This window comes from Phocoena phocoena, chromosome 20 (genome assembly GCF_963924675.1).
Source record: "Phocoena phocoena chromosome 20, mPhoPho1.1, whole genome shotgun sequence".
In the NCBI taxonomy this organism is placed as follows: Eukaryota; Metazoa; Chordata; class Mammalia; order Artiodactyla; family Phocoenidae; genus Phocoena; species Phocoena phocoena.
Window position 1 is genome coordinate 32,728,748 of NC_089238.1, and position 71,860 is coordinate 32,800,607.

The 71,860-nt window shown below is 43.0% G+C and overlaps 2 protein-coding genes across 3 annotated transcripts; one reads left to right on the top strand and one right to left on the bottom strand.

Annotated features, from left to right (window-relative positions):
- Positions 1-6,496: 6,496 nt before the first annotated feature.
- On the top strand, positions 6,497-36,975 carry CFAP263 (cilia and flagella associated protein 263). Of its 2 annotated transcripts, none has more exons than XM_065899161.1 (9): positions 6,497-6,701; positions 8,867-8,993; positions 9,976-10,137; positions 12,727-12,882; positions 13,852-13,932; positions 16,313-16,468; positions 20,901-21,008; positions 35,327-35,482; positions 36,811-36,975. In XM_065899161.1, the coding sequence occupies exons 1-9, from the start codon at positions 6,601-6,603 to the stop codon at positions 36,937-36,939; spliced, it is 1,176 nt and encodes a 391-aa protein (XP_065755233.1). In that variant the 5' UTR covers positions 6,497-6,600; the 3' UTR covers positions 36,940-36,975. The 2 variants fall into 2 exon arrangements, with proteins under 2 accessions (XP_065755233.1, XP_065755232.1); XM_065899160.1 differs by having other exon boundaries at positions 6,510-6,701; positions 20,859-21,008.
- Positions 36,976-37,339: 364 nt separating this feature from the next.
- Positions 37,340-49,227, bottom strand: PRSS54 (serine protease 54). Its single transcript, XM_065898369.1, has 5 exons — positions 49,170-49,227; positions 46,634-46,805; positions 42,006-42,264; positions 41,277-41,408; positions 37,340-37,885 (listed from the first exon to the last, which is right to left on the bottom strand). The coding sequence occupies exons 1-5, from the start codon at positions 49,225-49,227 to the stop codon at positions 37,340-37,342; spliced, it is 1,167 nt and encodes a 388-aa protein (XP_065754441.1).
- Positions 49,228-71,860: the final 22,633 nt, after the last annotated feature.

The window sequence follows — 71,860 nt, forward strand, 5'->3', positions numbered from 1 at the left end:
CTCTCAGGACCCTGGCCAGGTGGGCATCATTACCTTCAGTTTACAGAGAAGGAAACTGAGGAAGGTCACACACTAGCAAGGGGCAGGATCCAGATTCAAAGCCCTGTCTTTTGAATTCCAAGGCCAGTGTTTTTAAGCACTCTGATACAGAAATTATTGATGCTATTGTCATCAACAAACATCAATTGAGTACCAGCTACTTTAGCTCCCCACGCCTCAGTTTTCTCATCTGTAAAATGGGATCATAGTAACACGTTTATCGAGTTAAGACACATCAAGTGCTCAGAACAATTCCTACACACGGTAAATGCTTATGTGTGAATTGTTATTATTACCTACCGTGCATTAAGGCACAGAGATCACCATGAGATCTAAGATGCTATTCTCCACTCCAGGCTACTTTCCACAAAGATAAACAGCCACTGCAGGCAACTCACATTGAGGACCAACCTGTGGATCTCTGGTCCAGAGAACCAGACAGACGGATGCCTTGGAGGGAGCAGGCTCGGCCAGCAGGACACTGAGATAGTCCTCCCAACATCGCTACTTGGTCTGGGAAAAGCAACTGCCTTTATTTGGCGGTAGTCCTCGTGGTGACTCCCCAGGCAAGTTAGCATACGTCTAACAGAACCCCCAACCCACAAGAGGTCTCACCTGTCACCATCAGTACAAGGTCTGGGTGAATGAGACTTGTCCTTTTGCCTGGAGATCTCCCCACTGGCCCTGGAGGTCCCTGTCAGGATCAGTCAGGATCCAATCAGAAAAAGAGAAACCACTCCAAGCATCTGAAGAGGGCCTGATTGCAGAGAATTAGATACACATGTGGTAGAAGAGTGGGGAAGCCAAAGAGCCACTGAGAAAGTTACTGCCACCCCTCAGCTGGAGGGGCAAGGGGACAGACGATGTCACTGGAGCCCGGGGCCAGGGTCACCTGCAGAAGCTGTAACCATGACTGGCCTGTCCTCTGGGAGCCGTGGAAAAGATGCGGCCACAACCAGAGGTGTTGCCCAAGGCAGAAAGAGAGGAGAACCCCATCCTCCCACCCCCATGCCCTCCTCCGATGCCACAAGCTTCTTCCTTTCATCTGCCCCCTGGGCTCCAGCCAGTGCCCTCCAGCTGACCCAGGAGCCTAGGGGGTGCAGCCTGAAAGGCTCATTGCCACCGCCCTACCCCCCCGCCCCACCCCACACGGATGAAGAAGGGGAAGGAATAGATCTCAGGGCACAGGGGCTAAGAGTAGCCCGTGGCCTTTCCACCTTGGCATTTGAGGCTGGCACAGACCCAGGCTTCATAAACATGTGTGAACAAATGACTGACCGCTGGGGCAGGAAGGCACAGGGCCCTATGTCACTGATTGTTTTAAAAAGTGAACACCTGGTATAATCACTCTGGAAAACTGGTAATATTCACTAATGTTGAACACACTATGACCTAGCAATTGCACTCCTAAGCGTGTACCTAACATAAAGATGTACATATGTTCACCAGAAGACATTTACTAGAATGTTTGTAGTGGTGCTTATTACAATAGCCTCAGACTGGAAACTCCCCAAAAGCTCATCAACAGTGAAATGGATAAACACAATGGAATACTGTACAGCCACAGTAATGAGTGATCTATAACTACCCACATCAACGTGGATGACTCTTGTCAACAGGATGGCAAGGGAAGGAAGCCAGACACAAAGGAGTATGTGCTGCACGATTCCATTTGTATAAATAGAAAAACAAGCAAATACTAATGTCTGCTTCAGAGGTCAGAGTCGTGGTCGCCCTCGGTGGTGGTGGTGACAGTAAAGGAGTATTTGGGAGGGGGCTTCTGGGTAATGTTCTGTTTCTTCAGCCACGTGCTGGTTACATGAGTGTGCTCAGTCTTTGAAATTTTGTTAAGCTATACATTTATGATTTGTACACATTTTTCTGTTACTCTTTAATTATGTTTACCTTAAAAAAAAAAGAATACCCTAAGAGAGGGCCTGTTTACTTATCCCACTTCCTGCCTCCCTCATCTCAGTCCAGAGAGCTTCCCTGGCAACTGGATGCAGGAGGATGCTGGGCCTGGGTTCACAGCCAAAGATGAGAAAGAAATAAGCCCCAAGGCCTGGGGTCTTTTTGGGTGCCAAGCCATGTGCTAAGCTCTTACAGGAGTGGTCTCACGGCCCCCTCAGTTGCGTGCGTACGCGCACACACACACACCTCTAGCGGGTAGCACTATGGTTATGAGGAACGAGGCTCAGTGAGCTGACTGGCTCCAAGCCACACAACTAGTAACTGGTTGGGGCAAGATTGGAACTCAGGTTGTGCTGGCCCCAGAGCCCAGGATCTTAACCCCTTTGCTCCTCTATGATCCAGAGGAAGCAGGAGACACAAGTGATGTTGACTATGGCTCCTAGCTCTTAATTGCACACCTCTGAGTCTGATTTTCTGGAGGAAAACCAGAAGGTGGATGTTAGTAATAATCTTCCCTGCTTTCTTCTAAAGGGGTGAAGCATAGATGACCATCTTTCAGTTCCCCAAATGTGCTCGCTCTCCTCTTTGGGCCTTTGCACAAGCTTTCGATTCTCCCACAACTACTCTTCTTTTGGTCTTCACTTAGGGGCTGAAGTTATGCTTGAGTTTGGACTTATGAGTCTGACTCACCTGGATTTGAATCCTACTCAGTCTTCAGATCTCAGATTAGGCCTCCCTTGTTCCAGGAAGCCTTCCATGACCCCTTGCAACCTGGGCACCTTGTACTTCCCTGTTATAGCACTCCCCCACTGGACTGTAATTGTTTACATCAGACTGGCAGCTCCACATGATCAGACACACCAGCCTTGCTGCTTGCTGCTGCATCCCCAGGGCCAAGCTCACAGTCGGCGCTTGACAAATATTTGTTGAAAGAATGGAGGAAAGTGCTCTGGCAGTCATCGGATGATGGTCCACCTTGAAGGGCTGGTCCCTTTCCCATAATGTGCAAATATCACTTGCCTGTGAGCCCAAGTTCCTTTGTTTGCTTTTTGAGCAGCTTTCTTTTTGGGGAAGAAGAGGCCAGACGCTTTTCATTTATGGTTGAAGCTTATACTTTGGGTGGATCTGATCATGTGATTCTTAAGTCAAAATGCAGAGTGCTACAAAAATGCCAGGCAGGGGGCAGCATCCACATGGAGATACTGGAGGCTGTCAGAAGAAGTGGTCCCAGAAAAATGGAGGGTGAGGGTGGCCTCTGGACTTTAAGCTGCTCTGAGACTCTTTTTTTCTGTAGCTGTCTGGATTAGCAGAGACACATTCTCCTTGCTTCCCAGAGAAGAAATGCCTCCCTCTGAAGCAGGGTTTCCCAACCTCACCACTACTGATATTTTGATATAAATATTTGTTGTGGGAAATTGTCCTGTGCCTTGAAGGGTGTTTAACAGTGTAGTGGGTTGAAAAGCATCCCTGAAAATTCAGGTCCATCTGGAACCTCAGAATGTGACCTTGTTTGAAATAAGGATCTTTGTAGATGTAAATAGTTAAGGATCTTGAGATGAAATCATCTTTGATTTAGGGTTGACCCTGAATCTAATGACTAGTGTCCTTATAGAAAGAGGAGAGGTCACACAAGACCCAGGGAAGAAGGCCATGTGAAGACGGAGAAGGAGATTGGTGTGATAGAGCTACATGGCAAGGAATGCCAAGGATTGCTGGGAGCCATCAGAAGCTAGGAAGGATTCTTCCCTAGAGCCTTTGGAGGGAGTGTAGCCTTGCCAACACCTTGATTTTTGACTTCTAGCTTCCAAAATTGTGAGACAACAAATTTCTGTTGTCTTAAGCCATTTGTTTGTGGTGTTTTGTTATGGCAGCCTTGGGAAACTAATATTGCATACAAGCACTGTCTCTGGCTTCTATCCTCTAGAAGTCAAGAGTACCCTGCTCAGTTATAACAAACAAAAATGTCTCCAGACATTGCAGAATGTCGCCTGGTTGAGGGAACAAAATAGTCCCCTCTCTACCCCTTGTTGAGAACCACTGTTCTAATGGGGCAAAAATGATGAGAGGACTGAGCAAAGTGGGATGAACCTGGGTTTAAATTTCAGCCCCACCCAGAAGAGCTATGTGACCTTGGGAAAGTTGCTAAACATGTCTGAACCTCAGTCTCCGCATGAGTAAAATGGGAGTTAAAAAGGTACTTGGGGGACTTCCTTGGCGGTCCAGTGGCTAGTTTTCATTTTTTAAAGCATTCTCTTGTTGCTTTATAATCGTGATAGCTGCTTTATTTAATTTCCCTTCTCTCGGGAATTCCCTGGTGGTCCAGTGTTTAGGGCTCCTCGCTTCCACTGCAGGGGGCACGGGGTCACGCTGAGGCAATGAGGGAATATGTCGAATGTGCTTAGCACAGCGTCCAGCTCTTAGCGGACGCTCAATAAACAGTGACTGAAAGAGTAATTGTTGTGTTTTTATTAAGCAATACTAATATTACCTAATGGGTAAAAAATATATTAAGAAATAACAATGGCAATGATCATTAACATTATTATTTACCATTTGCAAGCTGAGTCAGTTTTTCTCATCAAAATCTACTATGGACTGATGAGAAACCCAGGCAGTGGCTCTTAAAGATGGAGGAGGTGCTGGGTTTCCCAACTTGGCATCCTAGTTTCCAAACTCCTTCTTTCTCTTACTCCACCTCACTTGAGCCCGAGAGGAAGCTTGCAAGATGCACAGGGCAGTCACCTAAAATGTGTCATCCTCATTTCGCAGAGGTAGAAATTGGGGGCAAAAGCATTGAGTGACTTATCCAAGTCAAGAGGCCAGTAGCCAAGTCAGGGCTGGAACTCTGGGCCACTAAAACACTCTGCTCCTTGCTCTCCCACCTCTAAGGCACCCTTTCCCCCACTTCTTTTAGATACCTGGCACTACCTCCCTGGGCCTATCCAACTTTATGACTTGGTAGTTCCAACAGAACCCAGCTCATGGTGGGCAGGACTGGATACATAGTCAAGTATTCTGTCTCTACCAGGGTATAGTAACAGGCCAGAAGCTGTTTCTTAGAAGGTGTGAAAATTCCTGCCATGGATTGCATGGTCGGTCTTGTTCCAAAATCTCAGGTCCTGCACAGTTATTCTCCCACTGGATCTTGCTTTAAGCTTCACGCTTTTCCCACCACTAATACCTCCAACACCGTAAGGCCTGCTACATCACATAGCCCAACTGACAGGGCTGTTGGCACCATAGCCAGACCCGCTGCAGAGCCCTTTCTTGCTTTGAGCCCTCTTGGGGCTGGCACCCATTTGTACCACGTGGTATATGAGCATATTAAGCATTGCTCCCTAAGCCCATCCCAAGAGGCCTACCAGCAGAGAGAAGGTGGTGGCAGGGCTCAGTCTCTCTGCTATCCTCCCTAGTAAGTCCACTCTGGCCCTAAAATTGTGCTTCCTAAGCAGCAAAATGCAAGTCCTTCTTTGGACTTCAGTGACCATGGGTTGATGCTTAACACATATCTCTTGTGGGGTGGTGGGGGTCAGGGAGTGGCTGACCCTCATTCTAAGCATTTTATCACAGCTTGCTTTCTAATCACATCCAGGCCCACCCTCCCTCAAAGAAGTCTGCCCATCCTGCCCTCTGTCCTCTTCCATCCTGTTGGGAGCAGACAGACTGCAACCCTGCTGCCTGGCAGATCCTTGTCTGGAGGCACATGGGTGTAGGGGTCAACAGCATGGACTTGAGTTTAGCTGGAGGGTGACTCCATTCCTGGGTGGCCACTCATCTAAGCTACTATATTCCTCAGTTTCCTGATCTGTAAGAGGAAGACAATGGTACCGATTTCGTAAGACTGTTTTGAGAATTAAATGAGTTAATGACTATAAAACGGTGTGAGGCACAACGCTTGCCACCATCATTACTCCAGGTTGCAACAGCTGGTTCAGGGGCTATCTCCTCATTTAACTAGAAGCCCCTTGAGGGTCAGAATGGTCTGCTCCATACATTACCCCAGGATACTCGGGACATAATACATTATCACTACTTAGAAATGTCTCTTGAATTTATACCCATTTAATAATCAGCCAAGTTTTTTCCTTCCAGGAATGCAGGTTATTAGTATCCGAGAGAAACTACAGTGAATATGTATGAAGTGCCAGGTGGCGAACAGAGTAGAGGCCTCACAGTGAGGTGCAAGAAGCAGGACACTCCGACAAATCAAATGAACTTTCTGGGTCTTAGTTTCCCAGTTTGGAAAAAGAGAAGAATAGATACTATTACAAGGTTGCTGCAAGGATTTTCATAAACCATGCTTAACACGGTGCCAAGGGCATAGTAAGTGCTGAGCAAACAGTAGCTGTTATTATCATCATTTTAAGAATTATTGTTGAAAAAATGAACAGTGAATGCACTTACGTGTCTGGCCAAGGCCGGTAACCTCGCTCTGGTCAGCGCGGCGCTGGGCGGGAGCGCTGGGCGGGAGCGCTGGGCGGGAGCGCTGGGCGGGGCCTCCGAAGCCCCGCCCCTCCACGCACGCGTCGGGTCGCCGTGGCAACGCACTCCTAGGTCGTAGCCAGAGTGACGCGTAGCCGCTCGACCCACGGCGCTCTCGGCCACACTCGGCATTAACAAGGGGCTTTGACAAGGGTGGCTTCGGCGGTGATGACGGACGAGGACTCTCAGACTTCTGCCAGCGAAGCGCGAACCCAGGATGAGAGCGAGCTGCCTGTTATCCAGCTGTGTGGGCTGGTGGAAGAGCTCAGGTACCAGCCTGTCGGCTTCTGGGGGCGGTCCCTCCTCAGCATGTGGGCCCGGAGCGTGGTCCAGCACCGAATGCTCCTAGCCCGCATTGAACATTGAGGAAACTGAGACCCCCAAAGTGGGGAAGGCGCTTACCTTTGCTCTTTATTCCCGTGTTTCCACTGCCATGGCGCTAACAAGCCACTGGTGGAGCCAAAAAAAGAAGGTGGTGCGAAGCCCAGAGGGTAATTGGTGAAGCCAGAGCTTCAGCCTGGTGGGTCTGTCTGGTGCCACACTGTGTGCTTAGCCGCTCCTCTACTGTGAGGCGGCAGCTTGGACCAGGTGACCTCTAAGCCCCTTTCCAATGCTAAGATTCTATGCTAAAATTAATGTGGCAGCAGATAGAAAGGAGGCTATTGAGATGTTTTTAGTATGAAGCAACTTATATCTGAACCTGAGTATAAGCATGGAGGTGGACAGCAAAGAAGGACTAGCGCAATATTCTGTATTTTTAGCAGTCTGTTTTAGTATCTACTATAGCAAGTAAATTGGATGTCAGGATTCCATGATGTAGTTGAGGTTAATTGCACAACTTACTGGTCTCACACAGAATATCCTGGCCTGGCAGCTGAATAGGTGTTACTTCAATATATTTATAAATAGTTTAGGTCAGAATTGAGGTAGTATTGCTAAAATAGCTACAATCTTTTGAATGCTTATTATGTGCCAAGTATTTTGCATATATTACCTTATAGAATGGCCCATAACCCTAGAAAGTTGGTGAGGAAACAGACACAAAAGTTAAGTCACTTTCCTACAGTCACACAACTAGTCAGTGGTAGTGCTAAGATTAAGACTCGGGTGTAACTCCCCAGCCTACATTGGGAACATGACATATGCTGAAAAAGAAAGATGCTTTGATATATTGGGCTTTTCTGTTGATCCTTTCCCACTAATCTCAAAATTCAGCCAAACAGAATTTTCAGCTCAATAAACAGATATTCAGCTCAATAATGTATGCAAATATCAGAGCTGTTCTCTCTCATATATACATTTACATACATATGTGTGTATTATACACACTCATATTAGAGCATACATGTATGTTACATAAATTAAAAGGGTCATAATCTTGGCATATACAGAATAAGCTAGGTTTATTATCTCTAGTTGTTTAAAAACCATCTATTCAAAGCTTTTCCACCATTTATAATAGACTTCTAGTGGATACTTCATCCATTGCGTGCTGGAAATGAAAGAGGTGAGAAATATAAACTAAAGGAAAAACCTCTGAAGATTGTGGATGTGTGTAATTTCAAGAATTCAGTAGTAATTCAGAAGGAAACTCACAAATGGGTTAGAAGATACTTGAAGAAGAAACTTGTAGCAATTTAAAATATATAAGCATGTCTCACTTTATTGCATTTTGCTTTACTGCACTTTGCAGATATTGTGTTTTTTTACAAAATGAAGGTTTGTGGCATCCCTGCATTGAGCAAGTCTATTGATGCCGCTTTTTCCAACAGCATTTGCTCATTTCGTGTCTCTGTCACGTTTTGGTAATTCTTGCAATATTTCAAACTTTTTCATTATTATTATATTTGCTATGGTGATTTGTGATCAGTGATTTTTGATGTTACTATTGCAAAACGATCATGACTCACTGAAGGCTCAGATGATGGTTAGCATTTTTTTAGCAATAAAGTATTCTCAAAGTAAGGTATATATATATATTTAGACATAATGCTATTGCACACTTAGTAGACTACAGTATAATATAAACATAACTTTATATGCACTGGAAAACCGAAAAATTTATATGACTCACTTTATTGCAATATGTGCTTTGTTGAGGTGGTCTGGAACTGAACCTGGAATATCCCTAAAGTATGCCTGTAATCCCAGTGCTCTGAATTTTGTGGCTCATTAGATGTATTTTAAAAATATACAGAATACTTAAATTGCATTTACTGTGTGCCAGACACTGACCCAAAGTCTTTGCATTTCTTATCACAACCCTCGATGATAGGTACTGTTATTATTCCCATTTTACAGATGAGGAAAGTGAGGCACCAAGAGGTTAAATATCTTGCAGAAGGTCATACAAAGCTAGTAAGTGTTAAATACTAGTTATTTGGGGTTTAAACTCCTATTGCTGGAACTTACTTAGGCACCTTCTGTCTTGCAGCTACAGAAACTCTGCTCTCAAAACTGAGACAGAGATGTTTGAAAAATATTACAATAAATTGGAGCCCAGGGACCAGCGACCTCCACAATTATCAGAAATTAAAATATCAGGAGCAGAGATTGCACAGGTACACAAGAGAGATCTAAGAATTCTTTTATTCTGTTTGTCCCTTTAGATGCAAGTGGTGTTTGTTATCCATTTTTGGTGTTCCCTCTTGGCCAAGTGGCATATGACTTTCTCACTGTCCTACTTTTGATTCTTCCTTCCCCTTCAAAGTTTCTCTTTCAAATGAGTATGAAGGGAATCAGGTTCAACTCACAGTGGATTGACTCTCACAGAATATCTTAGTTAATTTGAAATAACTCCCTTCATTCTGGGGACCCAAACGTGTACAAGGCCTGGCCAGCCACATACAGGAGTGAAGATGGGCCTGGTGTGGGCACTGCAGAGCTCCTCCCTCATCTAAAAGGGACAGCCAGACAACCTGGTATTGCCAGAGCAGCTGATTTTTCAAGAGAAGCTGGAAATCTGAATTATTTTGGTAGAAACCTCTGATTTTTAAATGTGGGTAATTAATTTCTTTTTAATTTAAAACTGTGTATAGGTCTATTTTTTTGAGGGCCAAACAATGTCATCTTCAGGTCCACACATTCCCTGGGCCACCTGCTTTTGACCTTTGGCTTCAATGCCTAGGAAATCCAAAATTCTTGTCTTTTTGGTTTTTGCTGAACCCCGTGGCCCCGGATGCAGTTTCTCTTCTGTGTTCAGTTTGGGCAGCACTGAGCTCCAGGTTTTCCCTGACACTGACTTGAGTGCTAGTCTATAGCAGGTTCACAGTTTTCCCACCCTCAAGACACTTTCCCTTATTTATTTTCAGTTCATTGTCAAGCATAGGCCTTTGAAGTATTTGGCACGGTGCCTTAGGTTGACTTGTGAAATGAACATCACCTCAGGCCTAATATCCGGAATCCTTTCACATTGAATTGGTTCTCTCTGGATGTCATTCAGAGCGATTTCTAGCAGGCCTGAGTGGTCGTTTCGATGCCCACCTTAGGCTGCTTTATTGCCAATTCCTATTTGACAATGGCTTTGTTTTTCTTGTGTTACAGTTACGAGGCAGGCGTAGATCCAAATCCCGCGTAAGTCTGGAACGTGTAACAGGCCTCAGCATGGACCAAAAATTCAAGCTTGTGCAAAAAGAGCTGGACGACACAAAGAGTGAAATAAGGCACATAAGGGCAAATGCCGAGAGGGACCTGCAGCATCACGAGGTATACCTTCCTATAGGCTGTCCTCCCTGGGCTCCCCATTTCTGCCTCAGCAAGAAGTACCTATAGTATGTTCATACAACTGTTGGTGCTTTGAGAGAAACACAAGTAGGATAAGATAAATTGAGGACCTACCTTTAAGGAACTTACCACCTGCTTGAGGAGATATCAAATTTTAAACTCTTTAAGATGAAAAATTTCAAAATACACAAATGTAGAGAAGCTAGCACAGCAAACCCTTATGTATTCAACCCCACACGTAACAGTCATAAATGCATGGCCACTCTTGTTCCCTCCATATCCCTACCAACTTCCCCCTCGTAATAGGCCACTGGGCTATTATGAAGTGAATCTTAAACATATATTTATCTGTAAATATTTCAATATATGTCTCTAAGATATGGATTCTTTTTAAAAAAACCCATAACCATAATTACCATAAATGCCCTTAAAATTTATAATAATTTCTTAATAATAAAATGGGCTGGAGGTTTAAGTCAGTGAATTGGGTGAAAAATCCCTTGTCACCCTCCATATGCAGCATCCATGACCATGGTTCATGTCTTGTTGGAGACCACTGCAATCAGTTTTCCTCCAGAGAAGAAACATCCCTGTTAACTTCATTGCCCATGGGATGAAGTTGTTGGCTTGCATTTGGTAGCCATGTTGTATGAAAAATAGGTATTTCTGTTCTATTTCTAACTTTTTCCATTTCTAAATGGAGGCACACACAGAATCACACTCATTTCCTTGAAAGAGATGGATCAGTGGACTCATGTCTCCATTGATAGAATCATCTGTACTGCATAAACCTATCCTTCTCTCCCTCTCTCCCTCTCTCCCTCCCTCCTGCCCTTTCCCCTCTCTTCTTTCTCTTCCCAAACATGCATCGTTGAATTCTAACATGTTAAAGGAGGTCAGGATGTGGTAGCTTTGTCCTGACATGCTAGACTGTGTGATTAAACATCACGATGTGGGCTAGAGTGGTCAAAGAAGACTGTGTTGAGGAGGTGGGGTTGGACATAGGACTTGGCATGACCTTGAAGAATGGTGGCATTTGTTTAAGGAATAGGAAGACAAGGGCACCCTAGGTAAGGTGAATGACATGAACAAGGAAGTGGAGGTAGGAATGAACATGGCAAGTTAGGACCTTGAGGAGGCTGGTGTGATTAAAGAAGAGGGTGCTTTGGGGGCTATGGTAGGAAATTAGGTCGAGTAGGGCTGTGAGACCTTGAAAGCCAAGCAGAGGGGCTTCTCTCTGATGTCTTAGAAATCAGGACCCCAGTGAGGATAACTGAGCAGAAGAGCGATGCATAGGAAGTAGCATTTAATGTGGATGGATGTTCTGGCCTGTGAAGATGATGGGAAGGGAGGAGGCTGGGGCCAGACGCCAGCCGGAGAAGGAAGATGCTTTTGCTTCTTGGTGCCCAGTGAAAAAGCCTGAACAAAGATGATTTGCTCTGCAGCTACTCATTTCATTCTTTAAAATAATGTATGTGTGTTTGTGTTTTCTTATTTAAAGACAATCTCTGTTGTAGCAAAATTTAAACATACAGGTAAGCTAAAAGAGGAACATTTGAAAACATCCACAGTCTTACCACCTAAGACTTGTATTTGGCTCTTGTATTTTTCTCCTAGAATTTATATTATTTTCTATGTGTGTATGAATTTTGTTATAAAAAGGTATCATATTATTTTATAAACCATACTTTTCACTTAATAATATCTTTCCATATCAATACATAGATTCATTTATAGCATCTTTTTTAAAATTACAGAGTGCTTCTTTGCCTCCCCACTAATCCATCTTTCCAGATATGATTGTGGTTAATGTTTTGGCGTATAGCCTTCCAGATATTTTTTATATATATGATATGATATTAATGTTATAATTTTTAATGGATAAATAATGTTTCAGATATGGAAATACATATTTCTGGAGATACCCAGGGCCCTGTTTTTTTTTTGGTTTTTGTTTTTTTTTAAATCCACCCTCATCACCTCTTTTCTTTTTTTTTAATTTATTTATGTTTGGCTGCGTTGGGTCTTTGTTGTTGCTCGCAGGCTTTCTCTAGTTGCGGCGAGAGGGAGCTACTCTTTGTTGCGGTGCGCGGGCTTCTCATTGCGGTGGCTTCTCCTGTTGCGGAGCATGGGCTCTAGGTGTGCGGGCTTCAGTAGTTGTGGCACGAGGGCTCAGTAGTTGTGGCTTGCGGGCTCTAGAGCCCAGGCTCAGTAGTTGTGGCACATGGGCTTAGTTGCTCCGCGGCATGTGGGATCTTCCCAAGCCAGGGCTTGAACCTGTGTCCCCTGCATTGGCAGGCGGATTCTTAACCACTGCACCAGCAGGGAAGTCCCAAAGCCCTGTTTTTGTTTGTTCTTCCCCTTTACATCGAGACTATAACTTTTTAGAGGCATGCTTTTAAATAATAATATTCGTATTGTCCAATTTGTATCTTAAGGATCTCTTTCTAAGACTAAGAAACGTTATGCATTGGGACACAAATAGGTCACCCAATACGTCTAGGTTTCTTTAGACGGCTATACCCTTGAGAAATTTTGTAAACTGTTCTCTCTTTGTGCTGGCTCCCCCAGGCTATCGTTGAGGAAGCTGAAATTCGGTGGACTGAAGTTCAGAGAGAAGTGCATGAGTTTGAAAAAGATATTCTAAAGACCATATCCAAGAAGAAAGGGAGTATTTTGGCCACTCAGAAAGTGATGAAGTACATTGAGGACATGAACCGCCGGAGGGTGAGTGGGCAGGAGGTTAGAGCTTAGAAGGGGAAATAGATTCATAGAACGATGACACAGAAGTGGCCCACGTGAGGCAGCCCCACTCCATTTGGTCCACTGTAAATGCTGCCCACATATGCAGATTTTTTGTGTCCCTCACAGCATGTGTGTCTTAAAATGCAAATTTATCAAGTCTAAAATCAGTCAGGCAGGATGAATATTCATAGTATCTCAGACCGTATGTAAGTCCCCTACATAGGAACCTTCAAGTTGCGAACTTTCAAAGGTGTGAACGTGCGTTATAAACCTACAGTACAGTACTATACAGCTGATTGTGTTGGTTGGGTACCTAGGCTAACTTTGTTGGACGTACAAACAGATTGGACTTATGACCACGCTCTCGGAATGGAACTCGTTCCTATGTAGGGGACTTACTGTATTTTGCTGTTTGTTTCAAGATCTGATGGTATCTTGAGAAAGGTGTGAGTCTATCTAGTCAGGTGACTACGTGGCATGCGACAAGTAAATCTTAATTTCTTTGAGTTCCATTATTGTAAGAATGAGACATAAAATGCTCCTTCTTTTCCAAAGGTTTTGTAGCATATCAAACTTTGGATCCTGGAGATAGGTAGAGTCACTAACTGTAACATGTTATATGTAATAAAAATTATGTAAATTACAAAGAGAATAATGGACCAAAGAATCATAAATCATTTTGTCAGTAAAGGCCCCTATACCTAAAGATATACCCAAGTCATCTTGAATTTAAAATCAATAGAAAATTTGTATGGAGCAGACACAGTTTCCTCTGCTTCTTGGTCATGAGTAAAATAGCATAGCAACACCAGCTTGAGTAGCCATAAAAGACTTAAAAATAGGTGACTGAATGTTAGGGCTCAAGGTTTAGTTTTGCAGCCCCAGACCTGCCAACTTTTCAAACCAGGGAAGAAGAAGAGCAATGGATTAAAATTTGCTTTTATTTTTCAGGATAATATGAAGGATGAATTATGTTTGAAAAATGTCTCTCTCAAAGTCCAGAGGAAAAAGATGCTTTTACAATTGAGGCAGGTATGTGGCTTTGTCTTTCTTTTTTTTTAAGGTTACTGTGGTGGGTAGAACAACGTCTTCCCAAAGATGTCCACGTCCTAATTCCTGGAGTCTGTGAGTATGTTACCTTACGTGGCATAAAGATGGTGCAGGTGTGATTAAGTCAAGGGTCTTGAGATGGGGAGTTTATTGTAGATTATCTGAGTGGGTCCAATGTAATCACAAGGGTCCTGATGAGAGGGAGGCAGGAGAATGAGAGTCAGAGAAGATTTGGTAATGGAAGCAGAGATCAGAGTGATGCACTTTTAAGATAGAGGAAGGGATTATGAACAAAGGATGCAGGCTACCTGCAGAAGCTGGAAAGGGCAAGGAAACAGATTCTCCTCTTGAGCCTCCAGAAGAAATGCAGCCCTGCCAACACCTGATTTTAGTCCAAAGAACCATTTCAGACTTCTGACCTCATGAGCTATAAGATAATACATTTATGTTGTTTTAAACCCCTGAATTTGTGGTCATTTGTTACAGCAGCAACAGGAAACTAATACAGTTTCTGTGCTGGCAAATCTGTAGATGGAGTTGGCTTGAATTTAAAAGACCCTCATGACATACTTATTGACCCTTTTGGGGAATGTGGCCTGGGTGGCACAGTTAGTAGTATGCCTTGGTAAGTCTTTGAACAGCTGACCTTAAAGGCTCCTGATTAAGGGCGGTAAGGCAGACATGGCACAGGGCCTCTAGAAAGTGGTTACATAGCTACATCCTCTTTTAGCTCAATATTTTTGTTATTAATTCATTATATGGGTGCTGATGGCATGTGCATCAGAGGTGGCCACTGTCAGTGACACAGAGTTGGGCAGGAGAATTAAGATGTCTGGGAGTTACTGCTTGATTGACCTGGGATCCCAAAGGCTCAACAGGCTGGGACAACTTTAACACACGAGGTGACTAAGGACAAACATAAGGTCCTCCACTTTGATCCCCCCAAATATCTGCACAGGTGCTGGGTGGCTTAGTCATGGAGAAGCTGATAAAGTCCGCTCAGCTGGGGGCGGTGCTGCAGCCTAGACTGTACTCCACAGTGCCCTCCAAAAAAGAGTGGTCTCACGGCACTCTGTTCTGAGTAGCCCACCTGGAGCACTGTGTCTCAGGGCGAGTGCCACACGTGAAAGAATCTGTAAACTAGAGTCCACGTAGGAGAGGGAATGGAGAGCAAGGGGAGAGAAAGCACATCAGAGGACCTGCAACTGATGGGGCCAAGGAGGAGGAGCCCACAAGGGCCATGGCTGCTGTCTCCGAGTGCTCTGGCCGCTGCGGGGAAGAGAACACACTGCTTGGGAGGGCCCCCAGGGTGGAACTGGGTTGGGGTGAAAGTGTCAGCCAAGGAGAGTTGAGTTCAGCGTAAGAAAGAACGTGGCCCCAGCTGAGCTGCCTCCTGATGCTGAGTTCCTAGTTCTCTGGGCTTCATGCAAGCTCAGGCATCCTGAAGCGTGAGAGGGGAAGCAGATGGATGACCTTTAACCTAAAAGCCATTGCTACACAGAGATGACACTGATGTGGTCCTGCCCTCGCAGGCTCGCAGGCTAGCAGGGAGTGGTGATGGTGAGAAAAGGCATGGATGCATAACTGCCATACAGAGGAAACAGTGGCAGGGACCAGGAGCCACAGCCTCAGGAGGCTGCGTGGAGGGAGGGGTTGCCCTCTGGTGTGGAAGATGGGCTGGGAGCATTTGAGCTAGAGGGTGGGTCAGTTGGGGCTTAAGGAAATTGTTCTGTTGTTTTGGGGGGAAAGGGAAGAAGATGCCTTCTAGGAGGTAGTACAGCATGAGTAGCACATGGCGATGGGGAACAGACCTGAGTTTGGCTCTTGTGTACCACAAATGTAAGATGGCACAGACCTGGTGGGGCAGGTAAGGTGGGACCAGGGCTGGGGAGTGAACCCAGTGCACTGATACACCCCCCATGCAGAAATGTCATGGGATCAAAGGAAGGACGTTTATGGGCTGCTTGTCCTGGGTTTTCCAGGTTAAAAACAACTTTTAAATGGCCTTTTTTCCTACACAGCCCTGTTTAGACACCACTTCCTGGAGAAAGCCTCCCCTGACCCAGCCTTCCATTCTCTTCTGGGCTGGCTGAGGGGCTTCTGTTTGCCCTCTGCCCCTGTGTGTCCCACTACACCACGCTATGACCTGTCTGTGAACTGTCATTGAGTATGGGAGTATCATATTTACTCAGATCTCTATCCCTGGGCCTAACACCATGCCTGGCACCAAGCAGATCCCCATTCCAAGTCTGTTGAATGACTGAATGATGACTGACTTCCAAAAGCTCACTAGGAATTGCAAGGTGCGAGCCATACATTCAGAAGTCACAACCTCACATCGTTTCCTCTCTCTGAGCTGTAGAAGGAAGAGGTGGGAGAGTCCCTCCACGATGTTGACTTTCAGCAGCTGAAGATCGAGAATGCTCAGTTTTTAGAGACAATTAAAGCAAGGAATCAAGAACTGATCCAGCTGAAGCTGGTATCCAGAAACACCCTGCAGATCCTTAACGCGTACAAAGTAAGGTCCGCGCTGGTCCTCGGGGCTTCCTGTGCCTACCTTTCCAGCCACAGAGAGGTACTAGGGCACCACTGTGGTTTCACTGAGAGCCTAGGCGTCCTTCACTTCCCTGTTGCTCTCTGATTTCTCCCGACGAAGCCATGTCTCCTAAAATACTCCGGATGTCCCCACAATCCTGGCTGCGCATTAGAACCATCCAAGGAGCCTTTTGTTTTTTTTAAAGATTAGACAGACTCTCTAGTCCAACCCTGACCAATTGAATTAGGGGGTGAGGGCCATGCATCTTTTTTTTTTTTCCTTAACTCCCAGATGATTTTTATGCACAGTGAGTTTTGATAACCAGCCACATTTAGGGCCCTGTTTAATTTAGTGTGTAAAAGCACTTCCTTGCTTAAAACCCTGCAAAGGAAATCATCTTAGCTATAAATCAGAAAACTACTAAATAATTCCTCATCCACACAGAACCCTTTTTGTAGAGAAAGAGGCACTATTGATAATTAAGCAGAAACTGTGGGTATGAGCATGGCCTGTCCTCAGCAGACCAGGCTGCCTGGTGACCCTGCTGGCAGCTGTCTGATGCAATAGTCAGCTAACTGTGGGCCCGTGTATCCTGCTCACTGGTCTGGGAGCTAAGGATGGTTTTTACAGAAGAACATTTGCAACTGATTTGATAGAGGACACTCCCTTTGAAACCCAATTAAGCAAAATTGATTTCTCCCCGAGAAATTTCATTCTCCTCAATAGTAAACCTGCATTCCAAAATATTATACTTGATTATTATATTTTGAATTTTATCAATAAAACATTTGTGGAAATTTGTTTTCTCTCTTGTTAGTGTAGGTAATTACACAACATGCTCAATTTTGCCTCTTGGCCTGCAAAGCCTAAAATATTTACTATCTGGCCTTTTACAGAGCAAGGTTGCTGACCCCTGGCCTAGTGTCTAGGTGGCAAAAGCGGCCACGGGCTTAGGTAGCTCACAAGTAAGCTTCATTTGGCCCACACAGTGTCATTTAAAAATGTGAATTCGAATGTGTTTAGACTAGGTTTATGTTTGTCCAGCATTTTCCTTTTACAAATGAAAAACTGAAGGCCAAAAGAGGCAGAGTAATTGCCGGATTCAAGCAACATGTTTGTGACAGAGCTTGGACTCCTAGTCCAGTGCGTGTCCCACCTCACCCAACTGCCTTCCCCTGGCATAACGTGTGTACACAAGGCCGTGCTCACATTCTGAAATTCATGTGTCCAACTGGAGAGCCTCGAGGTACGTGGTTACATCACATTGGACCTTGATCTTATCCTGAGAAATCAACTGAGTGGCACAGGGCCAGTCTGGTTTTGTGGGGGAAAGCCAGGGCTTTGGAGTGGAGCTACTGGTTTATAAAATGCAACAGCTAGGTCCAGGGCTTGCGCTGCTTAGGACATCTAAATGCACAGTGCCTATTGATTGTGACACCCAAGCAGCGGCAACACAGGCCACGGTGGGCAGAATGGGAGCCATTCCAGTCAGAATCCCAGGGGCCAGCATGCCTGTAGGCCTGTTTAGAATAATAGCAAGCAGATGGTGGAGCTGGGAGGAGATGCCTGCTGGAGTCCTAAGGTGACACAGCGAGGGGCTGAAAGAGAAGCAGGCTCACTTTTCCGTGTCTCAGTTCTCAGGCCTCCTGGGGGAAACAGGGCCCAACAACTGTGGGTTGTAGAGTCCGGCCTCACCTGGGTTTGAATGGGGACTCTACTGGGGACTATGGGCCGATGTGTCGCCTCTCAGAAGCAGGTTTTTGTGACTTACCACCAGGACAGACCTCTGGCTGGTCTGTGATGTGTCCCCAGCGCTGAGGACAGGGCCTGGCCAAAGCAGGTACCCAGCGTGTATTGTCAAAAACTGCTAAAAATTCAGGTGTATGTTTAGGGGATGGAAGGGATCACTTTCATACAAATGTCAAACACCCAAGTATGAGACCTCATTAAAAATATATAGAATAATTTTCCTCTATTAACAAATGTACTGAGTACCTACGGCATGCCAGGCGCAGGGCTAAGTGCTGAGGGTACAGCTGTGAAGGAGACAGACATGGTCTCTTCTCTTCTATGAGTTTTATGAGTGGGTCTCAGTCAACCCTTTTTCTCTGCTATGCCTTCAAGCCCTGCCTGATGCAGGCTGATAGAATATAAGCACGTGACTACAGCCTTGAGGTGTCGCTCTTAACTGACTGTAAACTAGTGATCCGTGTATAAACTAGTGGTGCCTTGTGTTAGATAGAATTCCAAGATGTCCCCCAAGACTCCCCGCCCCCTGGTGTATTCACCCTGCACAATGCCCAGGGCTCTGGATACGACGGATTCTGTTATTAGGTTCCATTCTGCTTTATGATTAGGTTAGATTAGAGGGCACCCTTGACCTTGAGATGAGGATATTATCCCAGTGGGTCTGACCTAATCACATGAGCCCTTTGAAAGTAGAGAGTTTTCTCTGGATGAGGAAGGCAGAGATTTGAAGCATGAAGGGAATTCTCTGGATGAGAACTTCTCCATTGCCGGCTCAAAGATAGAGGGACCACATGGAAAGGGTCTGAGGGCGGCCTCCAGGAGCCGAGGGCCACCTCCTGCTGACAGCCAGAAAGAAAATGGAGAGCTCGGTCTTACAACTTCAAGGAAATGCTTCCCACTAACAACCTGTGAGCTTGGCAAGGACCCCAGGTCCAGATAAGACCCAGCCCTGGCCCACACGGTAGGTCGCTCCCTGGGCAGAGAATCCGGCCACACTGTGCTTGGACTTCTGATCTATAGAAACTGTGAGATAATAAACGTGTGTTACTTTAAGCCACAAAATTTGTGATAATTCGTTACACAGCAACAGAAAGCTAACATGCCTTTTCAGAAGTAGCTGCCTCAATGACCATCATCCGGCTCAGGATCCCAAATTACTCTCATTACACCTCCTTGAAGGCCCCGCCCCAGCAGAGCCAGGGGCTGCCTCGAGCTTCCGTTCTTTCCTGCCCTGTGTCTCTAACTGTCTCTCTAAGTTGTTGGGTGAATGACTGTTTTCCCTCTGCTCTCCTTTTCTCCCACCTGACTGGCTGGTGTGCAGTGAAGACCTGTCCTGCCTTCCCTTCCCCACAGCTGACTCCCTCAGCCTGACCTCTTACCCACTTTTGCTTTCCTCAGAAGAGCAACTTCATGCAAGATGTGGAACAGGAAATGAGCCTTAAAGAAGGGATTGGAGAGGAGAGGAATGGGGAGGGAGGTGGCTCCAGGTGCTCTAAGTTCCCCCAGGCAGGTGGCTCCAGGCTTTTCTGCCAGGTCTGAGATTTGATACCTTCAGGCATTGCCCCAGTACCCTCCTTTCCCCGGCTCCTTTTGGACCCTCCTCTCCCAAGGCTCTTTCCTTAGCTTGAAACGTTCTTCCCACCCCTCTTACCTAGACATACTTGACTTGACCTCTCTTTTTCCAGCATCCCTTCCCCCAGGGAAACCTTCGGGACCAGTGCCCATGCACTCTTGGTGCTTGGCACAGTTGCAGTTTGGCATTTCTTCTTGTACCTCCGTCAGGGCTGTGAGCCGGCCTCTTGGTGGCTGGGCCTAGGTTGTTTTGCCGACCAGTGCCTGGGTGGGTTCTCAGGGTTTGTTGGCCAGCCCCCTGGAGTAACTGGCTTCTCTCCCTCAGCTCCCTCCTCCTCAGCCAAGCAGAGCACATCCCAACTCCTCCAGGTTGACTCTTCACCATTAGTAGATGGAGGTCCAAAGGGGGCAAACCTAAGAAGCAGGGGCCAGGGAGGAGCTGATGAGGGGCGGCAGCAAAAGATGCAACAGGAAGCTGTGGAGCAGCTCCTGCAGAAACTCTCCAGCACCAGCATGCCCAGTCCTCATAGGCTTTGGAGACAGTGGTGGAGTCCATGGGCTGTGAAGTCACGCTGCCTGGGATCAAACCTGGCTCCCCCTTGTCTCTGTGACCCTGGGGAAGTTGTTTCACCTCCCTAAAAGTCAGCTCCCTCACCTGTACAGTGGCCTCACAGTAGCATCCACCTCTTCATCCAAGTGAGGTAGTGATGGCGGCCGTCTGCCATGGGTTCTCCGTGTGTCAGGCACTGTGCTCAACACTTTACCAGGTTTGTCTCCCTTAAGCCTTTCTACAACCCTGCAAGGCAACTAGCCCTAGTTAAGAGAGGTTCTTTTAGTAAGTGGTGGGGTGGGATTTGGGCCCAGGTGTATCTGGCTACTTTGCAGGTGAGGACAAGCCTCCCGAGGTCCTCTCCTCCCCTGCCACTTAGACACCAGGATTCTGAAAATCTGGGCAGCCATGAGAAGGGCAGGCCCAAGTTCCTGGTTGGTGCTTCTAGTCTCCTGCTTAATAAAGAGCTGTTTGTCTGTCTATCCTTCCTATAGTTTTAAGCAATCATCTTTGCTCAAGACTTGCTGTGTTGTTATATTTCAGAGCAAGCTACACCGAGCCATGGAAATGTCCGTCAATCTGGACAAAGAGTTCTTGTTGAGAAAAGAGTTACTCGAAAAAGTTGAAAAAGAAACCCTGCAAGTAGAGGAGGTAGGAGAGGGTAAAACATACTGTTTCTGGTGTTTTTCTCTTTCTGTCTGCAAGGGCTCGGGTCAGCGTTCACCACGATCTAGGCCACCTTGGTTTTTGTGTAGAAAAGCCTAGATCATAAAAACCAAAATAGCTCTGGGCCATCAAATGAGAAAGTGGCCCCTGGAGGCTCCAGTCCATGGTGTTGCATTTTACTGCCGGGTTAGAATCTAGTGTCAGAAATCATGAAATCATCTAGAAACTACAGAGTCCAGATGACTCTCAAGAATTCCATAAGTGACCCATAAGGTACCACATTCAAAGTGTAGTGTATTCAATCTGGCAAAAAAAATGTATGATGCATGTAATAATGTAACTGATATGAGAAAAAGAACACATAGCAAAATATAACTTTCTGTGTAAAGGAGAGAAAGCTCTTTAAACATGGAGCTCTCACTTGGTACGGCAGATGCTCAGATGGCAGACCTGTGACCTCTGTCCCAGGCCCACTCCAGGGCCTGTGGTCACCATGTGAAAATGTGTGGTGTCATCTGAGCTCCCGATATCTGCATTGGGATTGAGTGCTCTCATTATTTTGTTGAACACATAGAGTTTAATTTCCACCAGTTACACACACCTAGGATATGACTCAAAGGAGACTTTGGGGGCAAGGTGACGGAAAATGAGCCCTGGACTTGTATTCAGAAGGCCTGGCATCAGGTTTGTGTTGCCAGTCTCTAGCCTTGAGCAAGCCTTTGAATTAGAACTGTTTCCACGTCTGTGAAAAAGACGTCACAGCCCTTGTTGCGGTAATCAGATAGGACGATGCTTTGTCAACCTCTTAAAGCCATTATTTCAGTTATTACTATCATTGCCTTGAATGAGTCTGAAGTGTCCCCAGCAGCATGTGTAGCCCCAAACCTGCCTACAATGGCCAAAAAGCCACAGGATTACTACATCCGACTCAGTTTTGCCATGGCATCCACATCGTATCCTTGAAGGAGAACCAGTATCCTTTGCAAAAAAGTCGGTCTCACTGCAGTGGCTGGTAACAAAGGTGAAGCAAAAGTCTGTGTGCTCTTTCCATGCAGAATTCCTGTGGTACTTCTTTGTTTGGGATGATATTTTTTAGATTACAAGTAAAACATGAAATCAGTTTTTTAAAGCCCAGCATTCACTACTTAGTATATTTTCATTTTCTTAACTTTTTAAAAAACAGCTCTGTTGGGATATAATTCATATATCAAATAATTTACCAATTTAAAGTGTACATTTGAGTGGTTTATAGTATATTTACAGAGTTGTGTAACAATCAGCATAATTATTTTAGAACATTTTCGTCACCTCAGAAAGAAACCCCGGACCAATTAGAAATCCTCCATTTCACCTCACCTCATTCCCACCCTGCAGCCATGGGTGACTACTAATCAGCTTTCTGTCTCTGTGAATTTGCCTTTTGTCAACCTTTCATATAAAAGGAATCATACAGTGTGACCCTTTAACTTTAATAATATTTTCAAGATTCATGTTATAGCATGTATCAGTACTTGTTTCTTTTCATGGCTGAATAATGTTTCCTTGCATGTACCACATTTTGTTTATACCATTCATCAGTTTGATCGATAGTTGTGTTGTTTTCGTTTTTTGGCTATTTTGAATAATGCTGCTGTGAACATTCATGTACAAGTTTTTGTGTGAATATATGTTTTCTTTTCTCTTGGACATATAGCTAACAGTGGAATTGTGGGGTGTATATATGGTACCTCTAGGTTTAACATTTACAGAACTGCCAAATTCTTTTGCAAAGTGGCTGCACCATTTTACACTCCCATCAAAAATGTACATGTGTCACAAAGTTATTTATTTTATTTAATCCTTATAATAAACTTGATGCAAGTAACATTTTTATCCCCATTTCATTGTATATATAACTTCAGACACAGAAATATTAAGTTTACTTTTTCCAAGTCTCACCTCTATTACGTGCAGATCAGCAATTCAAGCCCAGGCTCAGAATCTTAGATCTTAATCACTTGATTTATTCACAGCCATGAATCTGCTATCCTGTAGTCATACATGCAACCCTTCAACAATACTTATGTGCCAGGAATTGCTCTGAATAAAATGATTAAGATTTAAAAAAATGCACACATGTGACATTCACAGAAAGATAGACAAGATGAAAAGGCAGAGGGTTATGTACCAGATGAAGGAACAAGATAAAACCCCAGAAAAACAACTAAATGAAATGGAGATAGGCAACCTTCCAGAAAAAGAATTCAGAATAATGATAGTGAAGATGATCCAGGACCTCGGAAAAAGAACAGAGGCAAAGATCGAGAAGATGCAAGAAATGTTTAACAAAGATCTAGAAGAATGAAAGAACAAACAAACAGAGATGAACAATACAATAACTGAAATGAAAAATACACTAGAAGGAATCAATAGCAGAATAACTGAGGCAGAAGAACAGATAAGTGACCTGGAAGACAGAGTGGTGGAATTCACTGCTGTGGAACAGAATAAAGAAAAAAGAATGGAAAGAAATGAAGACAGCCTAAGAGACCTCTGGGACAACATTAAATGTAACAACATTCGCATTATAGGGGTCCCAGAAGGAGAAGAGAGAGAGAAAGGACCCTAGAAAATATTTGAAGAGATTATAGTCGAAAACTTCCCCAGCTTGGAAAAGGAAATAGCCACCCAAGTCCAGGAAGCACAGAGAGTCCCATACAGGATAAACCCAAGGAGAAACACGCCAAGACAAATAGTAATCAAATTGGCAAAAATTAAAGACAAAGAAAAATTATTGAAAGCAGTAACAGAAAAATGACAAATAACATACAAGGGAACTCCCATAAGGTTAACAGCTGATTTCTCAGCAGAAACTCTACAAGCCAGAAGGGAGTGGCATGATATACTTAAAGTGATGAAAGGGAAGAAGCTACAACCAAGATTACTCTACCCAACAAGGATCTCACTCAGATTCAATGGAGAAATCAAAAGCTTTACAGACAAGCAAAAGCTAAGAGAATTCAGCACCAGCAAACCAGCTCTACAACAAATACTAAAGGAACTTCTCTAAGTGGGAAACACAAGAGAAGAAAAGGACCTACAAAAACAAACCCAAAACAATTAAGAAAATGGTCATAGGAACATACATATTGATAATTACCTTAAACGTGAATGGATTAAATGCTCCAACGAAAAGACACAGGCTTGCTGAATGGATACAAAAACAAGACCCATATATATGCTGTCTACAAGAGACCCACTTCAGACCTAGGGACACATACAGACTGAAAGTGAGGGGATGGAAAAAGATATTCTATGCAAATGAAATCAAAAGAAAGCTGGAGTAGCAATACTTATATCAAAATAGGCTTGAAAATAAAGAATGTTACAAGAGACAAGGAAGGACACTACATAATGATCAAGGGATCAATCCAAGAAGAAAATACAACAATTATAAATATATATGCACCCAACATAGGAGAACCTCAATACATAAGGCAACTGCTAACAGCTCTAAAAGAGGAAATCGACAGTAACAGAATAATAGTGGGGGACTTTAACACCTCACTTACACCAATGGACAGATCATCCTAACAGAAAATTAATAAGGAAACAAGCTTTAAATGACACAATAGACCAGATAGATTTAATTGATATTTATAGGACATTCCATCCAAAAACAGCTAGATTACACTTTCTTCTCAAGTGTGCATGGAACATTCTCCAGGATAGATCACATCTTGGGTCACAAATCAAGCCTCAGCAAATTTAAGAAAATTGAAATCATATCAAGCATCTTTTCTGACCACAATGCTATGAGATTAGAAATGAATTACAGGGAAAAAAACGTAAAAAACACAAATACATGGAGGCTAAACAATACATTACTAAATAACCAAGATATCACAAAGAAATCAAAGAGGAGATCAAAAAATACCTACACACAAATGACAATGAAAACACGACGATCCAAAACCTATGGGATGCAGCAAAAGCAGTTCTAAGAGGGAAGTTTGTAGCTATACGAGCCTACCTCAAGAAACAAGAAAAATCTCAAATAAACAGTCTAACCTAATCTACACCTAAAGGAACTAGAGAAAGAAGAACAAACAAAACCAAAAGTTAGCAGAAGGAAAGAAATCATAAAGATCAGAGCAGATATAAATGAAATAGAAACAAAGAAAACAATAGCAAAGATCAATAAAACTAAAAGCTGGTTCTTTGAGACGATAAACAAAATTGATAAGCCATTAGCCAGACTCATCGAGAAAAAGAGGAAGAGGACTCAAATCAAAAAATTAGAAATGAAAATGGAGAAGTTACAACAGACACTGCAGAAATACAAAGCATCCTAAAAGACTACTACAAGCAACTCTATGTCAATAAAATGGACAACCTGGAAGAAATGGACAGATTCTTAGAAAGGTGTAACCTTCCAAGACTGAACCAGGAAGAAATAGAAAATATGAACAAACGAATCACAAGTAATGAAATTGAAACTGTGATTAAAAATCTTCCACCTGGGCTTCCCTGGTGGCACAGTGGTTGAGAGTCCGCCTGCCGATGCAGGGGACACGGGTTTGTGCCCAGTCCAGGAAGATCCCACATGCTGCGGAGCTGCTGGGCCCATGAGCCATGGCCGCTGGGCCTGCGCGTCCAGAGCCTCTGCTCCGCAACGGGAGAGGCCACAACAGTGAGAGACCCACGTAACACACACACACAAAAAAAAAATCTTCCACCAAACAAAAGTCCAGGGCCAGATGGCTTCACAGGTGAATTCTATCAAACATTTAAAGAGCTAACACTCATCCTTCTCAAACTCTTCCAAAAAAATTGCATAGGAAGGAAAACTCCCAAACTCATTCTATGAGGCCACCATCACCCTGTTACCAAAACCAGACAAAGATACTACAGAAAAAGAAAATTAGAGCCCAATATCACTGATGAATATAGATGCAAAAATCCTCAACAAAATACTAGCAAACAGAATCCAACAACACATTAAAAGGATCATACACCATGATCAAGTGGGATTTATCCTAGGATTGCAAGAATTTTTCAATATATGCAAATCAATCAATGTGATACACCTTATTAACAGATTGAAAAAGAAAAAACATATGGTCATCTCAATGGATGCAGAAAAAGCATTGGACAAAATGCAACACCCATTTATGATAAAAACTCTCCAGAAAGTGGGCATAGAGGGAACCTACCTCAACATAATAAAGGCCATATACAACAAACCCACAGCAAACATCATTCTCAATGGTGAAAAACTGAAAGCATTTCCTCTAAGATCATGAACAAGACAAGGATGTCCACTCTCACCACTATTATTCAACATAGTTTTGGAAGTCCTAGCCATGACAATCAGAGAAGAAAAAGAAATAAAAGAAATACAAATTGGAAAAGAAGAAGTAAAACTCTCCCTGTTTGCAGATGACATGGCACTATACACAGAGAATCCTAAAAATGCCACCAGAAAACTACTAGAGCTGATCAATGAGTTTGGTAAAGTTGCAGGATACAAAATTAATGCACAGAAATCTCTTGCATTCCTATACACTAATGATGAAAAATCTGAAAGAGAAATTAATGAAACACTCCCATTTACCATTGCAACAAAAAGAATAAAATACCTAGGAATAAACCTACCTAGGGAGACAAAAGACCTGTATGCAGAAAACTATAAGACACTGATGAAAGAAATTAAAGATGATACCAACAGATGGAGAGATATACCATGTTCTTGGATTGGAAGACTCAATATTGTGCAAATGACTGTACTACCCAAAGCAATCTACAGATTCAATGCAATCCCTATCAAATTACCAATGACATTTTTTACAGAGCTAGAACAAAAAATCTTAAATTTGTATGGAGACACAAAAGACCCTGAATAGCCAAAGCAGTCTTGAGGGAAAAAAATGGAGCTGGAGGAATCAGACTCCCTGACTTCAGACTATACTACAAAGCTACAGTAATCAAGACAATATGGTACTGGCACAAAAACAGAAATATAGATCAATGGAACAGGACAGAAAGCCCAGAGATAAACCCACGCATCTATGGTCAACTAATCTATGACAAAGGAGGCAAAGACATACAATGGAGTAAAGACAGTCTCTTCAATAAGTGGTGCTGGGAAAACTGGACAGCTCCATGTAAAAGATCGAAATTAGAACACTCCCTAACACCATACACAAAATTAACTCAAAATGGATTAGAGACGTAAGTGTAACCGGGCACTATAAAACTCTTAGCGGAAAACATAGGAAGAACAGTTTTTGACATAAATCACAACAAGATATTTTTGATCCACCTCCCAGAGTAATGGAAATAAAACCAAAAATAAACAAATGGGACCTAATGAAACTTAAAAGCTTTTGTACAGCAAAGGAAACCATAAACTAGATGAAAAGACAACCCTCAGAATGGGAGAAAATATTTGTAAATGAAGCAATTGACAAAGGATTAATCTCCAAAATATACAAGCAACTCATGCAGCTCAATATCAAAAAATCAAACAACCCAATCCAAAAATGGGCAGAAGACCTAAATAGACATGTCTCCAAAGAAGATATACAGATTGCCAGCAAACACGTGAAAGGATGCTCGACATCACTAATCATTAGAGAAATGCAAATCAAAACTACAGTGAGGTATCACCTCACACCAGTCAGAATGGGCATTATTAGAAAATCTACAAACAACAAATGCAGGAGAGAGTGTGGAGAAAAGAGAAGTGTCTTGCACTGTTGGTGGGAGTGTAAATTGATACAGCCACTATGGAGAACAGTATGGGGGTTCCTTAAAGAACTAAAGATAGAATTATCATATGACCCAGCAATCCCACTACTGGGCATATACCCAGAGAAAAACATAATTTAAAAAGACACATGCACCCCAGTGTTCATTGCAGCACTATTTACAATAGCCAGGTCATGGAAGCAACCTAAATGCCCATTGACAGACGAATGGATAAAGAAGTTGTGGTACATATATACAATGGAATATTACTCAGCCAGAAAAGGAATGAAATTGGGTCATTTGTAGAGAGGTGGATGGATCTAGAGACTGTCATACAGAGTGAAGTAAGTCAGAAGGAGAAAAACAAATATCGTATATTAACGCATATATGTGGAGCCTAGAAAATGGTACAGATGAACTGGTTTGCAGAGCATAAATTGAGACACAGAAGTAGAGAAAAAATGCATGGACACCAAGGGGGGAAAGTGGCAGGGAGTGGGGATTGTGGTGTGATGAATTGGGCAATTGAGACTGACATGTATATACTGATGTGTAGAAAATCGATGACTAATAAGAAAAAGAAATACATGAAAGTTGAGTGGAAATATAAAGAAAATTCCTATAACTTAAAAAAAGAAAGTGGGGCTTCCTGGGTGGCGCAGTGGTTGAGAGTCCGCCTGCCGATGCAGGGGACACAGGTTCGTGCCCCGGTCTGGGAGGATCCCACATGCCGCGGAGCAGCTGGGCCCGTGAGCCATGGCCGCTGAGCCTGCGCGTCTGGAGCCTGTGCTCTGCAACGGGAGAGGCCAGAACAGTGAGAGGCCTGCATACCGCAAAAAGAAAAAAAAAAGAAAGAAAATGTACGTGTGAGTGTTCCAATTTCTGTTCGTGTTCACCAACACTTGTTATTTTCAGGTGTTTTTTTTAATGCTGTCCTAGTGGGTGTGAAGTGGTATTTCATTGTGGTTTTGATTTGAATTTCCTTGATTACTGATGACATGAAGCATCTTTTCATATGCTTTTTGGCCACATGTCTGTCATTTTTGCCGAAATGTCTATTCAAGGCCTTTGCCCAGTTTTTTTTTTAAATAAATTTATTTATTTTATTTATTTATTTTTGGCTGAGTTGGGTTTTTGTTGCTGCATGAGGACTTTCTCTAGTTGTGGCGAGCGGGGTACTGTTCGTTGTAGTGTGCGGGCTTCTTGTTGCAGTGGCTTCCTTTGTTGAGGAGCACAGGCTCTAGGTACACAGGCTTCAGTAGTTGTGGTGCACAGGCTCAGTAGTTGTGGCTCACAGGCTGTAGAGCACAGGCTCAGTAGCTGTGGCGCACGGGCTTAGTTGGTGCACAGCCTGTGGGATCTTCCCAGCCCAGGGCTCAAACCCGTGTCCCCTCCATTGGCAGGTGGATTCTTAACCACTGTGCCACCAGGGAAGTCCCTCCTATGTCTCTTCTTAAGACTTTTATAGGTCTTAAATTTAGGTTACAATGCATTGTGAGTTACTTTGTAAATGGTGTGAGGAAGGGATCCAAAAGCTGAAAGAAGAAAGGAGATGCATTATGTTCATAGAATTTGTTACACTAACCTTCCTTTACCACTTGTGTGGTTCTCTTCACTTCTTACTGTAGATCTGAGTTACCATCTGGTGTTATCTTCCTACTCAAATACAGATTCATTTCAGCCTGGTTTTGTGCTATTATTGTCAAATATATTACATTTTATATGTTATAGGTCCAATATAAAATTATATACATATTGTTTTATGAAAATGCTTTTAAAGTCAGTTAAAAGAAGGAAAATATGCAATTATGCTGTTTTTTTAATAATTACGTCCATAATTACCTGTGTTTGTGCTATTTGTTTTCTTGGATGTAGCCTTGTTCTACAGAAGTAAAGTGCTATTTTCATCACATCATATCAAGGGAGCATCCTGTCAACAAGACTTTTCATTGCTGATGTTAACCTTGATCATCTGGCTGAGATGGTGTTCCACAGGTTTCTCGACTGCAAAGTTACTCTTTCCCACTTTTCAGACTTTACTCTTTGGAAGGAAGGTCCTGTGTGCAGGCCACGCTTAAGAAGTAGGGGTTATAAATTTTTTGGAATTCTTCTCTGTGAGAGATTTATCAATTCTACCCCATTTGTTTATTTTAAAAATTATTTATTTATATCAGCATCAATTCATGAATATTAATTTTATATATTGGTTTATAATCTAACATTATTTATTTTGTTGCTCCCATTGTTCCAGTTGGCTATTGAGAGCTCTTTCAGTCAGGTTCTGTGTTCCTCTGGTTTATCCCCATTTTTGTGGGTCGTTATTGTTGTTGTTGTATGTGTGTGTGTTTTGTTTTGAGCACCTCTTTCCCTTCTGGAACTGGAAGATGCTCCAGGCTCTTCTTGTATATTTCCTGCCCCAGTCCTAGAATTAGCCATTTCTCCAAGAAGTTTTAGGTCTTTTTATTTGATTAATATTGGAAACCAAGATCTGGGTGTGCTTGCTCATTGCTTTCTTGCATTTTTGAAAGATAGTTTTGCTGGATGTAAGATTCTTTGTCGACAGTTTTTTTTTTTCCTTTCAGCACTTAGAGTATGTCATCCCACTGCCTTTGGGCCTCCATTTTGTTTCTGATGAGAAGTCAGCTATTAATCTTATTGGGCTTCCCTTGTATGTGATGAATTGTTTTCTCTTGCTGCTTTCAATATATTCTCTTTGCCTTGTCAGTCAACATTTTGGGTACAAAGTATCTGGGCATGGATTTCTTTGCACTAATCCTACTTGGAGTTTGTTGAAGTTTGTGGATGTGGGAAGTTTTCATGTGTGTTGGTGCACTTAGGGGTGTTCCACATTTCTCCAAGACTTCTTTCTTCTTTTTTCTCTGTGCTCTTCATATTGCATAATCTCTATCAACTTACCTTAAGTTAACTGATTATTTCTTCTCTTGGCTTAAATGTACTGTTGATCCTCTCTAGTGAATTTTTCATTCTGTTTGGAAAGACTCCAGATTTTCTATTTGGTTCTTCTTTTTATTTTTTAAATAATTTCTACCTCTTTATTGATATTCTCTGATAAGACACTATCATCATATATTCTTTTAATTCTTTAAACATGGTTTCCTTTCGTTTTTTGAACATCTTTATAATAGTTGCTTCAAAGACTTTGCTAAGTCCACCATCTGGATTCTCCGAAAGGCAGTTTATGTTGCCTGCTTTTTTCCGGGTGTGGGTCACACTTCCTTGTTTCTTTCCTATTTCGTAATTTTTGTTGAATACTGGACTTTTTAGATAATATACTTTAGCATCACCAGATACTGATCTTGGTCTTGTCATTGTTTTTGTTTGTTGTGTACTAATTTGGCTGGACTAATTCAGTAAAGTCTATTTCTCCTGCTGTTAGTAGCCTCTGATGTGGCTCCCCAGAGGGTACAGCCTTGATCATGGATACAATCTCCCTGACAACCAGGGTGATTTCAGCTTAGTTCTCTTTAACTCCTCCATCTTCCAGCTAAACTTCTTGCCAGTCTACCTCTATTGGTGTCACACCTAGCTGTTAGCCTCTATTAATTACTAGCTAATTGCTCTATTGCTTTAACACCCTGAGACGTGAATTGTTCCACATTCTGATCTAATTACAGTCAGGCCCTGTCACAGGGGCAAAGTGTTGCCAGTCATTGAGGCTTGCTCTAACCCCATAAGGCTCTTAATTGTCTCTTTCTCTGGTTAAGTTAAACATCTAGCTAATCTACTTTTTGCTTGTTGCTACTAATATGGAACTATCAGATTGATCTTAATTGCTCACCCCAAAGATCTCCATTGTTTTCCACAAAGTCTTTAGCATGAACTCCCCACACTCTGATCCAAATAAAGTTCACCTTCTTAGGCAGCGTTCCAGAGCTTTATATTTTACAGCCTCTCCCCTTGGGCAAAATTTCTGCACCATTGCACTGGAGCTGGGTGTGGAAACAGTGGCCTGTCTTTCCTGTAGTTTCACCCCTGCTCTACAAGTGGGGTGCTGCATAGGGACTGCAGTCCCGGGTCTTCTCAGTGTATCCCTCATAGCTAGTACCTATTTTTTAATGCTTTAATTCTTGCTACTTCATTATATTTTATCTTAGGTATTCTGTAATCATCATTCTCACAGGAGTGTCCACTGATGGTTCTGGGTACATTTTTAGGTCTCCCCACTGTTGTATGTCATGCTAGACCGATAATAGGTATGCACTGAACACTGCCTGACAAATTTTTGTTGCATTCTGAAAAAAAGTTGATAAAAAAATAATTTTATTGGGTTAAAACAGCATTTCTCAAACGAGAAGGTGACAAACAGTCACCTGGGGATCTTGTTAAAAGCAGATTCTGATTGGATAGGTATGGGTGGCCTGAGGCTTTGCATGTTCACCCAATTCCCAGGTGATGCCAGTGTCACAGCAAGGAATCAAAATACAATACTAGGTTAGGAAGATTCAACATCATAAAAAATGTTAGTTCTGTTTAAGTTGATCTGTGAAATAATAGTATTCCAATTAAAATAACAAGGAGATTTTTAAAAATTTTTATTTATTTATTTTGGCTGCACTGGGTCTTAATTGCAGCATTTGAGATCCTCAGTCATGGCATGCAGGATCTTTTTAAGTCATGGCACACGGGCTTCTTAGCTGCGGCATGCAGACTTCTTGGTTGCGGCACGTGGACTCTCAGTTGCGGCACGCAAACACCTAGTTGCAAAATGCACGCAGGATCTAGTTCCCTGACCAGGGATTGAACCCAGGCCTCCTGCATTGGGAGCATGGAGTCCTACCCACTGGACCAACAGGGAAGTCCCACAAGGAGATTTCTTTAAAGGCTTAAGTAAACTGACTCAAAAATTCTTTTGGAAGAATAAATAAGAATATCCCCAAAATTCTTAATAAGGAGGAGACTAGCCTTACTAGATACTGAAACGTGTTATGAAGTTACAGTATTTAAAACAAGTCCATGAATAGATGGGAAGATAAAAGAAAAAAACGTAAGCCATATGATGAACTCTAATACAGACCATATATGATATGTATATGATCAAGTTTCTGATAGTTTTGATATTGATACATTTAGTTTGTGATAAAGGTAGCATTGCAATGAGAGACAACAGATTATTCAATAAATGATTTGCAATGACTGGGTAGCCATTTAGGAAAAAATTAATTTGGAACTATATGTAATAGCAAAATTAATCCAGGCGTATCAGAGATTTAAATGTTAACAATAGAACCATTCAAGTCCTGAACTTATATAATGGGAACATTTTTATCGTAATCTTGGAATATGGAAGACTTTTAAAATGTGAAAGCTATAAACCATGAAATCAATAAAGTCAGCTATATAAAAATAAAAAATTTTCTGCATGGCAAAAACCATCATAAGCGAAGCCCAAAGATAAGTAACTGGAAAAATATTGTATTAATATCAGAAGGAGCTAATTTTCTTAAAAGATAAATGTCTTATAAATTAACAAGAAAAATCTAACAAAAAATAGGAAAAAACTGGGCCAAAGATTTAAACAGAAAAGCTAAAAAATCTTAAACATATGAAAAATGTTCCTCTTTGCTCATAAGGAACAGAAAATAAAAGCTATAATGAGGTACCATTTTCCCTCTGTTAGATTGACAAAGATGAAAAAGTAAGATTGTGTTGCGAGAATGGAGAAAACAGGCAGTCTCAAACATTGCTGCGGAAGTATAATTGGCTTCATCATTATAATAGAAGGCACGTTAGCACCATTTACCGTACATACACATATGCTTAGGGCAGGGTGTCTCAACCTAGACCCTACTGACATTTCGGGTCAGATAATTCTTCGTTGTGGGGGCCATCCTGTGCATTGCAGGGTGTTTAGCAGCATCCCTGGCCTCCACCTACCCTATGCCAGTAGCACTCCCCTAATTGTGACACACAAAAATGTCTCCAGACATTGCCAAATGTCTCCTGGGGGCAAAAGAGCTTCTGGTTGAGAACCACTGCCTTAGAATAAGCAATTTCACTTTCAGTAGCTTATCCTACTGATATATTGTACTTGCATTTTTACAAAATGATGTATACCCAGAAAATTTGTAAGCACAGCACTGCTCGTTGTAATAGCAAGAGATGGAGAAGCTAAGTGACTGTTGGTGGGGACCTGTTAAAGTATGGTACATCCATACAATGGAAAATTAGGAAGCTGTTAAAAAGAATGAGTAAATTCTTTATGTGTTGATACAGAAGAATCTTCAATATGTATTGAGTGGAAGGAAAAATTTAGATGAATGAAAGTGAATAGAATTGGCTACTCTTTGGGTCAGAAAGGTAAACATATATGTTTGTATGGATATAGATTTCTAGAAGGATGCATGAAACCTAAAAACAGTGTGTGCTTCTTGGAAGGGGACTTGTGTGGCTGGGGACAGGGGTGGGTTGGGAGCTTGTCACTGTGTACTTTTATACCATTTGAATTGAACGTATTGCCTATTCAAAACAATTGTTAAAAGGACAATGCTAATTCAAAAAGCCACTCGGAAGAAAAAGACTAGTTAATTTTACTGTATAATAATTTTTGAAAACGAAATGTAAAAAGACAGAGTCCTCAAAAAATTGAATAATCATATGATCCAGCAAGTTGTCTTCCAGGTATATACCCAAAATAATTGAAAGCATGAACTTGAACAACAGGTATTTGTACACCCATGTTTGTAGCAGCATTACTTACAATAGCCAAAATGTAGAAGCAACTCAAGTGTCCATCGACAGATGAGTGAATAACCAAAGTGAGTTGTATATGCATATAATAGAATATATTGTTTTATTTATATTCTTTTAAGGATGAATATTATTCATCCTTAAAAAGGAAAGAAATTTTGACATGCTACAACATGGATGAACCCTGAAGACATTTATGCTAAGTGAAATTAGCCAGTCACAAAAGGGCAAATATTGTATGATTCCACTTATATGAGTTACCTAGAGTAGTCACATTCATGGAGACAGAAAATAGAATGGTAGTTGCCAGGGCCTATGGGGAGGGGTTTGAGGAGTTAGTGTTTAATGGGTACAGAGGTTCAGTTGGGGCAGGTGAAAAAATTCTGGAGATGGCTGGTGATAAAGGTTGCAAAACAATGTGAATTGTTCTGTGAATGCCACAGAACTGTACACTTAAAAACGGTTAAAATGGGAAATTTTATGTTAGGTGTATTCTGCCAAAAAAAAAAAGACAGGAAAATGAATTGAAATTGATCTAATCAAAGTATACTTAAAAAGCAAAAAAAGCCCCTAAGCAATCAAAACTAAAGCATATTCCTTAATAGAGGAAGGAAGGGAGGAAGGAAGAAAGGAAGGAAGGGAGGGAAAAAGACTGTTTTAGACTTTACTTAATGTTTCTAAACTGGACGAAAATGTCACGATCTGTAAAGAAAAAGAATCTTGTGATTTCACCCACTCCTTTGAAAATGTAAACATTATTTTTAGAACTACATTGAAACTGGGGAGAGATGCCAGGGCCAGTAAGTCCCAGGAGGCTAGAACTGCCAGGGAGCCCCACATTTAATTGGTCCTTCCCAACCCAGGACCGGGCCAAGGCCATGGCTCTGAACAAGCAGCTCCGGAAGCAGCTGTCTGAGTTCCGAGTGCCACAGGTGATGATGTACGTCCGGGAGAAGATGCGAAACAGGGACCTGGAGAAGGCCATCGGGATGTGGGAGAGGAAAGTGGAGATTGCAGAGGTGAGTTACAGGAAGTCCCAAGACCCGCGATATCTTATGGCCCTCACATTTTTGTTTAGGATTTTGTTTGCTGAGGTAAGAATACAGGATTTTAGACACGTAATACCTGTGAGAAATCTCAGCCGTTGCTTCGACTCTTACACCAAAATAAAGATGGCTTTTTTTTTTTTTTTCCTTAAAGTTTCTTTTTCTTGTTAGGGACAGTCTTTTCAGGTTATCAGGAAGAGACTCTAGTAATGGTGTGTTTTTAGTTGCTTGTTTTCTTATTGATCTCTGGAAGCTTCTGAATCCCTCTCCCAACCATTGATAATTCAGTGATTGCTATTTTATACATGGAGAAGCCAGTTTTTAAAAATTGAGATAATAATGGATTTTTTTTAAGATGTTGGGGGTAGGAGTTTATTAATTAATTAATTTATTTTTGCTGTGTTGGGTCTTGGTTTCTGTGCAAGGGCTTTCTCTAGCTGTGGCAAGCAGGAGCCACTCTTCATCGCGGTGCGCGGGCCTCTCACTATCGCGGCCTCTCTTGTTGCGGAGCACAGGCTCCGGACGCACAGGCTCAGTAGTTGTGGCTCATGGGCCTAGTTAATCCGTGGCATGTGGGATCCTCCCAGACCAGGGCTCGAACCCGTGTCCCCTGCATTAGCAGGCAGATTCTCAACCACTGTGCCACCAGGGAAGCCCAATAATGGATTTTAATATCACTCAGAACCCGATTCCATGCATTTACATATTTGCCATGGGTTTTTGATGTTGACTAACCCCATAGCGTTTTCATATGGTACAGTGTGCACAGAAGCACCCTTGCCCCTTGTAAGCCATGGAAGAGAAAAAGGAAAAGTGCAAATGATATGCTGGCATCAAAAAAAAAGGAAAGCACCAAGACTGCCACAGACCAGGTTGCACACTGAGGGCACTTAAGACATCCTTAGGGTAGCTTAAAAACCCAGTCAGGTCACTTGGGAAGCTTGGCATTCTCACATCTAGACCCCAGCTCCATTTTCCACAGAGCGTTTACCTGCCCTTATAGTGGTCACTTGGCAGCAGGAAAGTAAATTAGGATCCATACTTGGGCCCATCACATCTGGGGCTAAGAAGTAGCAAAGAAGTACAGAAGGAACCTGCAACTTCTCACTTCATGGAACAGAGACAAGCTCTAGAAGAGTCCTCCAGATGCCCCAAGGTGGCCTGCGTCCGCCGCACGCAAGCAGACACTGCCCCATATACGAGGTCATCCATACCATCACAGGGCTGGATGCAGGTAGAATAGGCACAATCTGTTTGTCCCAAATGACCTTCTCCCTCCTCCCTCTTTCTCCCTTTTGCAGATGTCCTTAAAAGGCTACCGCAAGGCTTGGAATAAAATGAAAATCACCAATGAGCAGTTGCGGGCAATTTGCCCCCTGGGAAATAGCCAGAGGGAGGCGACGGCTGCCGACCAAAAAGTGATCCATTAAAGTAATCAGCTCCTCTCTAGTCATGGGGTCCTCTCACTGTTCCCTGTGCTGGCTGGTGTCCCCAATTCTCCAGCCAGGTTGCTGGTCACCTCCCAGGCCACATCGGCCCCCGGGGAGTGTTTTCACAGCCTGACTCCGGGAACCATAAACACTGAAAGAACCACAGGGCACTCTAATGGTTTGACACTTGTTAGCCTACGTTTAGTTCACAAGCACACATGAAAATGACCTTCCTGCATGTGGGAGTGGGACAGAGGGGGGAGACCCCCCCGCAGTCTATACTGTGGGCCTGTCCGTGGCAGCCCAGCTGTGCAACTCTCAAAAAGAGACACCAAAGCAGCGTGGTGAATGCCTGGCACTCAGCATTCTGAGCTTACTCTTCCATTTGGAAGGTTAGCTCCTAGACTAAGATACCATTACCAAAGAAAACAAGCACAAAGAAAAATAAGATAATTTCTTGGGGCTGATGTAACCTGTTCTGGCCCGATAGAGACCTGCCCTCCCCAACCTCCCCACCGTAGTCATCATAGTACGTGGGTTGGATGGCCACCTCAGACTTGTCTGACTCCCTCAGATCCTTTTCCCTAAAGTCTAGACTCACTGGAGTGCCATTTGCCATTTGTGACCATGAATGCATGGTGGCCCTTTTTTGTCCGTGGAAGTGTGGTTGGGACCGTCCAACCTGGCTCAGCCCAGCATGTTTTTTCTGTGTCACAGTATCACATGATGAATGGCTGGGGAAAGGAATCAGGTTTTTCCAGTGGTGGAAGGAAGACAGGGGAGGGCTGGTCTTCTTGGTCTTGGATGTGATCCAGTTGCTGTAGTCTTCCACCTTGATGTACAGGAACAGGCCAGGGCATTTCTCACCACCTTGAGACAGGATTCCTCTCAGCACCCACAGATTCAATTCCTTCAGCTCACACATCATTGGGTTTCCTGGGTCCCCCTGTGACAAAGGACAGAAAGCTTCAGGTCTTAGAAAAGCTTGTTTTCTTTTTTAATATGTCCCTGTGCAATTTACTATCTGTTCTAGGAAAGTTTTACACTGGTTCTCACTGGTTCTCACTGGTTCTCACTGGAAACGGGGCAAGTTATAGGATAATATCTCCAATCTAGGCCACCTCCACCACAAATTCCAACAAGATGACTTCTCCTTTCATTATACAAATTATCTGTAGGCTCCCGCAGTTTGCCTGTAGCTTCCTGGATCCCATTTCATTTTCTTGCCCCTTTCCAGTACTTTGAATAAATCCTCCCTCTCTTTTGGTTTCTCACTCCTCAAATGTTATTTTGTTCCTTTCTGGCCTGGAATGCTCCCGTTTTTCCTTCTCTTCCCTATTTTGTTTCCATCCTTCGTTTAAGCTGCTTGCACCTACCCACAGTCCTGCTAGGGTCAGTCAGACTTGCAGGAAGCACACGTTGCCGGGCTGGGTTCACAGCTTTTCCAACCTGGCAGCTGCCTGCCAGTGCACCTCTCAGGAGCAGTCCTCTGGGCCCCGGGAGTTCTGCCACACAGACCTTATCTCCCTTCAGGTGAGTGGGTAGAAGCCCAGCACACTTGGCTGGACATGTGACCCTAACAGGTTAGCTAATTCTCTGAGCTAAAGTGCGGACACGGTTAGTGCCTGTAACACCGGCAGAGCAGCTGGCACAGTGCCTGACATACGGGATGCACTCAGTTAACAATTAGCTGCTATTACCCTGCTGTGCAGAAAAGGCCATCATTTTTAATGTGAAAAACTGAGAAATGTGGGAAAAGCAACAGGACAGCTACTAGGTATAATTTACCTTACCTGTCCTCCACCCTACCCCCTGCCCCCAGGCCTCCTCTTAAAGGAATACCTGTCCCCCAGCACCAGCCTGTGGTCCATCTTGATCCAAGAGGGAGTTTATCATCAAAGGCTGGCCAGCCACCTTTGACCTATGTGACCTGCCAGGCAAGACAGGTTGGGTGATCACAGTTTGCTCTCACTGTGTGGACTGAGGCATGGAGGGAGGGGGCTTGCAGCTGACAATGGGAAACAATCTGAACAGACTCAACAGTGAGAATTCAAGAGGCAAAACAGTGGTCACCTCAGCCCCTGCCCATTCCCAGCCCTGGGTGTTTGAGCTTTCTTGGGTTCCTACACACATGCAGCCTCTTTCACTAAACCCTCCTTTTTCTGAGGAGGCCACACCAGAACAGAAATGCAGGCAAATGGGAGAAGCAAAAAACACTTCTGCAAGCAGGGCCATGGGAGGCATGCTCTGCAAGGCTGCCATAATGCCCTGGTTGTCCCACAGCTGCACACACACGAGGATGACATTCCAGACTTTGCTCTGTGCTTCTCATTAGATGGAAGGGGGTGCTTGATTGTGGAACTCTTTGATTTTTTTCAGTTTTTCACATTCTACTGTTTGCATCCCATGCTGCCAAACAGCAGAGGGTGGAGATTTCATCCCTAAGCTCTGGCTGGTCCTCCTAGGACTGGTGAACTGGCTCTCATCTGCACCTCATTGTGTCTTCCTGGGGCCCAGAGGCTCTCTGGCCAAGGATGGAGTGGTCTCCCCACCGTTCACCAGTCCCACTCCCAATTTGCTTTAACTGTGCTTTTACAGCTTGAGGAAGAAAAAGAATGCCATTCAGGACAAATAGTTTTGACAAATGACTGTGCGGTCAACATCCCTGGCTATTGTGTGGTTTTGCAAGTTGCTGTTCCACTCGGGTGTAGAATAAGCTGCTGTTTCTATTCCCCGTGACGTGTAAGGCCGAGACTTCTGAAGCTCAAGCAATGGAGACAAAAAGCACCAGGCGCTCCAGCCCCACCTCATCTCCCAGGGGAGCGACCCCCTTTCATTGCGTGATCCTCAACCTTGACATCCAGCAAGAGCCCTAACAGTTGTGGGAACAAAGGAGGGGTGAGTTCAGAGCTATTCTACTTTTGCTGGGTTTCTGAGGACCCGTTAGGGCAGACACTGAACCTGGGTAACTTATTCTACATGTGAGAAGTGTGGCTTTGAGGACCTCTGGACACTAGAACACATTTCCTAGGAAGGATCCTAGGTAGACAAGGCAACTTTTTTTTTTTTTTGCAAGCACAATTCTCTTAAAAAACAAAGGACTGTCTACAGGTGTGCTACAGTTAAAAACCAATCTGACCTTTGTGGATGGTTTAAAGAGGTGATCATTTAGAGGGTAAGCGGCTTACCATATTCCAGTGAATTTAAGATGCTCTTAAAAGTTAGCATCTTTGAAATGGGATGTGTCTTTTAATCAGTAGATTCCAGAGTTTCAGTGGCAGCGTTTTTACTTTCTCAGTGTTACATAAAATAATGGTGCATTCTGTACCTGACAGCATCCTGGATTTGATGAAGTGTGGTACTAGGTTGATGGAGTGGCTGATGGCAGGATTTTGTTAAGTAGCTACGTCTTCTACTGTATTTTAACACATTCTCTAATTTAAGAAGCTTCTACAGTCCTCCGCCTGGAAGAGGGCCCAGGACAATGTAGGCACTTGATAAATGTTGAGCCAACTTTAGAAGGGCAAACTTATTTCCTGATGAAAGGCAGTCCCTCATGCTTTTGCAATAAAATGACTTTGAGAAAGAACTGTCCACACATATGTATTTTTTCCTTTTTCTCTAAAAAAACTTTCCCTAGATCCTCTGGAAAAAAAAATTTCCCCATCAGGGAATCCTGAAGGTTACTTCAAGAAAAGTGGTTGATCAGTGTCTTCGACAATTTTAGAGTAGAGGAGGGAAACTCTGCCTGGAAATCTGGCAGACCTGAGTTCTCGCCTTTAAGATCTATTAACTGTGTGGCCCTGGTAAGCCACACTTTTTCCAGATACAGATATGAGGGGGCCTGGACAGGTGTTTGTGAATTCTGCACAATTTCCTGAGGCAGTAGGACAGCCACACCTGGACAGCCCACATTCAGCTAGAGGGCAGGGCTTCTTACAGGGAAAAAGAAACCCAGTAATTGATGAACAATAGCATCAGGCTGGGTTCCAAAGAAGCCGAATACAGCGAGCCCGCGTTGTAGGCGTGCTCAGCGTATATCTGCACGTGTGGTTTGGACTCACTCTTTCAAACTTTTAGCTAATGAAAAAACATGTGGCTTAGCCATGCTTTGTCATGTCACACTGAAAACGGTGACTGGTTAGTCCATTCAGCAGATTGTTATTGAGCACTTGCTACCTGCCAAGTGCTGTTCACCCTGGAGACGCCCATGAATCCCAGGTGACGGTCCCTGCCCTCACGGAGCTCACAGTCCAGCGAGGGGGAGTCCTGAGGCTCCCCATGAAGTGACCACTGCTTACTCTCAGCCTGTAGCTTCTGTTCCACCACGTTCTTACCAAGCAGACGGCATCAGTTTCCATCTCTATGTGATTGCCACATCCTGTTTTCTCGGTTTTGTTTAAGGGACACAAGTCGATGTCCTTCACGGAGATTTTCCTCAGGATACTCATCGTCATGTGATTTCCTGTCTGGACAACAGAGGGCCCGAGAATTATTCACAAGAAGACATCCCCCGAGTCAACGCAACTACAACTCACATATCCAGATGGGAGTGAGTAGGAAATGTTCTGATAAACCCCCTTTTCCTCACAGAAATCCGAACCTGTGTCTCAGTTTTTACTGAAAACTACCTTTGCTTTGAACTTGAATGTGAAAATAGGCAGAGAAAATGTTCACCCTTCCTCCACATCTACAGAGAATGAATGCATTTCCTTGTTTGTTTCCCAAAAATAAAAGAAAACAAGGATGGCTCATACAAGAGGACTGTCAGCTCTGGTTCAGGGAATAATGTCCCCTGGCCCTTTGGTAACCTTGCACTCATTTCAGGCTGCTTGCTGCCCAAGTACTTCCAATTTTGGTGTAGGAATAGAAGAAAAAGGACCAGACATAAGAATGGCCTCAAGAGGGCAAGCGCTGGGAATCTTGACGGATTAAGTGAGGGTTCCAGCCCAACTCTAGAACCTCAGGCCACCTGAGTTATTGAGCTAAGCCCCAGAATGGTTCATCCCAGTCACCCCCACTGCTAGCACACACACAGCCTTCTCTAGGAGAAGAAAGGCATTAACTGCAGATGTGGGATTCCATCCTGCCACCCAGCAGTTCTGCAAGGCTGGTAGCATATGCAACTTTCTGCCGAGGAAGCAGATGGGCCGGACCAGGTTGTTGAACTGCATCGCCGTGTCTGTCTTTAGGAGGGCTATGTTATTTTTCATTGTTTTATTATCAAAGTCCTCATGGATGATGATGGTGTTCACTGGATATTCTTTGTGAGCGATCAGTTTTGCATCCATCTTAGCTATACCAACTATAGCAACAGCGTCCTTCCTGGAGAGAGAGCAAGGTAATCTTGAGAAGCCAAGAAAGTTTTCCAGAAATAAGACTTGTGTCTACAGTGTGGAAGTGTACTGCATATCCTAGGGAAAACTCAATACAGAATGCTCAACACTGAGACATACCCTTGTCAGCTCCCGGCCGGAAACAGATGACACACTCAAATAAGGTAAACTGAGGAAAGTTTAATAAAGGGACTCTTTACAAAGGTCTCGCAGGACGTAGGGAAATCACAGAGACTAGTGCAGTATGCTGGGTTCCGGGTGGCATATGCAGCTTTCTGCTGAGGTAACAACAGGGTGTTGGTGGGAGGGAGTGGTCAGACAGAGCTATGGGGAGTGGGTCCCTTGGCTGGAGGAGGCATCCAGTCTGCAGTACCTATCAGGGGAATACCTGACGTCACTTCCTTCCTCCCTCTGATCTCTTCCCAGTGCTCCCTTTGGCCAAACCCAACTGGAGCCCAGAAGGCAAGAGCACCCATTGGTGTAACCCACACAGGTCAGCCTCCTGGCACCCAGCAGAATGGAAAAGAGTAGAGAATGGGTCTGGAGGGGCAAATGGGAGAGATCCAGCATGGCTAGTAAAGTTGCTGGACTTCAGTGACAAAGAAGGAGTCCTTGGGCATCCACACAAAACAGATTAAGTCATCTTAAGTTTGTCCTCTGATTTATTGTCTAAGCTGGGGGACTTGTGGGAGTGAAAGGGGATGCTAACAATAGGATAACAGGTGTAAACCAGGCCTCTCCCGGGGAATACTGGGATGTGTGATCTCCCACCTACAGAGGAAGAAATCAGAATGGCTTCAGACTCCTCCACAGCAAGATTTAATACGAGAAGCTGAGGTGCGGTGGGGGTGAGAAGCCTGTTAAGTCTTCAAACGGAAGCAGGGCAGCACATTTCTGAATATGTAAAACTCGAGGAAATATGGTTCTTGGGAGCCCTTTAAGAAACTACTTGGAGGGACTTCCCTGGCAGTCCAGTAGTTAGGACTCTGCACTTCCACTGCAGGGGGCACACGTTCAATTCCTGGTCAGGGAACTAAGATCCCACATGCTGTGCAACGTGGCCAAAAAAAAAAAAAAAACTACTTGAAGACAAATTTTAACCAATTCTAGTGTTGAATGGAAAAAATCCAGCAAAGTGATGGTCAGTAAGTGTGGAATTCGTTATAATATGGGTCTAAAATTAAAAGAGAAACTTTTAAAGTGATAGATAGGAGTAGTGATGTAAACTGGCAGAGGTAGGTATATACACCAATTTTCCCATCTTTTATGGAAGTCTAAACTATTATTTATTTATAGCTAATATATGAAATAATGGGTGTACAAATATATATATGTATGAATCAAGGTAAACATTAAAGTACATAAATAAGCTATTAAAATTGTGTGGTCATGAAGAATGAGGGAAGAAGTGAAAAGACAGGAATTCTGGCATCAGCCACAGTAGAATCTAGAGAGGACTATCCAGAGAGAAACAGAAGATTTGTGTGTCTTCCATGAAATTATAATTCTAAGATGACCACGAGAACACAACTTCAAACTTTCCAAATTTGTCAGAAGAGACGTACAAAACAAAGCCATATAATGAAGAGAAAAACAGCAAGCAATAAAAACAGAAGAGTCCAAAATAAAAACAAAAAGCAGGAGCTTCATTCTGAACACCAGAGCAGAAGAGCATGCAACAAGACAAAGAAAGGCCTTTCATGATGATAAGGAATTCAGTCTACAGTGAAGAGTTCATTTATAAATACCTGCAGCAAGTGATACAATGTTCATGAATTAAATGCCAGGAAATGGGAGGAGGAAAAGCCAGAAATTTGTAATTCACCTCAGTCAGCCTAGGATAGGTCAAGTAGACTCCCTGCCCTAATTTTATATATTAAATTGTACTCCAAGGACAGAAAATGAGCTCTTTAATTTACCTGTGGAAAATGTTCGTACGGACCACATAGTAGACCCCAAAGATAACATCAACAAATTCCTTAATAGATCACCATGCAGTCTAACTCAAACTTAAATCATGTTAAAATACAAAACAAAACACCCTATTACCTGGATATTTTTAAATGGTCTTTAATAAAACCCAGAGTCAGAGAGGAAATCAAAAACAAAACAGCAGACCAAAGAGAAAATAGCAGTAATGAAAACACTACATAGAAAACAGAACCTCTCTGGAAGGCTGGTTGGCAACAGCTATCAAGATTTAGTCCAGTTTTTCCACTCTTAGGTTATTCGTGCAACAGTATACTTCCATGTATGTGAAATAATGTGTGTACAAGTATATCTACTGCAGCATTTTTTGCTACTAGTGAAAGATTGGAAACAACCCAAATTTCCATTATTAGAGGACTGTGTAGTTATGGTACATCCATATGGGATACTGGGCAGCTAACTGGTGCATATAATGAGGTAACTTTCTATGTATTGATAAGAAAGGATCACCCAACATTCATGACAGAGTGAAAAAAGCTAAGAGTGGAATAATGTATATGGTGTGTTACTAATTGTGTTGGTGGGTGTTATGGACTGAATTGTGTCCCCCCATATTCATAGGTGAAGCCCTAACCCCCAGTGTGAATGTGTTGGGAGATAGGGCCTTTAAGGATGTAATTAAGGTTAAATGAGTCCATAGGGTGGGGCCCTAATCCAACAGGACTGGTGTCCTTATAAGAAGAAGAGACAGCAAGAATGTGTGCACACAGAGGAAAGGCCACAGGAGAACACAAGGAGAAGGTGGCCGTCCACACGCCAAGGAGTGTCCTTGGGAGAAACCAACCCTGCTGACACCTTGATCTTGGACTTCCAGGCCTCTGGAACGGTAAGAAATAAATTTCTATTGTCTAAGCCACCCTGTCTGTAGTATTTCATTGTGGCAGCCCCAGCAGATTAATACAGGGGAGAAAGAAAATTTTCTGTCTGTCAATAGATATGAGTCAATATAGATAGACCTATAGGTATGTAGATATCCATGAGTGCATGGAGTGTTTCAGGAAGAACACCCAAGAAACTGGTGACAGAAGTGGCTCAAGGGAGGGAAATGATGACTGAAGGGCAGGGAAGGGGAGGGGCTGATTTTCATTATACACCCTTTGATTCCTCATGAACATCACAGTATTACATGTATTTTCAATTTAATAATACAAATCATATGTTAAAAAATTCAGCAATTGTACAATATCTCATCAAGGGTTTACACTATAATGTATTTGGCCAGTTATAGTAATTATATTCTCTCTCCCCACACTCTATATGTGTATATATAATATATAATGTATAAATAGTATATAATATATAGTATATATACTATAAATTATATAATATACTATATATTATAAATTATAATATAATATAGTATGTATACTATAAATATTATATACTGTATAATATATATAGTATATATCACATATATATCTATATAATATATTGAATAGATGGATCTATATGTAATTATATATAGAAGTTATATACTATGTATCATAGATAATGTATTATAAACTATAAAATAGTAACTATATCATAATTTACTTATCCATGATAATCAGACATCACACTTCCAGTGTTTTGTGTGTAATTAATCATCCTATGAACAACTTGTGCATAGAACTTTTCCGGTGGCTGAAATGACTTCCTTAGTGTTGGCACCCAGAAGTGAAATCATTGGGTCAGAAAGTGAGACGTTTTATCAAAAAAAGTTATTCCTTTAATAGCATGTATAGGCTTTTTTTCTTTTTCTGGTTTAAGAGAATGCCCATTTACTGTAAAAAAATTTGGAGACTACAGAGAAGTTCAAAGAAGAAAACAAATCACATGCATTCTGAGCATCCAGAGATGGGCACTCGTCCAGTGTTTGCGTATTTCCTTCAAGTCTTTTCTCTACGTGCCTGTGTTTGTGGCAGTCACATTGTTAAGGCCTGAGGTAAGTGTGTTAAGGTAAGGGCTCCTATCAATTCAGTTAACAAGATAAGCAATAGGAACCTCTAGTATCAAGAGTCAGTGCCTCTCCAATAGAGCTGTTTAAAAAAAATTTTTTTTTTAAGTGTCTAAAAATAAAAGAGTCAGTGCCTTTGTGATTGTAATAAAATGGGAACAAATATCCTTCCTGTAGAAGATGGAGACACAATCGTTTCACTTTGCAGTTGTGCAGCTGGCAGTCCTCACAGCAGAGGAGACACAGACTGCGCCAACCTTGGCAACTGGTGACTTCAGGAGCCCCAAACTCACAGTGAGCACTGCGCTGGTAAAAAGCCCTGTTGCCCTGTCACTGGGCATCCACCTTCCAGGCCTCCCCAAGCTGAGCAGGAAACAGAGCCCCCCCACTCCACCTCGGTGGGCTGTGTAGACTCCAAAGGAGGGGTACTGGCCTGTTTTGAAAGGCGGATGCGATGCTGAGGATCCAGAACTCACTGAGGATGCTGCCGAAAGCCAGGTGGGTGTACTGGACATCCTGCAGCGACACCACCCATGGGAACTCCTCGTCTTCGACCAAACCCTCCTCGGAAGTTTCCACAGTGTTGCTTTTCTGGATGCCGCAAGCTGCAGGGGGTTGTGCGGGGGCCTCACTGCTGGGGCAAAGAGCTGGAGGCCTGGGGCTGCCGCCCCCGCACCAGACCCCAGGACCCGCTCGCACTTCCGCTGGTTCCCCACTTTTTCTGGCTCTCTGTCCTGGTCACCACTAACTCTACCACCCACTTTTATTTTCCTAGTGGGTCTTCTTCCCCATAAAAGGCCCTTGGTGGGTCTCCCTCCCTAGTCCATGTGCCCTGTCCCGATAAGTCCCCGTGCCTGGCCTCCTTAGTGGACCAGGGGTGCCCATCTCATCCTCGCCTATGCAGAGTGGAGTATAGGGATTCTCAAGCTGACTGAACATTTCATCCGCCTGCTGCCCGGCCCCTCCCGGACCCCTGGAGATGAGGCCCGGGCATTAATGTTTTCCAAAAGCTCCCCAGGGTATATTCGAATGTGTACTTGGGGTTGAGAACCACTAGTGTTTCAGGAAGTCCCTGGACACAGTGTCCCAAGTGCAGTTGGCCCCTATGTGTTGAGACTTGGGGAGAGCCACTCCTCTGTCTGGGCCTCAGTTTCCTTTTATGAGAGGTGGGGTAACACACGCCTCTCACAAGAGGAGTGTTGTGTCCCCATGACTGATAATGCTAAGCCCAGGGGACAATTCCATCTTTTCCCCATGTAAACCACTGCTCTGGTAGCCACTGCATGAGTACCCAGTGCTTTTCCTCTAAATCGGTGGCCCTGGGTTCTGTGTGTCACATGGTGGGTAGCACCAGCTGAAAAAGTCAGGTCATTGGTGGCTTCTTTTTCAGCCATTCATCCAACTGCACATGCAGCCCTGCTGAGTTAGGGGCTGGGCCGGCAGGGAAGGATTTCGGGATCCTGTCCCCGCCCCAGGGAAGGTCACAGTGCACAAGGGAGACAGACACATTGGAGAGTGGCAGCATTCAGAGAGACTTGTGACACAAGGGACAGTGCCCGGAGTATACAGAGGAAGGGACATGAATTCTGCCCAGAACATGAAGTCTGGGAGGGCTTCCCCCAGGAGGTGACCTCTGAGGTGCACATCAATGACAGAGAGTTTCCAAACTATGACGCTGAAGTTGACTGAACATTCAGTATAGTCTTTAAAAGACCACAGCAGACCTCTCCATTCTAGGGCATCATGTGATCAAACATCTCTATGAGTTGACACTTGGAGTCTTTGCAGAAACAGTGACAAGAGCTGGTTGTTAGCAACATGATGTCTGTAAAGCCACCAAGTGCTTCAGGATCACCAGAGACAAGAATTCCGTTTTTTTTTCCACAGGACATTGGCAATCTGTAGTGAACGAGGCACTAACCAACTTTTCCTAATGCACGAAGAACCCACAGGTTTGTGATAACTTTTGCTTTTTCAAAGCTCTAGCTGGCTGATTCACTTGTCCTTATAAAACTCTTGAACAGCCAGGATATAATGAGGAAATCTGCCTCAGAGATGAAATGTTTGCCCCGGGTCCCTTGCCTAAGGCTTTTTAAGAGAGGAGAGAGGCCCTGTCTGTGTTTTGTCTCCTTGGGCTGCAAGGAGACGGAGGAGGCCTGGAAGGTGGGATGGTCCTCCTGGCGTGTGTATGCGTGCATGTGCGTGCACGGGAAGCCTCTCCTCTCCCCCATCTAACTCCAGGAAGACAGGAGAGAGCCAGCTGGGGTGGCAGAAGGTGGGGCAGAGCCTGCTTTAGTCAGGTGCCCCACTCCATCTCCCCTTTCCAGGCCGGAATTTTAGTCCTGGACAACCTGGGGGTCGGGGAGGGGACTGCAGCTGCCACTTCTGCCAACTGAGGCCAGGCAGCCTCTCAGCCACCTCCCTATTCCCGGGCCGGGCCCTGCAATCGGGGGTCAGTTTAGAGGTAACAATAAGGTTTGAGGATAAAGGGCTTCATCGGAACAATACTGAAGTAGAAACACAGGGAAGGACCGGTTGCCAAGTGCATAAGACGCACCTTGGGCCCCCACCCCGGCTCAGAACGGTTGTCTGCCACCTGACGGAGCGCAGGGAATGTGCCTCCGGAAGAGCAGGGCAGGGCTGTGAGTGGCGAGGCAGGCCTCCCGCCAATCCCCTCTGCACAGGGGGCCTCTCCATAGCCTAAGGCTTGTCTCCCTAACTGTACTCTCACCAAGGACTAGGCCCGACATCAGGCTGCTGAAGCCACAGTTTCCTATATCCACGCCACACATCCCACTCTGTCCCTGGTTCCCACCACCAACGCAAGCTGCCCAGAGCAAAATGCCATGAATCACCTACCCCCTGAGTCCCTCTCTGGACATTAAGGACCATTTTCTCTTCCGGGATGATTCCCCCTGCCATGTCACACGATCAGCTAAAGTGGGGAAGGAACAGAGAAGCACACTCACTGGCCGAAGCATGGGAAACATAGAGCAGCACCAAGAGCATCCTTCTCGTCACTTCCATCCCCAGAGAGAGCCGCAGCAGACACCACGGGCAGCTGTGAACACAGAACAGCCAAACGCATGGGCTTTTCCTCTCCTCCCCAAGGTGGTGATTTTCCCCCAGCGTCAGAGTCCCTGCCTCTATTCCTTTCCACTGACAAAACTTACAAGACATGGGAAACATCCCTATTTTTTGGGTCCGTGCCGTAAAGAGGCAGGAACCAGCTGCCCAGCCCCGCTCTTCAGCCGGCGACGCGTAAGACGGCTCAGCAAGAGAAGGTGGCCATGCCGGTCAGTTTTCTCCACAATCCGCAATCCAGGGCCTCCGGCTTTCCCACAGAGCTGGGTCTCAGAAAAGGGTCATATTTCTTTTTTTTTTTTTTTTTTGCGGTACGCGGGCCTCTCACTGCCGTGGCCTCTCCCGTTGCAGAGCACAGGCTCCGGACGCACAGGCTCAGCGGCCATGGCTCACGGGCCCAGCCACTCCGCGGCAGGTGGGATCCTCCCAGACCGGAGCATGAACCCGTGTCCCCTGCATCGGCAAGTGGACTCTCAACCGCTGCGCCACCAGGGAAGCCCAGGGTCATCTTTTGACGCGTGGAATTCAACCCTAGCCTTAACTCTGTAGCTGTAAAATGCTGCTGAAAGCAAAAAGCAGGTGTTCCGTGAAAGCCTACCCTGATTTTGCCCCTCCTACTAAACTCTACTGGAATTTCTTCTAATTGGTGACAGCTTATCCTTTTACATAGTAACTGCCCCAGCATGTCACTCAGTTCATTCACACAATCACCCTGTGAGGTGGACACTATCATCATTCCTATTTTACAGATTCAGAAACTGATACTCAGAGACATTGAGAATCCCACCCAAGGTCACACAGCTGCCAAGTGGTGGAGCTGGAATTCAAAGCCCAGGCGTGCTCCTCCATCAGCCCCACCACCAGGCCTACCCTCACCTCAGACAATGCACAAGAGCCCAAGGAACCCGTGCATGCCGTCCTCAGTCACCATGTTCTGCTCATGACACCAAGTGTTTCTTGTCGTCAGAGTGGTTCTCAGAGTTCTTCCGTGAACTGCTCCTGCTAAAGGAGAAATGAACTCACCCTGACCTTACACCAGAGCTCAACAGAGGGATTCCTGCTACCACGTTGGGAAGAATGTTCTATTGTGGCATCATAGTTACCATGGTGTCACCAAGCAAACGTCTGGACATGGGGACGCAGGAGGAGCCAGGATGAAAAGTCTGCCTGTTTCCTAAACTTGGCAGGGCTATTCTGGAAACCTGCCTCTCCCTAAGTCTGACTGAGATGGCATCCCTTTTGCTAGATCACAGAGTCCGGTCCAGTCGTGGCCATGGTCTGTCTGCCTCCTCAGCACCTGCCCTGTGTCTACGTGAGTCTGTCTGACTGGATGGAGGAAGCCCACGACTTGGGTGGGTTTGGTTTTTCCAATCCCTGACAACATTTCTTACACTCCCTCTGTGGTTTCCTGGAGGCTCAGCCCAGTTTTCTTTAGCTCCCACGGCTTGTGGGTCCACGTGGAGCTACCAGAAGGGCCCTGCCAGACCACCGGGCCAGATGGATCTGCACTCTGGCCGCTACGAACAGCTCTGGCTTCAGCACAAATGCCAGGACTTTAGGAAAGTGTCGAGAACGTTGTGATGAGATGTAACTCCACGGAACCAGAGGGTTTGCAGGCTGCTGGCGCAGGTGCGTAAATGGCACTCGTTGGACAGACAGATGAATGGCTGATGGGGAAAGGATGGCTGGATAGAGAGCGAAGCCTGACTGGAGAGGAGCCACTATCTCCTTCCCCTCACGGTTTCCCTGACGCCCATCCCGTGTGTGCCTCGCCAGCCTCTATCACCTCCAGCACCAAGCAGGGCTTGGCTTCTGCTGGGAGAATGCAATCGGTAAGATTTTTGGCAGTGGGAGAGATGGGAGCTGTTGATACTTCAGTATGCTCCACATTGCAGGTCTCAGAGAGCTTTCACATTTTCTCATTCAGGATTCACAATCACCGTGCCAGGATGAGGGAATTACCCAAGTTTCCAGATGGAAACACAGTGCCTCAGGGTGGGAAAGTCACTTCCCTAAAGCCGAACACCTGGAAAACGTGGGCAGGATTCCAACCCAGATCCTTCCAACTCCAGGGTCAACGATCTCCAAGTCTGCATTTCTCAGCCTGGACCACGTGCTACCTTTATAGGGGACGGAAGTAGCAACAGTGATTGGGGCAAAGTCGAAGTCTGCTGTTTAAGAATGGAGATGCTGAGGTTAGTGCCCAAGACCCTGACTCTCTCCAGATTCCTCTTTAAATTTCTTCATGAAAAGAGGTCATGCGCAAGCCACCAGAAACACTCTGTCTCCTCAAAGGAAGGATCTAGCATAACCCACGATAAGAAAGGCTCAGAATCCTGCAGGGGCCCAGCAGACCTTATAGACAGTGGGCCTCAAATTTTCATTCTCTCTGGGCCACTTATTACAGATTGCCAACTTTAGGTAAATTTAAAAAAAATTCATCACAACGTTTTAAATAATTATTTAATTCTTTAAGGTTAATAATAATAAAATTTTTATTTTATATCTTTGAGAGGAAATTCATTTTCAATCTTACACCAAGGGCTTCATATCCAGGACAGTGACAGCATGAAACATATGTAGTTTTTCAACCTGTCACTTTCTATTTTTACTCTTTATTTACATTAAGTTAGAAAATCCTAACTCTCAAAGGACGTCTGAAATTGCAGCATGTTCTGGGAGCTCCATCAGATATTCAGTTCAGTGTATTCAGATTGAACGTGGACTCTAAAATCACGGAGAGAGTTTTTTCACTGATGACTGTTCTCTGATGCTCAGGGGCCTGCCCACCATGCTCAAAACCTGGGGAGTTGAAATTTTCTTCTGGAAAGTTGAAAGTTTGATTCTGAGAGATAGTGATGGCTGGATTTCTAGTCCGCTTGGTTTCTTTTCCCTCTGGAAAATATTTCTTCATGTCCCATTGCAGCTTTGGAAAATGTTTTTTCAACATGGCAATAAGAGCTTTACCACACTTCAGAAATCTCTTGTGAAATTCACAGGACAAAAAATATCAAGCATTTCTTCATTTATGTACCACCTGTTTTCCAAGTATTGCTTCCTACTCATCCCTGGTTTGTTGAATTGTTAAGCAAAATATCTGCTCACCCAAATATGTCATAGTCATTGCTCACCTGCTCGGGGTGACTTTTCTACTATACTGAGACGACATCCTACAAAGTCTCTTGAACAGGAATTGTGTCTCTAGCTCATGCTGCCTTCTTTTTGAGTTATTTTTCATTAATGTCGCTCACTGAATGCTTCCCAATCATGGTATGATGTCTGCTATGAAGAGCACAACTTTGAATCAGGCTTTTGCCATTTAGATATCTTTTCTGCTTAGGGGAAAAAAAAAAAAGCAAGAATTTTAAATTCAAGAAAGCATTATAATGCCCTCATTCCAGAAAAAAAAAATCTATAACTTACATACCAAAGAGATCATTGTGCTTGTTTGAAAATGACAAAAATATTTTAATGGTGTCATGCCATGATTTGGAAATTTTATTTTCAGATATCTGTATTGGATTTGCAAGTTTTTCATGAAAGAGATCATCCATAGAATGTTTTAAATCTTCCTAGAAAGGTTTAAAATAGAATATCAGGTTTACCATGTCCTTAACCCCTAAATAAAGAACTTGTATGCAAGACTTTTTCAATTCTTATCAAAATGAAACGCATTTCATTAGCCACTGGCCCCCAAAAATCAAATTACCCAATCAACAATCTTTGAAACAGGCTGATAATGAACATTTGTACCACATGTAGCTGTGTCAGTGTAAATTTCCCCTAATGAAAACCTTCAATTTTAAGTCATTTAATTTAAAAGGAACATTTAACAGATATATTTCTTTAAGTCAAACTTACCACACAACACAAGAGCTAGGACATTACCATTATCTTGTATTTGCCCTCTCTCTCATTCTCTTGTTCTTTGTTTTATAATAAGTTTATCCATGTGTATATATGCTTAAACTATATATTGAGTACATGGGCAAGAGTTTCTCTAGGCTGTGTATACTGGATGTAGGGTTGCTAGGTCAAAGGATATACCTGTTTTTAGAAGACAATGCTAGACTGTTTTCCAGGGTGGTTGTACCAATTTATACTCATACAAGCAGCGTATATGGGTCCTTGCTGGTCCACGTCCTTTCCAACACTTGCCACTGTCAGCCTTAATTTTTGGCCAATCCAATAGGTATAAATGATATCTCATTGCTAATTTGCACTTCCCTAATTATAATGTTGAGGCTACTTTCCCACATGTTTATTGCCTCTACAAGTTAATGCTTGTGTCTTCTGCCCTTTTTTTTCTGCTGGGTTGCCTTCTGTTGGGTTCTTATTGCTATGTAAGAATTCTTAATACATTCTGAATATTGTTCACTGTATGTATGGTGAATATCTTCTACCAGTTGTGGCCTTTGTTTTCACTTTTGATTTCTTTATGGTGTTTTGAAAAAACAGAGGTCTCAATTTTAGTTTTAATAAAGTCAAATGTATGAACATTTACAGCTAGGGCTCTTTTGTCTTGTTTAAGAAACCCTTCCGTAGGTCAACATCAGAGATCTATTCTACTATATCATCTTCTCAAATCTTTCGAGTTTTGTTCTTCACACGTAAGTCTTCAGTCTGTCTGGAATTTTTTTGTGCATGGTATAGATTCACTTTTTCTCATGTGGATACTCAGTTGTGCCAGCATTATTTCTCCACAGGTCTCCAATGTGACCTCAGACATATATCACCGTTTCATTTGTGCCTGGGTCTGTTTCTGAGCTCTCTCTTTTGTTACACTGGTCGTTTTGTCTATATCCCTGTGTCAATTCCACACAATTTTATTATAGTATTATAGTATTGAAATATTATAGGGAATTCCCTGGCGGTTCAGTGGTTGGGACTCTGAGCTCTCACTGCCGAGGACCTGGGTTCGATCACTGGTCAGGGAACTAAGGTCCTGCAAGCCTCGCGGCGTGACCAAAAAATATATATTATATATTTTTGTACAAAGCTATACATATAGCTTTCTACAAGCCCTATATCTAGTAAGGCAAGTGCTCTCACCTAATTCTTTTCCTTTAGGAATGCCCTGACTATTCTTGGCTTTTTTTTTTTTTTTCTTGACTCTAATGCTGGCACAACTGAGTATCCATGTGAGAAAAAGTGAATCTATACCATGAACAAAAAAATTCCAGACAGACTGAGGACTTAAGTGTGAAGGACAAAACTTGTAAGATTTGAGAAGATGATATAGTAGAACAGATCTCTGATGTTGACCTACGGAAGGGTTTCTTAAACAAGACAAAGAGCCCTAACTGTAAATGTTCAAATGTACTTTTTAGAATCAATTTGGCAACTTCCACACACACAAAAAAGCAAAAACGAAAACAAAAAACACCTTCTAAGATTTGGATTAGAATTGCATTCCATCAATAGATCAATCTGTGGCTAATATAACATCTTTACAACATTGAGTCTTCTTATCCATGAGCACAATGTATCACTCAATCTAATTAGATCTCCTTTAAGATTTTTAGGTACAATTTTATGATTTTCTGCAAAAAGGTCTTGCACATCTTTTGACGGAATTTATTCCTAGGTATCTTACACTTTTTGGTTGCAATTAAATGATGTCTTCTTTTATTATTCTTTTTAACCATTTCCCTCTAAACCATCATTATTTCTAATAATTTACCTTTAGATTCTTTCGGATTTTCCATGTAAAGAATTATATCACCTGCAAATAATGACAGTTTTGTTTCTCCCTTTACAGTTGTTATGCCTTTCATTTCTTGTCTTACAGCCTCAGACCTCCAGTACAAAATTGAATAGAATCAGTAATAGCGGGCATCCTTGTCTTGGTCAAACGGAAGGTCATTTAGAATAATATATGATAATAGATCGCTAAATAGATTTACTTAATTAGGTTAAGGAACTCCCCTTTTATTTCTAGGTTTTGTTTTGTTTTAATCAAAATCTGGGATTGAATTTTGTCAAATAATTTTTTGGTGTCAGTTAAGATAATCATATGGTTTTTCTTCTTGAATTGGTTAGTGTGATTAATAAAGCATACAGAATTTCTCAAATTAAACCACCCTTGAATTTCAAGGATTAATGTTATCTTTTTATACACTACTATTTGCCAATGTTTTATATAGGACTTTTGGCATCTGTGTTTGAGAGTTAGATTGGCTTATAATTTTCCTTTCTTGTTGTTGTATCAGTTTTAAGGCCCTGTGGAATTAGTTGGGAGATAGAAATGGTCTGTTCTCTGAAATTTTGCAGGACTTGTTTGAAAACTACCTTGGTCTGGTGTTTGCAGGGAAATTTTTAAAGCTGATTAATTTTTTTAGTGCTCCTAGGACTATACATCTTGACGTGCTTTGGTAAGTTATGTTTTTCTAGGAACTTTTCCATTTTGTTAGTTTTCAAATTATTGGAATAAGGACTATAGTACTCACTATCTTTTAAACTCTCTATTGTAAAAGTTAACATTCTTTTTTCATTCCTTATATTGTTTATCCATGCCTCTGTCTATTCTTTATCAGTTTCTCCAGAGTTCCAGTTTACCTGTGTTTTCAGACTAAATTTTTGTCTTTGTTGATCTCTTTGTCTTTTGTTTTTGGAGTTTTTTTAGGTTTTTTTTTTTTTTTTTTGGTATCTTTGTATCTTGGTTTTTTAGCTTATTGCTAACATCTTTTTTTAGTACTAGCACTGGTTTATTACTTTGTATCTTTGTTTTCTAGCTTATTATTCTCTACCCTTAGACTTATTATTTGTTTTCTTCTACCTTCTTTAGGTTTATTTTGTTTTCTTTTTCTAAAATTTCAGGCTGGACATTCAGCTCATGAATTTTTTGCCCTCTTCTCTAAAATAAGCACTTAAGACTTCGTGTTTCCCTTTAAGTTCTACTTTCTTAGCATCTCTTAAGTTTAAGTTTTGATACCTTGTGCTTTCCTTATCATTCATCTCTAAGTATTTTTACATTTCCATTATGATTCTTTTTTGACTCTTGAACTACTTAGAAATGTGGGGGTTTTTTGGGTTTTTTTAATGTATTTTATTTATATATTTTTGGCTGCATTGGGTCTTCGTTGCTGCTTGTGGGCTTTCTCTAGTTGCAGTGAGTGGGGGCTACTCCTTGTTGGGGTGCATGGACTTCTCATTGTAGTGGCTTCTCTTGTTGCTAGAGCATGGGCTCTAGGTGCACAGGCTTCAGTAGTTGTGGCGCACGGGCTCTAGAGTGCAGGCTCAGTAGCTGTGGCGCACAGGCTCAGTTGCTCTGCAGCATGTGGGATCTTCCCAGACCAGGGCTTGAACCTGTGTCCCCTGAATTGGCAGGCAGATTCTTAACCACTGCACCGCCAGGGAAACCCAAGTGTGTTTTTAAATTTCCAAATGTTCCAAAAGTTTTATTGAACTTTTACTATCCACTTCTAACCCAATTGGTTGGAGTATATCTGTGTAATAACGATTCTTCAAAATCTCTGAGGCTTGCTCTGTGGCCTAGTATATAGTAAGAAACTATTTAACTGTTCCATGTTTGTTTGAGGAAAATGTAAACTATCTACACCCATCAATTCACCTTCAACTTGTTGACTGTTCTCTTCAAATCCTCTGTATCTCTGATTTTCTATCTGCTTGACCTATCAATAATTAAGAAAGGTGCCTCCTGTTATGGTGACTTTATCAGTTTCTTCCTATAGTTACAGCAGTTTTTGCTTTATACGTTTTGAGGCTATTTTATTAGATATACACATTTAGAATTTTCATATTTTCCTGGTGAATTGAACTACAGTTCTCTATCATTATTCTCTGTAGCTATAGTCTGTAAAGTTGTGGTAAACACTGAATTAATGAATATTGAACCATTGCTCTTAGGGGAAATATAAGGCTAGTTTCCTGCGAACCTCTCCTTATAATATTTTCATCAGCTAATCAATACGTAATCTTGTTTTATGTGTGCTTCTGTCTAAAGGCACCTTATTTAATATATATTGTTTATTCATTAACATTGAACTTGTGGCCACGTTGAACTTGTGGCCAACAGCACTATAACTCATGCCTGAATGAAGCTTATCTAATCCATGCATTTTCTCAATAAGGCACACCACAGCCTTCTTGCGCAGAGGAACACTAGACACCAGCATTATGCTTGGGGACCATTTTAAACAGCAAAATCACCAACAAAAAGCACAAAAATACAAAAACCACGGCACTAAATAGACAACAAAAAGGATACTTGTTTACAGTATGAGCTAAAACGGGAGGGCAGGGCATGACCTTGTTCAGCCTCAGCTGGGAATGTGTGTGTTGAGTGACTCAAATTTTTTGTCACTCTGTGCCTGCCTGAAAATGACTGCAAAGCACTGCAAGTATTTATTTTAGGGTTAAAATAAAGATCAATGAGTAGGTAAATTTGCAAATATAGAATTCATGAATAATATGTTTGACTATATTTATGATCTCTATCCCTAATAATGCCTATAATCTTAAAGTTTATTTTATCTGACATGAGTATAACTATGCCTGCTTTTTATCTGTTGATGTTTCTTTTTCCATGCTTTTACTTTTTTACTTTCAAACTTTCTGTAACCTTATGCTTCAGATATATCCCTTATAAATAGTACATTATTGGAATTTTTTTAAAAAAGAATGCAATCTGGCAATCTCTACCTTTTTTTTTTTTTTTTTTTGTGGTACGCGGGCCTCTCACTGCTGTGGCCTCTCCCGTTGCAGAGCACAGGCTCCGGACACGCAGGCTCAATGGCCATGGCTCACGGGCCCAGCCGCTTTGTGGCATGTGGGATCCTCCCGGACCGGGGCACGAACCCGCGTCCCCTGGATCGGCAGGCGGACTCTCAACAACTGCGCCACCAGGGAAGCCCCAATCTCTATCTTTTTAACTGGCATGTATACTCCTTTTATATTGATTGGGATTATTGATATATTTGGAATTTTTTACTATCTTCTATCTTCCTTTTTAAAAAAAATTTTTCTGCTTTTTCTGTGCTTTCCCCCCTTCTTTCTTGCCTTTTGGCTTATGGTTTGTCTATTCCACATTTCCTTGCTACTGGTTTGAAATTTTTACACTCTATTTCTATTCTTGTAGAGGGTACCACTCAAGTTACCTCACCATGCACATTTACCTTCATCACCTCTGACAATTTTTATATTAGCTCCCCCATGATAATACTGCCACCTTAAAATGCTTCCATTTTAATCTACCCCTTATGATTTACATGCTATTCTCATTCTATATTTTAGCTTTTTCTTTAACCCCATACATTATACTTTTTAAATGATTATGATTTTATTCAATGATTGTTTGCATTTAAGTAATATTATATTATTTGCTCACTATTCCTTTTTCTATCTTAGACTTTATATCTACATCTTGTATCTCTTCCCCAAAGAACATCTTTTAGAAGTTTCTTTAGTACAGATTTCTTAATGACAAAAATTTATCAGGTTTTGCTGGTCTGTAAATGTCTCTTAATGCGCATTTCAGGAAAACATCTGTTTTCTTGAAAAACAGTTTTGGTGGCACACAATTCTAGGTTGAGAGTTATTTCCCTTGATCCTCAGAAGGTGTTTTTTCCCTGTTTTCTAGATTTCATTGCTTTGAGAAGGGTCCCCTCAACCTAATTGTTGTTTCTTTATAGATTATCTGTCCTTTCTCTCTGGCCCTTTTTTTTTTTTTTAATTTTTTATTTATTTTTTATTTTTTGGTACGCGGGCCTCTCACTGCTTTGGCCTCACCCGTTGTGGAGCACAGGCTCCGGATGCGCAGGCCCACTGGCCATGGCTCACGGGCCCAGCCGCTCCGCGGCATGTGGGATTCTCCCGGACCGGGGCACGAACTCGTGTCACCTGCATCGGCAGGCGGACTCTCAACCACTGTGCCACCAGGGAAGCCCTCTCTGGCCCTTTTTAAGACCTTCTTGTTTTGAGTGTACTATGCTTTCACTAAGGTGAGTTGAAGCATGAATTTCTTTTTATTTATGCTTTTTGACGTATGTTGTACTTCCTGGCTTTGTGTTTTTATGTTTTCTTATAGATTCTGGAATGAGCTCAGCTATTATCTTTTCAAATATTGCCTCTTCTTCACGCTCTCTGTTCTTTACTGCTGGGACTCCAAACAGACATATGTTAGACTTTCTTATTCTGTGCTTCACATCTCTTATTATCACTTTGTTTATATTTGTATCTTTTGGTCACTGTGCTGCATTCTGGGTGACTACTGTGGATACACATCCTAGTTACTAATTCCCTCTTCACCTGTGTCTAATTTACTGTTCAACCATCCTCTTGAGGTTTTTGCAGTTCAACAAAGAAACATTTTTATTTTTTGAATACCCATTTTTTAAAACATCTTTATTGGAGTATAATTGCTTTACAATGGTGTGTTAGTTTGTGCTTTATAACAAAGTGAATCAGTTATACATATACATATGTTCCCATATCTCTTCCCTCTTACGTCTCCCTCCCTCCCACCCTCCCTATCCCACCCCTCTAGGTGGTCACAAACCACCGAGCTGATCTCCCTGTGGTATGCGGCTGCTTCCCACTAGCTATCTATTTTACGTTTGGTAGTGTATATATGTCCATGCCACTCTCTCACTTTGTCACAGCTTACCCTTCCCCCTCCCCTTATCCTCAAGTCCATTCTCTAGTAGGTCTGTGTCTTTATTCCCATCTTACCCCTAGGTTCTTCATGACCTTTTTTTTCCCTTAGATTCCATATATGTGTTAGCATACGGTATTTGTTTTTCTCTTTCTGACTTACTTCACTCGGTATGACAGACTCTAGGTTCATCCACCTCACTACAAATAACTCAGTTTCATTTCCTTTTATGGCTGAGTAATATTCCATTGTATATATGTGCCACATCTTCTTTATCCATTCATCAGTTGATGGACACTTAGGCTGCTTCCATGTCCTGGCTATTGTAAATAGAGCAGCAATGAACATTTTGATACATGACTCTTTCTGAATTATGGTTTTCTCAGGGCATATGCCCAGCAGTGGGATTGCTGGGTCATATGGTAGCTCTATTTTTAGTTTTTAAAGAACCTCCATACTGTTCTCCATAGTGGCTGTATCAATTTGCATTCCCACCAACAGTGCAAGACGGTTCCCTTTTCTCCACACCCTCTCCAGCATTTATTGTTTGTAGGTTCTTTGATGATGGCCATTCTGACTGCTGTGAGATATCTCATTGTAGTTTTGATTTGCATTTCTCTAATGATTAATGATGTTGAGCATTCTTTCATGTGTTTGTTGGCAATCTATATCTTCTTTGGAGAAATGTCTATTTAGGTCTTCTGCCCATTTTTGGATTGGGTTGTTTGATTTTTTGATATTGAGCTGCATGAGCTGCTTCTAAATTTTGAAGATTAATCCTTTGTCAGTTGCTTCATTTGCAAATATTTTCTCCCATTCTGAGGGTTGTCTTTTCGTCTTGTTTATGGTTTCGTTTGCTGTGCAAAAGCTTTTAAGTTTCATTAGGTCCCATTTGTTTATTTTTATTTCTATTTCTCTAGGAGGTGGGTTAAAAAGGATCTTGCTGTGATTTATGTCATAGAGTGTTCTGCCTATGTTTTCCTCTAAGAGTTTGATAGTGTGTGGCCTTACATTTAGGTCTTTAATCCATTTTGAGTTTATTTTTATGTATGGTGTTAGGGAGTGTTCTAATTTCATACTTTTACATGTACCTGTCCAGTTTTCCCAGCACCACTTATTGAAGAGGCTGTCTTTTCTCCATTGTATATTCTTGCCTCCTTTATCAAAGGTAAGGTGACCATATGTGCGTGGGTTTATCTCTGGGCTCTCCTGTTCCATTGATCTATATTTCTGTTTTTGTGCCAGTACCATATTGTCTTGATCACTGTAGCTTTGTAGTATAGTCTGAATTCAGGGAGCCTGATTCCTCCAGCTCTGTTTTTCTTTCTCAACATTGCTTTGGCTATTCGGGGTCTTTTGTGTTTCCATACAAATTGTGAAATTTTTTGTTCTAGTTCTGTGCATACCCATTTTTAAGGTCTCTTTTTCTCATTGTACCTTGTTGGTCCTCCTGTTTGTCATTTGCATCCTTTATTTCTTTAATCATTTCTTATATATCTGTTCTATATTTGGTATCTGACAATTCCAGGATCTGCTATTTGAGAGGTGGAGAAACTCTAAATGTGTTTTCTGTGTTATCTGCTAACTCTTGGACAAAGTGGCTTGCCTTCCCAGTGCCTTCCTAATGATGGGAGTTAGTTTCTTCATCATCTATGGGTGTCCTCTGTATCTAAACTGGAGACACTTTCTTCCAGAGAGTTTGTTTCTGCCTCTGGCCACCAGAGGGCGCCACTACCAGGGACTGTGGCTTGGCTTCCCACCCTCTCTGCCAGTTAAGTATTTTAACAGCTGTGCTGCTGAGAGCACCTGCCTCTAAAGCAACCGCGTTAACAGCTCAGGCCTCAGCTCACTTCTCTTGAAATCTTCTCCTAAAGCTTGTAGGAGCAAAGATCAGTCACAGGGTGAGTCCTCTGTGCTGTTTTGCAATGAGAGGCTCCTCAGACCACCCAATCTGCAGTGATGCTCAAAACCGAAAAGGCCTGAGCTTTACCGCAGACCACACGTTAGAAACTGGACCCATGGACTCCTAGTAGAGCAAAATGTAACTTCCAGGTAGTCATCGTGGTACTTCCTATTTCACGTTTGGATTTCTTCGTTGCTGTTGTTTGGTTTTCTTCACTTCGATTTTTGGCTGCTTTCTCAAACTCATCATGTTCTCAGATTCATTTATCCCAGCAGAAGTGAATCACACTTGGGTCCCAGCCACTCCTTTTCTGAATTACAGTATTTACACTTCTATTTTTCATCACTGTTTTTATACTTCACAGAACCTCTTTTAGCCATCCCCTCATTTTTGTGAATTAGGGCTATAACACCACACAGGCCTGGTATCCTCACAGGCCCGAGGTAGATCTGTGACCCCACGCAGGCCCATCAGATCCTCCCCTCCCTGGAACTCAAGTCTTGAGCCAAAGGGCAGGAAGACCAAAACAGCTGGAGCCACTGGGCCAGGCCAAGGGCAGGCCCTGCTGGCTCGGCTGCCACACTGAGGGTTCATCCCGGACGTCCGGATCTTCTGTAAACGAACTCAGATCCCACCAGCAATCTTCTTTACTGAGTAAGAATCAGAGGCAGTTTCTGTTGCTTCTGACCAACGAAAACTTGACTGATGCACTGGTCTTGTGCTTGGAGTATCTTTTATGCCTAAGAATTTTTATTACATGTCTGGTAAATGACTATTACCTAATAAGGTCTCTCTCTTTTTTTAAAATTAATTAATTAATTGGCTGCCTTGGGTCTTTGTTGCTGCACATGGGCTTTCTCTAGTTGTGGCAAGCGGGGGCTACTCTTCGTTGTGGTGTGCGGGCTTCTCACTGTGGTGGCTTCTCTTGTTGCGGAGCACGGGCTCTAGGCATGTGGGATTCAGTAGTTGTGGCTCATGGGCTCTCTTAGAGCACAGGCTCAGTAGTTGTGGCGCACAAGCTTAGTTGCGCCGCAGCATGTGGGATCTTCCCAGACCAGGGCTCGAACCCGTGTCCCCTGCATTGGCAGGTGGATTCTTAACCACTGCGCCACCAGGGAAGTCCATTTTTTTAAAAAATAAATTTATTTATTTGGCTTTGTTGGGTCTTTGTTGCTGTGTGTGGGCTTTCTCTAGTTGCGGCGAGCGAGGGCTACTCTTCGTTGCGGTGCATGGGCTTCTCCTTGCGGTGGCTTCTCTTGTTGCAGAGCACGGGCTCCAGGCACGCAGGCTCAGTAGTTGCTCCGCGGCATGTGGGATCTTCCCAGACCAGGGCTCAAACCCGTGTCCCCTGCAATGACAGGCGGATTCTTAACCACTGCGCCACCAGGGACGCCCAAGGTCTCTTTAACAATAGAACAACAGAGGAGTTCCCTGGTGGTCCAGTGGTTAAGACTCTGCTTCCAATGCAGGGCGCAGGTTTGATCCCTGGTCGGGGAACTAGATCCCATGTGCTGCATAGCGCAGCCAAAACAACAAACAAAAAACCCCAATAAGAACAACAGCAGTCACTGACAAGCAGTGATATTCTCCCACTGCAGTCCATAACTGGGTGACACACATTATAAACAGTTGCACCGCAGCATCACTTCCCTTCCATTCAGTATCACATTCCATTCAACATCAAACCTTTTTGAAATTTTAGTCCCTTTTTATTTTCATCAATTCTTCATCACTGATCTTCTATAGATGCCAATCGTAGTTCTTACTATGGCCTACTTCGCAATGCAATCATAAGTTGCATTTTTCTGATACAAACACATTTTATTTGCATATTAAACAGAAAGGAATATTCACCACTTCCACAAAGAAATACACCCTCACACTTTTCATGAAATATGCAACCTTGTCCATTGATCTTGCATTTCCTAATTTTTGATAGAGACTTAGGTACAAAAACTATTTCATGTTCCTCCTTATACGACTGTGAGAAAACAACAAGACAGGTGTGATGCTAAAACACCACTGATATTTGTCAGCGTTGTAGTTGTAGTGGAGTTGAATCGGGAGCAGTGGGAACTGTGGGACTGGAGAACAGGGACCCTATTTTAAGGGGGTAGCCATGGCCAGATTCCATCAGCAACCACCAGTTTGCAGTCTGTGTGAGAAAGAAAATCTTGCCTACTATTCAGAAGGATAGAAAAGTCCAAGGGAGGCATGAGTTTGTGTGCACACAGGCATTAAAGATTTGTAGGGCAGAGGGAACTAGGAGGTTTGGACTTCATCTTGGAATTTTGGGCCTAGAGACCTCCCAGACCAGGGTCTCCGATGCAGCTCTGAGCATCCAAAAGCAGAGGCAGTGACCCCATGTGACAGATCTTTAGTGGCCCAGATCCCGTACAACCAGTGCCTCAGCAGCCACTGAGGAGGGGAAGGATGAAAACCAAATGTTCCAGGGAAACCCACTCTTCTCTCATTGCTTAGGACTGGAGACAACCGTAAAAAGCACATGCACACACATACATGCAGGCCTGCACATCTGTACACACGTGAAGGGCTCCCATTCCTACCACCTCCCACCATGCACACGGCCCTTTTGTCACTCAGAGGTGACTGGCTGCCACTCTGCAGATTGGAACTGGCCCATCTGAGAATTCAGTTTGGACCCCGTAGTAGTGCATAAAACTGGAATTATTTCCAACAATTAAAAAAATCCAAAGATTTCCCTTAAAATATTGGATTTCTGACTTCCCTCAAAAGAAAAAAAACCAACCAAAATATCTGGTAACATTGCGCCCACATTCCAGCATGGCAACTTAGAGCTCAGAGGTGGCTGACCCCTCCATACCAGCTGTGCTCTCAGACTGCCACAGGCCCCACCACTCCCTATTACCTTACACCAGCCTGCCATGTCATGGTAGGCCCGTGGGAAGACCTTGGAGCAAAAGGGAACAGGAAGAGAAGATGGGGGCAGAGGCTGGAAGCAGAAGAGGAAGAGGAGAAGAGAGGAAAAGAAGAGTAAGGTAGGATGGATGCTTCAGTCTTACAGGAGGGTAGCAAGTGACTTAAGAAGACTCCCTCTGTCTGCCAACCATCATCATGACTGATGAAATCATGATCACCATTTATTGGACAGCAGGGCTATATGTATTTTCTGGGGGTTACCTATATTATTTTAATTCTTGAAACACTCCTGCCAGGTGAGTTTTATTATCTCCATTTTATAAATGAGGAAACAGACTCAGGAGATGAGTACTTTGAGCCCAGACTTTAGCCCAGACCTGTCTGACTTTCAAGCCTCCCACCACCTTTTTTTTTTAAACAGTAAGCTTTATTTTTTTTTAAGTATTTTTTAAAATTTATTTATTTATTTTTGGTTGCATTGGGTCTTCGTTGCTGCACACGGGCTTTCTTTAGTTGCGGCAAGCAGGGGCTACTCTTCGTTGCAGCACGCGGGCTTCTCATTGCGGTGGCTTCTGTTGTTGCAGAGCACGGGCTGTAGGGGTGCGGGCTTCAGTAGTTGTGGCACACAGGGTCAGTAGTTGTGGCGCACGGGCTTAGTTGCTCTGCGGCATGTGGGATGTTCCCGGACCAGGGCTTGAACCCGTGTCCCCTGCATTGGCAGGTGGATTCTTAACCACTGCACCACCAGGGAAGCCCCACACAATGGAATATTATTCAACCTTAAAAAGAAATCCTGTCCCATGGTACAACATGGATGAAACTTGAGTACATTATGTTAAGTGAAATAAGCCAGTCACAAAAAAATAATAATTACTGTGTGATTCCACTTGTATGAGGTGTCTAGAGTAGTCACATTCATCTAAGCAGAAAGTGGGTGGCTGCCAGGAGCTGGGGAGAGGGGATGGTGAGTTCCAGTTTTGCACAAGGAAAAAGTTCTGGAGGTCTATTTCACAACATTGTGAATATGTTAACACAACACTACTGAGCTGTACACTTAGAAGTGGTTAAGATGGTAAACTTTGTTATGTTTTTTACAATAAAAAAGAAAGAAGTTAACATTACAGGGGCCAGGGAAGTCCCTGATGTGGCCCAACTGGGCAGTCTCTTCCCCTCCCTCCCAAGGTCATCACTACCATGTTACTACAAATCACACACATATCCATAAACAAAACACAGCATTTTGTGTGTTTTTAAAACAGTCTCACATATAATATTCTGCTGCTTGCTTTTTCACTCAACTTTAAGATCTACTCCATTCAGTTTAATTGCTGTCAAGTATTTCATCTATGAATGTCTCTATTTATTCATTCTCATGCTGATGGGCGTTTGAATTGTTTCCAAGTTTTAAAATTATTAATAATCCTGCAGAAAGTGTTTTTGTACAGGCCTCCATATGGAAGCATAAAAGACTTTTTTGTAACCCATTGCACTAAAGAAACATCATTGCTTGGCTGTGCTGAGTCAATGTAACAATTAGTTTTCCTGGGAGGAACTTTTCCTGGACATAGAACAGATCAACTGGTCATTGTACTTCTCAATGTCAATGACCAAAGTCTTGAAGGAAATGGAAAATGTGACCTAAACATGTTTTGTTGGGGCTCTGGGATCCCTTAAAGCAAGAATCTGCTCTAGCAGCAAACCCTCATGTGCTGCCTCTGCCTTCTGCTCTCTGTAGGTCTGGCCGTTGCCCGGTTCCATCCAAGACCCTCTTGCTGTCTGGGAGGTTTGGAGTTTCTGAGGCCATGGCATCCAGCACAGGCTGGCACCATTCAAGGACAAAAGCTGCCCTTTTTCCAAGGATCCCCTTGCAGATTGCATCGGAGGCTTCGAAGTCTGCTTTTTCTAGTAAAGAAGGCCGTGCTCAAGGCTACCGATGCCTTTAAGAACAAATCCTGCATGGACAGGACTCTTCAGCCCGTGCATAGAAGGGGGTGCCACTCAATGCCGGGACCTCCAAAAGGCCGTGGTCGTCTATTATTTAAGGAGAAAAGCAAGCTATAAGACGGACTGTGAGTTCATTTCTGGCTTTGTTTTTTGTTTTTGTTTGAAGTACATTATGAAAAGATAGACATAGAAAGCATGTGACAGACCATATCCACACCCCAGAGGAATAGATTAAGAGTGTGAGGAGGGTGGGGAGTGGTGGGCATCTTTTGCTTTGGGCTTCTGTATGCCTCCTCTTGAATAAGCACCTGTCACTGTTACGTAGGAAGGAACATCTACCAGATGCAGGCTGCAGTCCTGGTGCTTCTGTGGAGCTCAAAGGTGCAGAGTTAATCTTTAAAACATTGTGTTATAAATAATTATTAACAAAGATTATTGTACTTCAAAAATACATCGTATCTCTAACATTTATCGGCCAACAAGCACTTGCTGAGCAAGAGTTAAAATGAGAAGTTGTTTTTTTAGAATAAAATGTGAATAAATAAGATCAGCCAGCTAATCATAGGGAAGGATTCCAGGTGTCCCTCACTATAAAATAACAATTGAAGAGACTGGTGATCCGTCTGTCAGACTGGCAGTTAAGATATTCAGCCTCATTGCAGAAATAGACAGCCTAGATTCATCCACATGAGCTTACTGAGACAGAGAGGAGGGACAGGAAATTTGGAGCAAAAAATACCTCCACTGACAGTTGCGTGAGATGGGGAAAAAAGTGAGAAGAGTGTCATGACTGTAGCCCACGTCCTCAGCATGGCCCTTGATGTCCTCCCCAGGCTCCTTCTCTGCTCCTCACCGCTGCTCCCCCCCACCCCCGCCTCCTATGAGTCCTGCCCCCTCCCTGCCTCCTCTAGTCCACCACCCCATCCTGTTGCCAATCACCTTACTCCAGGCAGCTTTGCCTATATCTCTTCTCCCACAGACAAGAAGCCCCAGCATGGCCACAAGCCCCTTGCCATCTGGCTACTGCCAACCCCTGAGCCTCACCCCTTCACCCACTCTTGTCGAGCACCCAGCTCACCAGACCTCACCACGTCAGCAGTGCCCCAGGCATGGTCCCATCTACCCTCCTCCTGGAAGGTCTCCCTCCCCCCTGCCCCCACCCCCTGTCCCTGACTCTGATAGATTCTGCATTTTATATACATATAGTCCTTAAGACTCAAGTCCACCTTCCCCACTTAAAACAGCTACTATTAATATGTGAGACATATTATTGTATTATTAGCTCATTTAATTCTCACAACAAACTTGAGGGTAGGTAATATTATTGCCATTTTACAGGTGAGGAAACTGAGGCTCAGAAAGCTTAAGACTGAGGCTCTGAACCCAGGTCTCTGTCACTCCAAGTCCTGGGCTCTTATCCACTGAGCCACATGAGAATTGTTTGTGGACATGTGTGTCATCTGCATGGAAACGTGGGATTTCCAAAGGGAGAGAGTATGTGTCATTTGCCTTTACAGTCCTAGAAACAAACTTGACTTGGTTCCTCACTATCACACACTCATAGGGGGAAAAAAAACATTTTCACTTAATAACATCTTTGATGAAGCCATTAAAATCAGTAATTATATTAAACCATGACCTTTGAGTACATACTTTTAAAATATTCTGCACAATGAAATAGGAAGTAAGCATGAAACATTTCTTCTGCAAACTGAAGGACAATGGTTATCTCAAGGAAAAGCACTTTGTGATTGAGTTGCCAGCCAAACTAGCCCCATTTATTGTGGAACATCATTTTTACTTGAAAGTATGACTTACAAACTATGGTCATTCAGACTTGAGTATTTGGCAGGCATTTTCTCGAAAATAAATGAAGTGAAACTGTCATTTCAATGAAAACAACTGAAATATTTGTTGGCAATGATGAAATCTGAGCATTCAAGTGAAAATTAGCATTTGGAAAAATTGTATTAACCACTGTGAACTTGAGAGGTTTCCAACACTTACATATTTTTCTGATGGGATTGGTGGTGATATTAACAAACATGGTTTTAAAATTTTACATAATGAAAACATGTGGAAAATCTATACAACTCAATGAACCAATATTTTCCAAATGGCCAAAACATGATGCTAAAAAATCTATGCATGGGTAAGAGATCCATTCAAAGGCAGACCAATGAATTTCAATATAACAGAATACAAAAAATGTATTGCTATGGTTTCAGATTCCACACTGCAACTAACCTTTAAGGAAAAACTATCAATTGTCAAGTTTTGGCATGGTATCAAAGAAGGATACCTACAACTATCTAAAAAGGCCATTAAAATAGCCTAACTTTTTCAACTACCTATCTGTAGGAGGCCAAATTTTCTTCATATACTTCAACTAGAATAATATTGCAACAGATTGAATGCAGAAGCAGACATGAGAATTCAGCTGCCTTCTGTTAAGACAGAGAGGAAAGATATTTACAAATATGTACAATAATGCAACTCTTCTTCTAATTGTCTTTTGTCCTGAAAAATATAGTTATTTTTCACAAAAAATGTATTGTGTCAACATGTAATTGGTTTATTATTTTTTTAAGAATTAAAAATTGAATAATAGTTTTAAATGTTTTAATTTCTAATAATTTATTTTGGTAGCTGTACTCTGCATAAACAAAAGCTCTTTGGACTCTCCAATAATTTTTATAGAGTAAAGGGTTTCTGAGACCAAAAAGTTTGAGAACCACTTGTTTACAATGATAATTTGTATTTAGATCTTTTACCTGATTATCCCATGAGGAGACTGACCTCAGGGCCTTTGCACTTTCTCCCTCTGACTCCCTCATTCATCATGTCCAGTATTGGTTATAAAGGGGTGTTTAGAGGAGACTTATCCATTACCTCCCCTTCTCTGACATGAGCAGTTGTCATTTTCACTAAGCTGAATACTGTCCTGAATCATCCCCTATACAGAAAATCTGGAGTGCCGGTTGTTTAGGTCTTAGTTTAAATGTCACTTCCTCAGGGACACTCTGCCTGAACCTCCCCTCTCCCACCCCACCTCATAGATCAGAAATAGGCACTCATAGCACCCTCCCAGCACCTGATACCAGGGGATTTTAGAGTGCCTTCTGAGAGTATTTGTTTCATTTCAGTCTTCCCCACCTAAAGTAGCTCCATGAGGCTGTTTCCTTGTCTCTTTTGTTCACTGCTGGTTCCTCAATTTCTAGGACATTTGTTCAAAGAACGAATGAATGAAGATGTCTGTGTGTTCGTCTGCATGGGACCAGCTGAAGCCGTGGGCTGTGGGCTTTGCAGCCATGCACATGGGCATGCAGCGTGGGAGCACGGCTGATGCTTCACACGATTTGTGAGGATACTTCTCTTTAAATCACATCACAGTGAGTTTCAATATAGAATTGATTTTCCAGAGCATTTATAAAACAAGATATCACTGTGTTGAGTGAGGGAGATGGGAAGAAGGGGGGTGTGCCTTGGATCATCACACTCTCCACCCCACCCCGTTCTTTTGCTCCTGAAGGGTGATCCCACCGAAGGAGAGGATGGAGGGACCAAGAGAAGGAATTAGGTCACCTTCCTTCCTGGGATCTCCTTTCAGTCCTTCCTCTCCAGGGAGAAGGCAGGTGCACAGAAGCATTTTTACCTTAATGTGGATTTGGAAAATGTGCAAGTCAGAGAGGCCCCATGTGGATTCAGAGGCAGACCCAGAAAATCAGTCTCAATGATGAGGAAAGAAGGAAATGATTGTCAAAATATGAATTCATTAAGGCATATTCCCTACGGGCCTGTTCTGACAGTGAAGATAATTAAGCTTAAGTTTTAAAGGTCAGTTTTAACCTGCTCATGAGGCACATGGCAACAATGACATCATCCTGGCCCTCTGTATCTGTGGCAACGGAATTTCTGAGCTGTGATTAAACATCAAACTAGAACTACTGCATTAGTCCCAGCAACAGCCCCAAATAAATATTCGCGAAAGTAGGTGACTTTTACACATCCTCTTGGGATATTTCAGCCATTTACTGAGAAAACAAGCAATAGAACCGGCTGTTAAAACTGCCGGTTAATGAAGCCAGGTCACCTGCCCCAGCCTCCTCTGGGGCCTTGTGCAAGAAGAGGATCACCCCCAAATCAATTGCTTTTCATTCATATATGGGTCTAAAGTTGGAGATCTAAGGTAGCATAAGAAGGCGATTACTTGGGCATTTGAATTATCTTTAAAAAAAACACAATTGTTTTCTTCCTAATCATGAAAATAATGATTAAATAAGAAAACAATACAGTTGCGCCCCTTTATCTGCAGTTTTACTTTCCACGGTTTCAGTTACCCTTGGTCAGCCGTGGTTGGAAAATGGAAAATTCCGGAAATAAACAATTCATAAGTTTTTAATTGGACGCCATTCTGAGCAGTGTGATGAAATCTCGTCCCACCTGGGGCGTGAATCATCCCTTTGTCCAGTGTACCTACGCTGTATCCACTCCCCACCGTTAGCGTAAGAATAAACTTAGTACAGGTGACCCTTGAACAACACGAGTTTGAACTGCGCAGGTCCACTTATATGCGGATTTTTTTCAATAAATACTTACCACATGATCCGAGGTTGGTTGAATCCAAGGACAGAATCATGGATACAAAGGGCCGACTATAAAGTTATACTTGGATTTGTGGATTTTCAATTGCAAGTGGGGAGTGGTGGGGCCGGGATCGGAGCCACTGACCCCCGAGTTGTTCAAGGGTCAAACCAACATGTTGAACACTACAAACTTACACAACGTTATGTATCAATTGCATATCGCTAAAAAAATTTTTTTAATTAAAAAAATTCTAAACAGTAACTATCACAACTCTGAGGCTTATTCTGAGCTCAGATATTAAGTGTTTTGTTGTTTATTTAAAAACATATATTGAGATATAATTCACATACCATACAACTCACCCACCTGAAGTTTAAAATTCAGTGGCTTTTAGTATAGTCACAAATTCATGCACTCACCACTGTAATCAATTTTAGAACATTTTCATGACCACTAAAAAAAAAAAAAATCCATACCCATTGACAATCACTCCCTATTTCTCCCCAACAACTCCTCTCTAGCCCCAGGCAACCAATAAATCTGCTTTCTGTCTCTGTGGATATTACATTAAAATGGAATCATACAATAAATATATGGGGACAGAGGGAACAGAGAATGACTGCTTA

What these genes read in the sequence shown, in the direction of transcription:
- CFAP263 (XM_065899160.1), top strand. Translation starts at nt 6,601, where the DNA reads ATGACGGACGAGGACTCTCAGACTTCTGCCAGCGAAGCGCGAACCCAG. An exon ending in AGGACATGAACCGCCGGAGG is followed by an intron (nt 12,883 to 13,851) that starts GTGAGTGGGCAG and finishes TTTATTTTTCAG; the next exon opens with GATAATATGAAGGATGAATT. An exon ending in TGCTTTTACAATTGAGGCAG is followed by an intron (nt 13,933 to 16,312) that starts GTATGTGGCTTT and finishes TCTGAGCTGTAG; the next exon opens with AAGGAAGAGGTGGGAGAGTC.
- PRSS54 (XM_065898369.1), bottom strand. Translation starts at nt 49,227, where the DNA reads ATGGAAGTGACGAGAAGGATGCTCTTGGTGCTGCTCTATGTTTCCCAT. An exon ending in GCATCCGCCTTTCAAAACAG is followed by an intron (nt 42,265 to 46,633) that starts GCCAGTACCCCT and finishes CTCTCTCTCCAG; the next exon opens with GAAGGACGCTGTTGCTATAG. An exon ending in AAACTGATGCCGTCTGCTTG is followed by an intron (nt 37,886 to 41,276) that starts GTAAGAACGTGG and finishes CCTTTGTCACAG; the next exon opens with GGGGACCCAGGAAACCCAAT.